We start from the raw sequence: 72,089 nt of genomic DNA on the forward strand, positions 1-72,089 counted from the left end.
AGGACGCAGGGAAGGTTGAGTGGAGAGGACGCAGGGAAGGTTGAGTGGAGGGGACGCAGGGAAGGTTGAGTGGAGGGGACGCAGGGAAGGTTGAGTGGAGAGGACGCAGGGAAGGTTGAGTGGAGAGGACGCAGGGAAGGTTGAGTGGAGAGGACGCAGGGAAGGTTGAGTGGAGAGGACGCAGGGAAGGTTGAGTGGAGAGGACGCAGGGAAGGTTGAGTGGAGGGGACGCATGGAGGGGGCGCAGGGAAGGTTGAGTGGAGGTTGAGTGGACGCAGGGTTGGTTGAGTGGAGAGGACGCAGGGAAGGTTGAGTGGAGAGGACGCAGGGAAGGTTGAGTGGAGAGGACGCAGGGAAGGTTGAGTGGAGGGGACGCAGGGAAGGTTGAGTGGAGAGGACGCAGGGAAGGTTGAGTGGAGGGGACGCAGGGAAGGTTGAGTGGAGAGGACGCAGGGAAGGTTGAGTGGAGAGGACGCAGGGAAGGTTGAGTGGAGAGGACGCAGGGAAGGTTGAGTGGAGGGGACGCAGGGAAGGTTGAGTGGAGAGGACGCAGGGAAGGTTGAGTGTAGAGGACGCAGGGAAGGTTGAGTGGAGAGGACGCAGGGAAGGTTGAGTGGAAGGGACGCAGGGAAGGTTGAGTGGAGGGGACGCAGGGAAGGTTGAGTGGAGGGGGCGCAGGGAAGGTTGAGTGGAGAGGACGCAGGGAAGGTTCAGTGGAGAGGACGCAGGGAAGGTTGAGTGGAGAGGACGCAGGGAAGGTTGAGTGGAGAGGACGCAGGGAAGGTTGAGTGGAGAGGACGCAGGGAAGGTTGAGTGGAGAGGACGCAGGGAAGGTTGAGTGGAGAGGACGCAGGGAAGGTTGAGTGGAGAGGACGCAGGGAAGGTTGAGTGGAGGGGACGCAGGGAAGGTTGAGTGGAGAGGACGCAGGGAAGGTTGAGTGGAGAGGACGCAGGGAAGGTTGAGTGGAGAGGACGCAGGGAAGGTTGAGTGGAGGGGACGCAGGGAAGGTTGAGTGGAAGGGACGCAGGGAAGGTTGAGTGGAGAGGACGCAGGGAAGGTTGAGTGGAGGGGACGCAGGGAAGGTTGAGTGGAGGGGGCGCAGGGAAGGTTGAGTGGAGGGGGCGCAGGGAAGGTTTAGTGGAGGGGGCGCAGGGAAGGTTGAGTGGAGGGGGCGCAGGGAAGGTTGAGTTGAAGGGGCTCAGGGAAGGTTGATTGGAGGGGACGCAGGGAAGGTTGAGTGGAGGGGGCGCAGGGAAGGTTGAGTGGAGGGGGCGCAGGGAAGGTTGAGTGGAAGGGGCTCAGGGAAGGTTGAGTGGAGGGGACGCAGGGAAGGTTGAGTGGAGGGGGCGCCGGGAAGGTTGAGTGGAGGGGGCGCAGGGAAGGTTGAGTGGAAGGGGCTCAGGGAAGGTTGAGTGGAGGGGACGCAGGGAAGGTTGAGTGGAGGGGGCGCAGGGAAGGTTGAGTGGAGGGGGCGATGGGAAGGTTGAGTGGAAGGGGCTCAGGGAAGGTTGAGTGGAGGGGACGCAGGGAAGGTTGAGTGGAGGGGGCGCAGGGAAGGTTGAGTGGAGGGGACACAGGGAAGGTTGAGTGGAGGGGACGCAGGGAAGGTTGAGTGGAGGGGGCGCAGGGAAGGTTGATTGGAAGGGGCTCAGGGAAGGTTGAGTGGAGGGGACGCAGGGAAGGTTGAGTGGAGGGGGCGCAGGGAAGGTTGAGTGGAGGGGACGCAGGGAAGGTTGAGTGGAGGGGACGCAGGGAAGGTTGAGTGGAGAGGGCGCAGCGAAGGTTGAGTGGAGGGGGCGCAGGGAAGGTTGAGTGGAGGGGGCGCAGGGAAGGTTGAGTGTAGGGGACGCAGGGAAGGTTGAGTGGACGGGGCGCAGGGAAGGTTGAGTGGAGGGGACGCAGGGAAGGTTGAGTGGAGGGGGCGCAGGGAAGGTTGAGTGGAGGGGGCGCAGGGAAGGTTGAGTGGAGGGGACGCAGGGAAGGTTGAGTGGAAGGGACGCAGGGAAGGTTGAGTGGAGGGGGCTCAGGGAAGGTTAAAGAGGAGGGGGCTCAGGGAAGGTTGAGTGGAGGAGGCTCAGGGAAGGTTGAGTGTAGGGGACGCAGGGAAGGTTGAGTGGAGAGGACGCAGGGAAGGTTGAGTGGAGAGGACGCAGGGAAGGTTGAGTGGAGGGGACGCAGGGAAGGTTGAGTGGAGGGGACGCAGGGAAGGTTGAGTGGAGAGGACGCAGGGAAGGTTGAGTGGAGGGGACGCAGGGAAGGTTGAGTGGAGGGGGCGCAGGGAAGGTTGAGTGGAGGGGGCGCAGGGAAGGTTGAGTGGAGGGGGCGCAGGGAAGGTTGAGTGGAGGGGGCGCAGGGAAGGTTGAGTGGAAGGGGCTCAGGGAAGGTTGATTGGAGGGGACGCAGGGAAGGTTGAGTGGAGGGGGCGCAGGGAAGGTTGAGTGGAGGGGGCGCAGGGAAGGTTGAGTGGAAGGGGCTCAGGGAAGGTTGAGTGGAGGGGACGCAGGGAAGGTTGAGTGGAGGGGGCGCAGGGAAGGTTGAGTGGAGGGGGCGCAGGGAAGGTTGAGTGGAAGGGGCTCAGGGAAGGTTGAGTGGAGGGGACGCAGGGAAGGTTGAGTGGAGGGGGCGCAGGGAAGGTTGAGTGGAGGGGGCGATGGGAAGGTTGAGTGGAAGGGGCTCAGGGAAGGTTTCGTGGAGGGGACGCAGGGAAGGTTGAGTGGAGGGGGCGCAGGGAAGGTTGAGTGGAGGGGACACAGGGAAGGTTGAGTGGAGGGGACGCAGGGAAGGTTGAGTGGAGGGGACGCAGGGAAGGTTGAGTGGAGAGGGCGCAGCGAAGGTTGAGTGGAGGGGGCGCAGGGAAGGTTGAGTGGAGGGGGCGATGGGAAGGTTGAGTGGAAGGGGCTCAGGGAAGGTTGAGTGGAGGGGACGCAGGGAAGGTTGAGTGGAGGGGGCGCAGGGAAGGTTGAGTGGAGGGGACACAAAGGGAAGGTTGAGTGGAGGGGACGCAGGGAAGGTTGAGTGGAGAGGGCGCAGCGAAGGTTGAGTGGAGGGGGCGCAGGGAAGGTTGAGTGGAGGGGGCGCAGGGAAGGTTGAGTGTAGGGGACGCAGGGAAGGTTGAGTGGACGGGGCGCAGGGAAGGTTGAGTGGAGGGGACGCAGGGAAGGTTGAGTGGAGGGGGCGCAGGGAAGGTTGAGTGGAGGGGGCGCAGGGAAGGTTGAGTGGAGGGGACGCAGGGAAGGTTGAGTGGAGGGGACGCAGGGAAGGTTGAGTGGAGGGGGCTCAGGGAAGGTTAAAGAGGAGGGGGCTCAGGGAAGGTTGAGTGGAGGAGGCTCAGGGAAGGTTGAGTGGAGGGGGCTCAGGGAAGTTTGAGTGGAAGGGGCTCAGGGAAGGTTGAGTAGAGGGGAAGCAGGGAAGGTAGAGTGGAGGAAGCTCAGGGAAGGTTGAGTGGAGGGGCCTCAGGGAAGGTTGAGTGGAGGAGGCTCAGGGAAGGTTGAGTAGAGGGGACGCAGGGAAGGTTGAGTGGAGGGGGCTCAGGGAAGGTTGAGTGGAGGGGGCTCAGGGAAGGTTGAGTGGAGGGGGCTCAGGGAAGGTTGAGTAGAGGGGACGCAGGGAAGGTAGAGTGGAGGAAGCTCAGGGAAGGTTGAGTGGAGTGGGCTCAGGGAAGGTTGAGTGGAGGGGGCTCAGGGAAGGTTGAGTAGAGGGGACGCAGGGAAGGTTGAGTGGAGGGAACGCAGGGAAGGTAGAGTGGAGGAAGCTCAGGGGAGGTTGAGTGGAGGGGGCTCAGGGAAGGTTGAGTTGAGGGGGCTCAGGGAAGGTTGAGTGGAAGGGGCTCAGGGAAGGTTGAGTGGAAGGGTCTCAGGGAAGGTTGAGGGGAAGAGGCTCAGGGAAGGTTGAGTGGAAGGGGCTCATGGAAGGTTGAGTGGAAGGGGCTCAGGGAAGGTTGAGTGGAAGGGGCTCAGGGAAGGTTGAGTGGAAGAGGCTCAGGGAAGGTTGAGTAGAAGGGGCTCAGAGAAGGTTGAGTGGAAGGGGCTCAGGGAAGGTTGAGTAGAGGGGACGCAGGGAAGGTAGAGTGGAGGAAGCTCAGGGAAGGTTGAGTGGAGGGGCCTCAGGGAAGGTTGAGTGGAGGGGGCGCAGGGAAGGTTGAGTGGAGGGGGCGCAGGGAAGGTTGAGTGGAAGGGGCTCAGGGAAGGTTGAGTGGAGGGGGCGCAGGGAAGGTTGAGTGGAAGGGGCTCAGGGAAGGTTGAGTGGAGGGGACGCAGGGAAGGTTGAGTGGAGGGGGCGCAGGGAAGGTTGAGTGGAGGGGGCGCAGGGAAGGTTGAGTGGAAGGGGCTCAGGGAAGGTTGAGTGGAGGGGACGCAGGGAAGGTTGAGTGGAGGGGGCGCAGGGAAGGTTGAGTGGAGGGGACGCAGGGAAGGTTGAGTGGAGGGGACGCAGGGAAGGTTGAGTGGAGGGGGCGCAGGGAAGCTTGAGTGGAAGGGGCTCAGGGAAGGTTGAGTGGAGGGGACGCAGGGAAGGTTGAGTGGAGGGGGCGCAGGGAAGGTTGAGTGGAGGGGACGCAGGGAAGGTTGAGTGGAGGGGACGCAGGGAAGGTTGAGTGGAGGGGGCGCAGCGAAGGTTGAGTGGAGGGGGCGCAGGGAAGGTTGAGTGGAGGGGGCGCAGGGAAGGTTGAGTGGAGGGGGCGCAGGGAAGGTTGAGTGGAGGGGACGCAGGGAAGGTTGAGTGGAGGGGACGCAGGGAAGGTTGAGTGGAGGGGACGCAGGGAAGGTTGAGTGGAGGGGGCGCAGCGAAGGTTGAGTGGAGGGGGCGCAGGGAAGGTTGAGTGGAGGGGGCGCAGGGAAGGTTGAGTGTAGGGGACGCAGGGAAGGTTGAGTGGAGGGGGCGCAGGGAAGGTTGAGTGTAGGGGACGCAGGGAAGGTTGAGTGGAGGGGGCGCAGGGAAGGTTGAGTGGAGGGGGCGCAGGGAAGGTTGAGTGGAGGGGACGCAGGGAAGGTTGAGTGGAGGGGACGCAGGGAAGGTTGAGTGGAGGGGGCTCAGGGAAGGTTAAAGAGGAGGGGGCTCAGGGAAGGTTGAGTGGAGGAGGCTCAGGGAAGGTTGAGTGGAGGGGGCTCAGGGAAGTTTGAGTGGAAGGGGCTCAGGGAAGGTTGAGTAGAGGGGAAGCAGGGAAGGTAGAGTGGAGGAAGCTCAGGGAAGGTTGAGTGGAGGGGCCTCAGGGAAGGTTGAGTGGAGGAGGCTCAGGGAAGGTTGAGTAGAGGGGACGCAGGGAAGGTTGAGTGGAGGGGGCTCAGGGAAGGTTGAGTGGAGGGGGCTCAGGGAAGGTTGAGTGGAGGGGGCTCAGGGAAGGTTGAGTAGAGGGGACGCAGGGAAGGTAGAGTGGAGGAAGCTCAGGGAAGGTTGAGTGGAGTGGGCTCAGGGAAGGTTGAGTGGAATGGGCTCAGGGAAGGTTGAGTAGAGGGGACGCAGGGAAGGTTGAGTGGAGGGAACGCAGGGAAGGTAGAGTGGAGGAAGCTCAGGGGAGGTTGAGTGGAGGGGGCTCAGGGAAGGTTGAGTTGAGGGGGCTCAGGGAAGGTTGAGTGGAAGGGGCTCAGGGAAGGTTGAGTGGAAGGGTCTCAGGGAAGGTTGAGGGGAAGAGGCTCAGGGAAGGTTGAGTGGAAGGGGCTCATGGAAGGTTGAGTGGAAGGGGCTCAGGGAAGGTTGAGTGGAAGGGGCTCAGGGAAGGTTGAGTGGAAGAGGCTCAGGGAAGGTTGAGTAGAGGGGACGCAGGGAAGGTAGAGTGGAGGAAGCTCACGGAAGGTTGAGTGGAGGGGCCTCAGGGAAGCTTGAGTAAAGGGGGCTCAGGGAAGGTTGAGTAGAGGGGACGCAGGGAAGGTTGAGTGGAGGGGCTCAGGGAAGGTTGAGTGGAAGGGGCTCAGGGAAGGTTGAGTAGAGGGGACGCAGGGAAGATAGAGTGGAGGAAGCTCAGGGGAGGTTGAGTGGAGGGGGCTCAGGGAAGGTTGAGTGGAGGGGGCTCAGGGAAGGTTGAGTGGAAGGGGCTCAGGGAAGGTTGAGTGGAAGGGGCTCAGGGAAGGTTGAGGGGAAGAGGCTCAGGGAAGGTTGAGTGGAAGGGGCTCAGGGAAGGTTGAGTGGAAGGGGCTCAGGGAAGGTTGAGTGGAAGGGGATCAGGGAAGGTTGAGTGGAAGAGGCTCAGGGAAGGTTGAGTGGAAGGGGCTCAGGGAAAGTTGAGTGGAAGGGGCTCAGGGAAGGTTGAGTGGAAGAGGCTCAGGGAAGGTTGAGTGGAAGGGGCTCAGGGAAGGTTGAGTGGAGGGGGCTCAGGAAAGGTTGAGTGGAGGGGGCTCAGGGAAGGTTGAGTGGAAGGGGCTCAGGGAAGGTTGAGTGGAAGGGGCTCAGGGAAGGTTGAGTGGAAGGGGCTCAGGGAAGGTTGAGTGAAAGGGGCTCAGGGAAGGTTGAGTGGAAGGGGCTCAGGGAAGGTTGAGTGGAGGGGACGCAGGGAAGGTTGAGTGGAGGGGACGCAGAGAACGTTGATTGGTGGGGACGCAGGGAACTTTGAGTGGAGGGGGACGCAGTGAAGGTTGTGTGGAGGGGACGCAGGGAAGGTTGAGTGGAGAGGACGCAGGGAAGGTTGAGTGGAGAGGACGCAGGGAAGGTTGAGTAGAGGGGACGCAGGGAAGGTTGAGTGGAGAGGACGCAGGGAAGGTTGAGTGGAGAGGACGCAGGGAAGGTTGAGTGGAGAGCACGAAGGGATGGTTGAGTGGAGGGGACGCAGGGAAGGTTGAGTGGAGAGGACGCAGGGAAGGTTGAGTGGAGAGGACGCAGGGAAGGTTGAGTGGAGAGGACGCAGGGAAGGTTGAGTGGAGGGGACGCAGGGAACGTTGAGTGGAGAGGACGCAGGGAAGGTTGAGTGGAGAGGACGCAGGGAAGGTTGAGTGGAGAGGACGCAGGAATGGTTGAGTGGAGAGGACGCAGGGAAGGTTGAGTGGAGAGGACGCAGGGAAGGTTGAGTGGAGAGGACGCAGAGAAGGTTGAGTGGAGAGGACGCAGGGAAGGTTGAGTGGATGGGACGCAGGGAAGGTTGAGTGGAGAGGACGCAGGGAAGGTTGAGTGGAGGTGACGCAGGGAAGGTTGAGTGGAGGGGACGCAGGGAAGGTTGAGTGGAGAGGACGCAGGGAAGGTTGAGTGGAGAGGACGCAGGGAAGGTTGAGTAGAGGGGACGCAGGGAAGGTAGAGTGGAGGAAGCTCAGGGGAGGTTGAGTGGAGGGGGCTCAGGGGAGGTTGAGTGGAGGCGGCTCAGGGAAGGTTGAGTGGAGGGGGCTCAGGGAAGGTTGAGTGGAAGGGTCTCAGGGAAGGTTGAGGGGAAGAGGCTCAGGGAAGGTTGAGTGGAAGGGGCTCAGGGAAGGTTGAGTGGAAGGGGCTCAGAGAAGGTTGAGGGGAAGAGGCTCAGGGAAGGTTGAGTGGAAGGGGCTCAGGGAAGGTTGAGTTGAAGGGGCTCAGGGAAGGTTGAGTGGAAGAGGCTCAGGGAAGGTTGAGTGGAAGAGGCTCAGGGAAGGTTGAGTAGAAGGGGCTCAGGAAAGGTTGAGTGGAAGGGGCTCAGGGAAGGTTGAGTAGAGGGGACGCAGGGAAGGTAGAGTGGAGGAAGCTCAGGGAAGGTTGAGTGGAGGGGGCTCAGGGAAGGTTGAGTGGAGGGGACGCAGGGAAGGTTGAGTGGAGGGGGCTCAGGGAAGGTTGAGTGGAAGAGGCTCAGGGAAGGTTGAGTAGAGGGGACGCAGGGAAGGCAGAGTGGAGGAAGCTCAGGGGAGGTTGAGTGGAGGGGGCTCAGGGAAGGTTGAGTGGAGGGGGCTCAGGGAAGGTTGAGTGGAAGGGGCTCAGGGAAGGTTGAGTGGAAGGGGCTCAGGGAAGGTTGAGGGGAAGAGGCTCCGGGAAGGTTGAGTGGAAGGGGCTCAGGGAAGGTTGAGTGGAAGGGGCTCAGGGAAGGTTGAGTGGAAAGGGCTCAGGGAAGGTTGAGTGGAAGAGGTCTCAGGGAAGGTTGAGTGAGCGCAGAGAAGATTGGTGGGGACGCAGGGAAGAGTTGCAGTGAAAGTTGTGTGGATGGGACGAAGGGAAGGTTGAGTGGAGAGGACGCAGGGAAGTGGAGAGGACGCAGGGAAGGTTGAGTGGAGGGGACGCAGGGAAGGTTTAGTGGAGAGGACGCAGGGAAGGTTGAGTGGAGAGGACGCAGGGATGGTTGAGTGGAGGGGACGCAGGGAAGGTTGAGTGGAGAGGACGCAGGGAAGGTTGAGTGGAGAGGACGCAGGGAAGGTTGAGTGGAGAGGACGCAGGGATGGTTGAGTGGAGGGGACGCAGGGAAGGTTGAGTGGAGATGACGCAGGGAAGGTTGAGTGGAGAGGACGCAGGGAAGGTTGAGGGGAGAGGACGCAGGGAAGGTTGAGTGGAGAGGACGCAGGGAAGGTTGAGTGGAGAGGACGCAGGGATGGTTGAGCGGAGGGGACGCAGGGAAGGTTGAGTGGAGAGGACGCAGGGAAGGTTGAGTGGAGAGGACGCAGGGAAGGTTGAGTGGAGAGGACGCAGGGAAGGTTGAGTGGAGAGGACGCAGGGAAGGTTGAGTGGAGGGGACGCAGGGAAGGTTGAGTGAAGAGGACGCAGGGAAGGTTGAGTGGAGAGGACGCATGGAAGGTTGAGTGGAGGGGACGCAGGGAAGGTTGAGTGGAGGGGACGCAGGGAAGGTTGAGTGGAGAGGACGCAGGGAAGGTTGAGTGGAGAGGACGCAGGGAAGGTTGAGTGGAGGGGACGCAGGGAAGGTTGAGTGGAGAGAACGCAGGGAAGGTTGAGTGGAGAGGACGCAGGGAAGGTTGAGTGGAGGGGACGCAGGGAAGGTTGAGTGGAGGGGACGCAGGAAAGGTTGAGTGGAGAGGACGCAGGGAAGGTTGAGTGGTGAGGACGCAGGGAAGGTTGAGTGGAGAGGACGTAGGGAAGGTTGAGTGGAGAGGACGCAGGGAAGGTTGAGTGGAGAGGACGCAGGGAAGGTTGAGTGGAGGGGACGCATGGAAGGTTGAGTGGAGGGGACGCAGGGATGGTTGAGTGGAGAGGACGCAGGGAAGGTTGAGTGGAGAGGACGCAGGGAAGGTTGAGTGGAGAGGACGCAGGGAAGGTTGAGTGGAGAGGACGCAGGGAAGGTTGAGTGGAGAGGACGCAGGGAAGGTTGAGTGGAGGGGACGCAGGGAAGGTTGAGTGGAGAGGACGCAGGGAAGGTTGAGTGGAGAGGACGCAGGGAAGGTTGAGTGGAGAGGACGCAGGGAAGGTTGAGTGGAGGGGACGCAGGGAAGGTTGAGCGGAGGGGACGCAGGGAAGGTTGAGTGGAGAGGACGCAGGGAAGGTTGAGTGGAGAGGACGCAGGGAAGGTTGAGTGGAAGGGACGCAGGGAAGGTTGAGTGGAGGGGACGCAGGGAAGGTTGAGTGGAGGGGGCGCAGGGAAGGTTGAGTGGAGAGGACGCAGGGAAGGTTGAGTGGAGAGGACGCAGGGAAGGTTGAGTGGAGAGGACGCAGGGAAGGTTGAGTGGAGAGGATGCAGGGAAGGTTGAGTGGAGAGGACGCAGGGAAGGTTGAGTGGAGAGGACGCAGGGAAGGTTGAGTGGAGAGGACGCAGGGAAGGTTGAGTGGAGAGGACGCAGGGAAGGTTGAGTGGAGGGGACGCAGGGAAGGTTGAGTGGAGAGGACGCAGGGAAGGTTGAGTGGAGAGGACGCAGGGAAGGTTGAGTGGAGAGGACGCAGGGAAGGTTGAGTGGAGGGGACGCAGGGAAGGTTGAGTGGAGGGGACGCAGGGAAGGTTGAGTGGAGAGGACGCAGGGAAGGTTGAGTGGAGAGGGCGCAGGGAAGGTTGAGTGGAAGGGACGCTGGGAAGGTTGAGTGGAGGGGACGCAGGGAAGGTTGAGTGGAGGGGGCGCAGGGAAGGTTGAGTATAGAGGACGCAGGGAAGGTTGAGTGGAGAGGACGCAGGGAAGGTTGAGTGGAGAGGACGCAGGGAAGGTTGAGTGGAGAGGACGCAGGGAAGGTTGAGTGGAGAGGACGCAGGGAAGGTTGAGTGGAGAGGACGCAGGGAAGGTTGAGTGGAGAGGACGCAGGGAAGGTTGAGTGGAGAGGACGCAGGGAAGGTTGAGTGGAGGGGACGCAGGGAAGGTTGAGTGGAGAGGACGCAGGGAAGGTTGAGTGGAGAGGACGCAGGGAAGGTTGAGTGGAGAGGACGCAGGGAAGGTTGAGTGGAGAGGACGCAGGGAAGGTTGAGTGGAGGGGACGCAGGGAAGGTTGAGTGGAGAGGACGCAGGAAGGTTGAGTGGAGAGGACGCAGGGAAGGTTGAGTGGAGAGGACGCAGGGAAGGTTGAGTGGAGGGGACGCAGGGAAGGTTGAGTGGAGAGGACGCAGGAAGGTTGAGTGGAGAGGACGCAGGGAAGGTTGAGTGGAGAGGACGCAGGGAAGGTTGAGTGGAGGGGACGCAGGGAAGGTTGAGTGGAGAGGACGCAGGAAGGTTGAGTGGAGAGGACGCAGGGAAGGTTGAGTGGAGAGGACGCAGGGAAGGTTGAGTGGAGGGGACGCAGGGAAGGTTGAGTGGAGAGGACGCAGGTAAGGTTGAGTGGAGAGGACGCAGGGAAGGTTGAGTGGAGGGGACGCAGGGAAGGTTGAGTGGAGGGGACGCAGGGAAGGTTGAGTGGAGAGGACGCAGGGAAGGTTGAGTGGAGAGGACGCAGGAAGGGTAACTATGCTAGTATGATCACTAAGAAACAAGTCTGTGAAGAAAATTACTCTCTTAGCAATATGAGACCATTAGTTTTCATTCAAACCTTGAAGACGTGAAGTGGATTTCATACATTTAAAAACGAATTATTTAAAGTGCAAAGTGAGCCATTAATTATAAACAACGGAACGAAATTTCGAGGCAAGAGAGGCAACACAAACGTTTGTAAAATTTCTTTTGAATATATTTTTAGCTGAATGGAGGAATGTACTCGCTGCACAAGCTGGTCAAACACTTTGCAAGGAAAGATTTCAACTAGAATGTATTCAGAGGCAAACTGTAACAACTAGATTACGTCAGGATGAACGGTGAACAGTGACCCACTCTTGTTAATGAGTGTAATGTTAGAAGAGGGGGGTTGTGGTGGTGGCTGAGGTCACACTAGTGACCACCTGTGTTCTAGTGTTTGCTCCTAAGCTGTTTGGAGTATCCAGTTGCTCGCATCGTCATGCACGACTCATGGAACTGTATTAACACGGTTGAAAACAAATTACGGAACGGGTGGGGTTTGAACCCATGGCGAGTGAATTTTAAAACACAGGTCAGTGTGTTTTAAAATTCACTCGCCAGTCGACCAGCTGACTCTACCAAGATTCATCCAACTATGTATATTTCTATACACCATAGGGAGGTCAGCATGAGCCACCACCGTTACCTCAAACATAGGTTTTTACAGACGAATCACACACCAGCGTGGCTGTGGCGTACTCTAGCTCAAGTCTTCAAGGTCGTCATTATGACTTAGGAAATAGAACAAATCATAGAATGGGTGGGACTTGAACGCATGGCAGCTGTACCCTGGTTAATAAAAATATACCTAGTGGCATGAATGTTATTAGAGTCAGCTGGTCGAGTGGTTAACGCACTGACCTGTGAGTCTTAGGATTCACTTGCCATGGGTTCAAATCCCACCCGTTCCCTGATTCATCCTGCACTACAGTATCTGACAGTAGTACCACTGGCACACACTGTGGGCAGCACGAGAGCGAAACGAGTAATTGATATAAGAACAGTATTAAAAATGGAAAGGTAGCTTGTGGTCTATGCCTTCCATCCCTTCTGTATCTTTTCTAAACTCGATGCCATGTTTTCAGTATAGTATAGTACGACCTCAAGTCATAATGAACGTATGTCAGTGAATAAACAGAAGAATGAATAAGGATTCCAACCGTCGTACCGAGAGGAAGCAAGTCCAGCGCTATGCCACTGAGCCACCAGTACCTGGTGACCGCTGGTGAAGACTTGTCACAACAACTTCTGTCTGTGTTACCTTCTTCTTTGTAATCCTCGTAGCTCAGAGGTACTGTGCTAGAATTGTTTCCTGTCAGGACCACGGTTCTAGTCCCCGTCCATTCATCTGTTTATTCATGGTATGACCTACTTCCCTTTCATTTTTGTTTCGTGTCGTCTTTGACCAAATGAAATGGAGGGTGAAGAAAGAGAGAGAGAGAGAGAGACAGAGAAAGAGAGAGAGAGAGCCTTCTGCTTCACTACTCTTATCCCAAACATCCTGATGCTGCATGACAGCCTTTAACCTAGATAAAAGAAACTAGTCCGCGGAAAATAGTTCTCTGTTATATGTCTGTCATGTACGCATATATATTCTCTCTCTCTCTCTCTCTCTCTCTCTCTCTCTCTCTCTCTCTCTCTCTCTCTCTCTCTCTCTCTCTCTCTCTCTCTCTCTCTCTCTCTCTTATATATATATATATATATATATATATATATATATATATATATATATATATATATATATATATATATATATATATATATATATATATATATATATAAGTCGTGCCGAATATGTAAAACTGGTCAATTAGCAAGAACTCATTTAAAATTAAGTCCTTTCTAAAACTTTCTCTTATACGTTCAAAGATATATTTTTTTCATTAATGTTAATGTAAAAATTTATAATTTTGCACCAAAAGAACCTTAGAAAACTTACCTAACTATCTTATAAAAAGCGCAATTTATTTTAGCCTAATCCAACTAAATATATTTTAGATAAGTTTACAATAATTTAATATTAAACAAGCACAACGAAATATATTTTTTTCGTTAGGTTCAGAATGATTTTGGTGAAATTATTCCATACACAAATTTTCACTTGTCCTATATGGCAAGATGAACGTTGCTATTTAAGCCAAGATCGCAAGTTCTGCCTATTCGGCACGACATATATATATATATATATATATATATATATATATCTATATATATATATATATATATATATATATATATATATATATATATATATATATAAATATATAATTATATATACAGCTTGACTACTTCGTTATGTGTACGTGTGTAGATGCTACTTTTATGTGTACGTGTATGTATGTTACTTTTATGTGTACGTGTGTAGATGCTACTTTTATGTGTACGTGTATGTATGTTACTTTTATGTGTACGTGTATGTATGCTACTTTTATGTGTACGTGTATGTATGCTACTTTTATGTGTACGTGTATGTATGCTACTTTTATGTGTACGTGTATGTATGCTACTTTTATGTGTACGTGTATGTATGCTACTTTTATGTGTACGTGTATGTATGCTACTTTTATGTGTACGTGTATGTATGCTACTTTTATGTGTACGTGTATGTATGCTACTTTTATGTGTACGTGTATGTATGCTATTTTTATGTGTACGTGTATGTATGCTACTTTTATGTGTACGTGTATGTATGCTACTTTTATGTGTACGTGTATGTATGCTACTTTTATGTGTACCTGTATGTATGCTACTTTTATGTGTACGTGTATGTATGCTACTTTTATGTGTACGTGTATGTATGCTACTTTTATGTGTACGTGTATGTATGCTACTTTTATGTGTACGTGTATGTATGCTACTTTTATGTGTACGTGTATGTATGCTACTTTTATGTGTACGTGTATGTATGCTACTTTTATGTGTACGTGTATGTATGCTACTTTTATGTGTACGTGTATGTATGCTACTTTTATGTGTACGTGTATGTATGCTACTTTTATGTGTACCTGTATGTATGCTACTTTTATGTGTACGTGTATGTATGCTACTTTTATGTGTACGTGTATGTATGCTACTTTTATGTGTACGTGTATGTATGCTACTTTTATGTGTACGTGTGTAGATGCTACTTTTATGTTTACGTGTATGTATGCTACTTTTATGTGTACGTGTATGTATGCTACTTTTATGTGTACGTGTATGTATGCTACTTTTATGTGTACGTGTATGTATGCTACTTTTATGTGTACGTGTATGTATGCTACTTTTATGTGTACGTGTATGTATGCTACTTTTATGTGTACGTGTATGTATGCTACTTTTATGTGTACGTGTATGTATGCTACTTTTATGTGTACGTGTGTAGATGCTACTTTTATGTGTACGTGTATGTATGCTACTTTTATGTGTACGTGTATGTATGCTACTTTTATGTGTACGTGTGTAGATGCTACTTTTATGTGTACGTGTATGTATGCTACTTTTATGTGTACGTGTATGTATGCTACTTTTATGTGTACGTGTATGTATGCTACTTTTATGTGTACGTGTATGTATGCTACTTTTATGTGTACGTGTATGTATGCTACTTTTATGTGTACGTGTATGTATGCTACTTTTATGTGTACGTGTATGTATGCTACTTTTATGTGTACGTGTATGTATGCTACTTTTATGTGTACGTGTATGTATGCTACTTTTATGTGTACGTGTATGTATGCTACTTTTATGTGTACGTGTATGTATGCTACTTTTATGTGTACGTGTATGTATGCTACTTTTATGTGTACGTGTATGTATGCTACTTTTATGTGTACGTGTATGTATGCTACTTTTATGTGTACGTGTATGTATGCTACTTTTATGTGTACGTGTATGTATGCTACTTTTATGTGTACGTGTATGTATGCTACTTTTATGTGTACGTGTATGTATGCTACTTTTATGTGTACCTGTATGTATGCTACTTTTATGTGTACGTGTATGTATGCTACTTTTATGTGTACGTGTATGTATGCTACTTTTATGTGTACGTGTATGTATGCTACTTTTATGTGTACGTGTATGTATGCTACTTTTATGTGTACGTGTATGGATGCTACTTTTGTGTACGTGTATGTATGCTACTTTTATGTGTACGTGTATGTATGCTACTTTTATGTGTACGTGTATGTATGCTACTTTTATGTGTACGTGTATGTATGCTACTTTTATGTGTACGTGTATGTATGCTACTTTTATGTGTACGTGTATGTATGCTACTTTTATGTGTATGTATGTATGCTACTTTTATGTGTACGTGTATGTATGCTACTTTTATGTGTACGTGTATGTATGCTACTTTTATGTGTACGTGTATGTATGCTACTTTTATGTGTACGTGTATGTATGCTACTTTTATGTGTACGTGTATGTATGCTACTTTTATGTGTACGTGTATGTATGCTACTTTTATGTGTACGTGTATGTATGCTACTTTTATGTGTACGTGTATGTATGCTACTTTTATGTGTACGTGTATGTATGCTACTTTTTATGTGTACGTGTATGTATGCTACTTTTATGTGTACGTGTATGGATGCTACTTTTGTGTACGTGTATGTATGCTACTTTTATGTGTACGTGTATGTATGCTACTTTTATGTGTACCTGTATGTATGCTACTTTTATGTGTACGTGTATGTATGCTACTTTTATGTGTACGTGTATGTATGCTACTTTTATGTGTACGTGTATGTATGCTACTTTTATGTGTACGTGTATGTATGCTACTTTGCTATGTGTACGTGTATGTATGTATGTGTACGTGTATGTATGCTACTTTTATGTGTACCTGTATGTATGCTACTTTTATGTGTACGTGTATGTATGCTACTTTTATGTGTACGTGTATGTATGCTACTTTTATGTGTACCTGTATGTATGCTACTTTTATGTGTACGTGTATGTATGCTACTTTTATGTGTACGTGTATGTATGCTACTTTTATGTGTACCTGTATGTATGCTACTTTTATGTGTACGTGTATGTATGCTACTTTTATGTGTTGTATGTATGCTACTTTTATGTGTACGTGTATGTATGCTACTTTTATGTTTGTATGTGTACTTTTATGTGTACGTGTGTATGCTACTTTTATGTGTACGTGTATGTATGCTACTTTTATGTGTACGTGTATGTATGCTACTTTTATGTGTACGTGTATGTATGCTACTTTTATGTGTACGTGTATGTATGCTACTTTTATGTGTACGTGTATGTATGCTACTTTTATGTGTACGTGTATGTATGCTACTTTTATGTGTACGTGTATGTATGCTACTTTTATGTGTACGTGTATGTATGCTACTTTTATGTGTACGTGTATGCATGCTACTTTTATGTGTACGTGTATGTATGCTACTTTTATGTGTACGTGTATGTATGCTACGTGTACGTGTATGCATGCTACTTTTATGTGTACGTGTATGTGCTACTTTTATGTGTACGTGTATATGCTACTTTTATGTTTGTATGTGCTACTTTTATGTGTACGTGTATGCATGCTACTTTTATGTGTACGTGTATGTATGCTACTTTTATGTGTACGTGTATGCATGCTACTTTTATGTGTACGTGTATGTATGCTACTTTTATGTGTACGTGTATGCATGCTACTTTTATGTGTACGTGTATGTATGCTACTTTTATGTGTACGTGAATGTATGCTACTTTTATGTGTACGTGTATGTATGCTACTTTTATGTGTACGTGTATGTATGCTACTTTTATGTGTACGTGTATGTATGCTACTTTTATGTGTACGTGTATGTATGCTACTTTTATGTGTACGTGTACAGATGCTACTTTGATGTGTTCTGTGTATGGATGCTACTTTTTTGTACTCACCTAATTGTGGTTGCAGGAATCGAGACTCAGCTAATGGCCCTGCCTCTTCACTGAATGCTACTAGGTCCTCTCTCTCCCTGCTCTATGAGCTTTATCATACCTCGCCTTAAAGCTATGTATGGTTCCTGCCTCCACTACTTTACTCTCCAGATTATTCCACTTCCTGACTACTCTCTGACTGAAGAAATACTTCCTAACATCCCTGTGGCTCATCTGAGTCTTCAACTTCTAAGAGTGACCCCTTGTTTCTGTCCCCCCTCTCTCGAACATCTTGTCTCTGTCCACCCTGCCTATTCCACGCAGTGTTTTGTATGTCGTTATCATGTCTCCCATATCCCTCCTGTCCTCCAGTGTCGTCAGGCCGATTTCCCTCAACCTTTCTTCATAGGACATTCCCATGAGCTCTGGAACTAACCTTGTCGCAAACCTTTGTACTTTCTCTAATTTCCTGACGTGCTTAATCAAGTATGGGTTCCAAACAGGTGCTGCATACTCCAGTATGGGCCTGACGTACACGGTGTAAAGAGTCTTGAACGATTCCTTACTTAGGTATCGAAATGCTAATCTCAGGTTTGCCAGGCGCCCATATGCTGCAGCAGTTATCTGGTTGATGTGTGCTTCCGGAGACGTTTTCGGTGTTATGCTCACCCCAAGATCATTCTCCTTGAGTGAGGTTTGCAGTCTTTGGTCACCTAGTCTGTACTCTGTCTGCGGTCTTCTTTGCCCTTCTCCGATCTTCATGACTTTGCATTTGGCGGGGTTGAATTCGAGAAGCCGGTTGCTGGACCACGTGTCCAGCCTGTCCAGGTCACTTTTTGACCTGGACAGGCTGTCACTTTGTGTACGTATGCTACTTCTATGTGTACGTGTATGGATGCTACTTTTATGTGTACGTGTTCGGATGCTACTTTTATGTGTACGTGTGCGGATGCTACTTTTATGTGTACGTGTTCGGATGCTACTTTTATGTGTACGTGTTCGGATGCTACTTTTATGTGTACGTGTATGGATGCTACTTTTATGTGTACGTGTACGGATGCTACTTTTATGTGTACGTGTTCGGATGCTACTTTTATGTGTACGTGTACGGATGCTACTTTTATGTGTTCGTGTACGTATGCTACTTTTATGTGTACGTGTGCGGATGCTACTTTTATGTGTACGTGTACGAATGCTACTTTTATGTGTACGTGTACGGATGCTACTTTTATGTGTACGTGTACGGATGCTACTTTTATGTGTACGTGTACGGATGCTACTTTTATGTGTACGTGTACATATGCTACTTTTATGTGTACGTGTGCGGATGCTACTTTTATGTGTCCGTGTATGGATGCTACTTTTATGTGTACGTGTATGGATGCTACTTTTATGTGTCCGTGTATGGATGCTACTTTTATGTGTACGTGTATGGATGCTACTTTTATGTGTCCGTGTATGGATGCTACTTTTATGTGTACGTGTATGGATGCTACTTTTATGTGTCCGTGTATGGATGCTACTTTTATGTGTACGTGTATGGATGCTACTTTTATGTGTACGTGTATGGATGCTACTTTTATGTGTCCGTGTATGGATGCTACTTTTATGTGTCCGTGTATGGATGCTACTTTTATGTGTCCGTGTATGGATGCTACTTTTATGTGTCCGTGTATGGATGCTACTTTTATGTGTCCGTGTATGGATGCTACTTTTATGTGTCCGTGTATGGATGCTACTTTTATGTGTCCGTGTATGGATGCTACTTTTATGTGTCCGTGTATGGATGCTACTTTTATGTGTCCGTGTATGGATGCTACTTTTATGTGTCCGTGTATGGATGCTACTTTTATGTGTACGTGTACGGATGCTACTTTTATGTGTACGTTTCAGTAAATGAATGAAATTGCAACACACAGTGTAAAAAACACTGATAAATGATAAACGGAAGTTAAGGTAGATCAGTCACTTGGTAATCCAGTCAGCGACACTTGTAGTGTATCAGGTGTTGTGGGTCCTCACTGCTATATATAGCACAGTGACACTTTCCAAGCATAACTTACGTGCTATTTCTAGCGATGTTGTGACTTTGGAAGACTGCTATGCTATGAGTTTTTATATATATATATATTTTCTCGACACAGCGGCCGTCTCCCACCGAGGCAGGTAACCCCGAAAAAGATGAAATATCTTAGTTTTTCTTCCTTTTACATTTAGTAATTTAGTCGCCTCTTACGAAACGCATGGCTTTTGGAGGAAGGATTCTTTTCCACTTCCCCCTTGTCATTATTGTCACCACTTTTTTTCCCCTTTTCTTCCCTTTCCTTTACTCTACCCTATTTAGCTTATTATCATTATGCTTTCTGTTAGGTTACTTTATCTTACTTTATTTTACCTGACCTAATATTATCTTATATTTCCATACCCTTATTTTTTCTTACTAAGAACAACTTTGGCTTAAGATTCAGACTGATCAACATGGAAACGATGGTGGACAATCTAAATACTGACTTACTGAATATTCGCAGTTTTCGACTTGTGTGACCATTGCACAATGGTTACACAAGTTACAATTGTGCTGTTGCAAGTGACCATTGTGCTGTTGCAAGTGACCATTGTGCTGTTGCAAGTGACCATTGTGCTGTTGCAAGTGACCATTGTGCTGTTGCAAGTGACCATTGTGCCGTTGCAAGTGACCATTGTGCTGTTGCAAGTGACCATTGTGCCGTTGCAAGTGACCATTGTGCTGTTGCAAGTGACCATTGTGCCGTTGCAAGTGACCATTGTGCTGTTGCAAGTGACCATTGTGCTGTTGCAAGTGACCATTGTGCTGTTGCAAGTGACCATTGTGCTGTTGCAAGTGACCATTGTGCTGTTGCAAGTGACCATTGTGCTGTTGCAAGTGACCATTGTGCTGTTGCAAGTGACCATTGCTCAACAGCACACAAAAGCGTGCAGAGAGAATAACTATATTAGGAGACAAGTGAATCAATAACTCTCTATGACATCAGAATCAGCAATTCTAGGACAATAATCGCTCTTGTTATCAGGAACAACAAAAGGCATCTGTGGTATATAAAAAACTGTGTTCCTCAAGGCAGAATACTTGTTCTTGTAATGAATGGTAATGAACCATCTACACGTCCATACATGGCTATAATCATGACCAAGTTACAAAGGTAATGAACCATCTACACGTCCATACATGGCTATAATCATGACCAAGTTACAAAGGTAATGAACCATCTACACGTCCATACATGGCTATAATCATGACCAAGTTACAAAGGTAATGAACCATCTACACGTCCATACATGGCTATAATCATGACCAAGTTACAAAGGTAATGAACCATCTACACGTCCATACATGGCTATAATCATGACCAAGGTACAAAGGTAATGAACCATCTACACGTCCATACATGGCTATAATCATGACCAAGTTACAAAGGTAATGAACCATCTACACGTCCATACATGGCTATAATCATGACCAAGTTACAAAGGTAATGAACCATCTACACGTCCATACATGGCTATAATCATGACCAAGGTACAAAGGTAATGAACCATCTACACGTCCATACATGGCTATAATCATGACCAAGTTACAAAGGTAATGAACCATCTACACGTCCATACATGGCTATAATCATGACCAAGTTACAAAGGTAATGAACCATCTACACGTCCATACATGGCTATAATCATGACCAAGTTACAAAGGTAATGAACCATCTACACGTCCATACATGGCTATAATCATGACCAAGTTACAAAGGTAATGAACCATCTACACGTCCATACATGGCTATAATCATGACCAAGTTACAAAGGTAATGAACCATCTACACGTCCATACATGGCTATAATCATGACCAAGGTACAAAGGTAATGAACCATCTACACGTCCATACATGGCTATAATCATGACCAAGGTACAAAGGTAATGAACCATCTACACGTCCATACATGGCTATAATCATGACCAAGGTACAAAGGTAATGAACCATCTACACGTCCATACATGGCTATAATCATGACCAAGTTACAAAGGTAATGAACCATCTACACGTCCATACATGGCTATAATCATGACCAAGGTACAAAGGTAATGAACCATCTACACGTCCATACATGGCTATAATCATGACCAAGGTACAAAGGTAATGAACCATCTACACGTCCATACATGGCTATAATCATGACCAAGGTACAAAGGTAATGAACCATCTACACGTCCATACATGGCTATAATCATGACCAAGTTACAAAGGTAATGAACCATCTACACGTCCATACATGGCTATAATCATGACCAAGGTACAAAGGTAATGAACCATCTACACGTCCATACATGGCCATAATCATGACCAAGTTACAAAGGTAATGAACCATCTACACGTCCATACATGGCTATAATCATGACCAAGGTACAAAGGTAATGAACCATCTACACGTCCATACATGGCCATAATCATGACCAAGTTACAAAGGTAATGAACCATCTACACGTCCATACATGGCTATAATCATGACCAAGGTACAAAGGTAATGAACCATCTACACGTCCATACATGGCCATAATCATGACCAAGTTACAAAGGTAATGAACCATCTATACGTCCATAATGGCCATAATCATGACCAAGGTACAAAGGTAATGAACCATCTACACGTCCATACATGGCTATAATCATGACCAAGGTACAAAGGTAATGAACCATCTACACGTCCATACATGGCTATAATCATGACCAAGTTACAAAGGTAATGAACCATCTACACGTCCATACATGGCTATAATCATGACCAAGGTACAAAGGTAATGAACCATCTACACGTCCATACATGGCCATAATCATGACCAAGTTACAAAGGTAATGAACCATCTACACGTCCATACATGGCTATAATCATGACCAAGGTACAAAGGTAATGAACCATCTACACGTCCATAATGGCCATAATCATGACCAAGTTACAAAGGTAATGAACCATCTACACGTCCATACATGGCTATAATCATGACCAAGGTACAAAGGTAATGAACCATCTACACGTCCATACATGGCCATAATCATGACCAAGTTACAAAGGTAATGAACCATCTATACGTCCATAATGGCCATAATCATGACCAAGGTACAAAAGTAATGAACCATCTACACGTCCATACATGGCTATAATCATGACCAAGGTACAAAGGTAATGAACCATCTACACGTCCATACATGGCTATAATCATGACCAAGTTACAAAGGTAATGAACCATCTACACGTCCATACATGGCTATAATCATGACCAAGGTACAAAGGTAATGAACCATCTACACGTCCATACATGGCCATAATCATGACCAAGTTACAAAGGTAATGAACCATCTACACGTCCATACATGGCTATAATCATGACCAAGGTACAAAGGTAATGAACCATCTACACGTCCATACATGGCTATAATCATGACCAAGTTACAAAGGTAATGAACCATCTACACGTCCATACATGGCTATAATCATGACCAAGTTACAAAGGTAATGAACCATCTACACGTCCATACATGGCTATAATCATGACCAAGTTACAAAGGTAATGAACCATCTACACGTCCATACATGGCTATAATCATGACCAAGTTACAAAGGTAATGAACCATCTACACGTCCATACATGGCTATAATCATGACCAAGTTACAAAGGTAATGAACCATCTACACGTCCATACATGGCTATAATCATGACCAAGGTACAAAGGTAATGAACCATCTACACGTCCATACATGGCTATAATCATGACCAAGGTACAAAGGTAATGAACCATCTACACGTCCATACATGGCTATAATCATGACCAAGGTACAAAGGTAATGAACCATCTACACGTCCATACATGGCTATAATCATGACCAAGTTACAAAGGTAATGAACCATCTACACGTCCATACATGGCTATAATCATGACCAAGGTACAAAGGTAATGAACCATCTACACGTCCATACATGGCTATAATCATGACCAAGGTACAAAGGTAATGAACCATCTACACGTCCATACATGGCTATAATCATGACCAAGGTACAAAGGTAATGAACCATCTACACGTCCATACATGGCTATAATCATGACCAAGTTACAAAGGTAATGAACCATCTACACGTCCATACATGGCTATAATCATGACCAAGGTACAAAGGTAATGAACCATCTACACGTCCATACATGGCCATAATCATGACCAAGTTACAAAGGTAATGAACCATCTACACGTCCATACATGGCTATAATCATGACCAAGGTACAAAGGTAATGAACCATCTACACGTCCATACATGGCCATAATCATGACCAAGTTACAAAGGTAATGAACCATCTACACGTCCATACATGGCTATAATCATGACCAAGGTACAAAGGTAATGAACCATCTACACGTCCATACATGGCCATAATCATGACCAAGTTACAAAGGTAATGAACCATCTATACGTCCATAATGGCCATAATCATGACCAAGGTACAAAGGTAATGAACCATCTACACGTCCATACATGGCTATAATCATGACCAAGGTACAAAGGTAATGAACCATCTACACGTCCATACATGGCTATAATCATGACCAAGTTACAAAGGTAATGAACCATCTACACGTCCATACATGGCTATAATCATGACCAAGGTACAAAGGTAATGAACCATCTACACGTCCATACATGGCCATAATCATGACCAAGTTACAAAGGTAATGAACCATCTACACGTCCATACATGGCTATAATCATGACCAAGGTACAAAGGTAATGAACCATCTACACGTCCATAATGGCCATAATCATGACCAAGTTACAAAGGTAATGAACCATCTACACGTCCATACATGGCTATAATCATGACCAAGGTACAAAGGTAATGAACCATCTACACGTCCATACATGGCCATAATCATGACCAAGTTACAAAGGTAATGAACCATCTATACGTCCATAATGGCCATAATCATGACCAAGGTACAAAAGTAATGAACCATCTACACGTCCATACATGGCTATAATCATGACCAAGGTACAAAGGTAATGAACCATCTACACGTCCATACATGGCTATAATCATGACCAAGTTACAAAGGTAATGAACCATCTACACGTCCATACATGGCTATAATCATGACCAAGGTACAAAGGTAATGAACCATCTACACGTCCATACATGGCCATAATCATGACCAAGTTACAAAGGTAATGAACCATCTACACGTCCATACATGGCTATAATCATGACCAAGGTACAAAGGTAATGAACCATCTACACGTCCATACATGGCCATAATCATGACCAAGTTACAAAGGTAATGAACCATCTACACGTCCATACATGGCTATAATCATGACCAAGGTACAAAGGTAATGAACCATCTACACGTCCATACATGGCCATAATCATGACCAAGTTACAAAGGTAATGAACCATCTATACGTCCATAATGGCCATAATCATGACCAAGGTACAAAGGTAATGAACCATCTACACGTCCATACATGGCTATAATCATGACCAAGGTACAAAGGTAATGAACCATCTACACGTCCATACATGGCTATAATCATGACCAAGTTACAAAGGTAATGAACCATCTACACGTCCATACATGGCTATAATCATGACCAAGGTACAAAGGTAATGAACCATCTACACGTCCATACATGGCCATAATCATGACCAAGTTACAAAGGTAATGAACCATCTACACGTCCATACATGGCTATAATCATGACCAAGGTACAAAGGTAATGAACCATCTACACGTCCATAATGGCCATAATCATGACCAAGTTACAAAGGTAATGAACCATCTACACGTCCATACATGGCTATAATCATGACCAAGGTACAAAGGTAATGAACCATCTACACGTCCATACATGGCCATAATCATGACCAAGTTACAAAGGTAATGAACCATCTATACGTCCATAATGGCCATAATCATGACCAAGGTACAAAAGTAATGAACCATCTACACGTCCATACATGGCTATAATCATGACCAAGGTACAAAGGTAATGAACCATCTACACGTCCATACATGGCCATAATCATGACCAAGTTACAAAGGTAATGAACCATCTATACGTCCATAATGGCCATAATCATGACCAAGGTACAAAGGTAATGAACCATCTACACGTCCATACATGGCCATAATCATGACCAAGTTACAAAAGTTAATGAACCATCTATACGTCCATAATGGCCATAATCATGACCAAGTAACAAAGGTAATGAACCATCTACACGTCCATACATGGCCATAATCATGACCAAGGTACAAAGGTAATGAACCATCTATACGTCCATAATGGCCATAATCATGACCAAGGTACAAAGGTAATGAACCATCTACACGTTCACACATGGCCATAATCATGACCAAGGTACAAAGGTAATGAACCATCTACACGTTCACACATGGCCATAATCATGACCAAGGTACAAAGGTAATGAACCATCTATACGTCTCATAATCGGTCACAACTGTAATGAATTAATATCGCAAATATTAATTCCTCGCTTAAGAGAAGCAAAATTACAGATGTGGAGGAGATACAAAGGTCTTTCAGTGACTCGTATCAAACCAGAGATTTAATCTACTGGCAACACCTAAAATATTTCAAATATTACTCACTGGACCTCAGGGAAAATACATACAATGTAAAAATATATATACAATGTAAAAATACCACAGTGAAAATGGAAAATAGAGACCTGAGGGACTTGATTTTGTACGAATGTATCCGCGGGACGGGTTTGTGTGGGACACATTTGTGTCATTTTATACTTGTTCCATTCTCTAGCACACTTGATTTTGGCCTCACTACACCTTTGAGTGAACCAAGTGCTCATCCTGGCCTTCTCATTATTTCTGTTACCCTTGGGTGCAAACCTCTCCTCAGTTTCCTTGCATATTGTTGTCACATATTCCATTATCTCATTTACTGACTTCCCTGCCAGTGCTCTGTTCCACTGAACCTCATGCAGTGTGTGTGTGTGTGTTTGTGTGTGTCTGCATATATGTTTTAGTATATATATATATATATATATATATATATATATATATATATATATATATATATATATATATATATATATATATATATATATATATATATATATATATATGTATGTATCAGTCAACACTTTCACCTCAATCACACATAATCACTGTTTTTGCAGAGGTGCTCAGAACACAACAGTTTAGAAGCATATACGTATAAAGATACACAACATATCCCTCCAAACTGCCAATATCCCGAACTCCTCCTTTAGAGTGCAGGCATTGTACTTCCCATTTCCAGGACTCAAGTCCGACTATATAAAAATAACTGGTTTCCCTGAATCCCTTCACTAAATATTACCCTGCTCACACTCCAACAGATCGTCAGGTCCCAAATACCATTCGTCTCCATTCACTCCTATAGAACACGCTCATGCACGCCTGCTGGAAGTCCAAGCCCCTCGCCCACAAAACCTCCTTTACCCCTTCCTTCCAACCTTTTCGAGGACGACCCCTACCCCGCCTTCCTTCTCCTACAGAGTTATATGCTCTCCATGTCATTCTACTTTGATCATTTCTCTCTAGATGACCAAACCACCTCAACAACCCCTCTTCAGCCCTCTGACTAATGCTTTTATTAACTCCACACGTTCTCCTAATTTCCACACTCCGAATTTTCTGCATAATATTTACACCACACATTGCCCTTAGACAGGACATCTCCACTGCCTCCAACCGTCTCCTCGCTGCTGCATTTACCACCCAAGCTTCACATCCATATAAGAGTGTTGGTACTACTATACTTTCATACATTCCCTTCTTTGCCTCCATAGATAACGGTTTTTGACTCCACATATACCTCAACGCACAACTCACCTTTTTTCCCTCATCAATTCTATGATTAACCTCATCCTTCATAAATCCATCCGCCGACACGTCAACTCCCAAGTATCTGAAAACATTCACTTCTTCCATACTCCTCCTCCCCAATTTGATATCCAATTTTTCTTTATCTAAATCATTTGACACCCTCATCACCTTACTCTTTTCTATGTTCACTCTCAACTTTCTACCTTTACATACACTCCCAAACTCATCCACTAGCCATTGCAATTTTTCTTTAGAATCTCCCATAAGCACAGTATCATCAGCAAAAAGCAACTGTGTCAATTCCCATTTTGTATTTTATTCCCCATAATTTAATCCCACCCCTCTCCCGAACACCCAAGCATTTGATTCTTTTACAATCCCATATATAAATATATTAAACAACCATGGTGACATTACACATCCCTGTCTAAGACCTACTTTTACCGGGAAGTATTCTCCCTCTCTTCTACACACCCTAACCTGAGCCTCACTATCCTCATAAAAACTCTTTACAGCATTTAGTAACTTACCTCCTATTCCATATACTTGCAACATCTGCCACATTGCTCCCCTATCCACTCTATCATATGCCTTTTCTAAATCTATAAATGCAATAAAAACTTCCCTACCTTTATCTAAATACTGTTCACATATATGCTTCAATGTAAACACTTGATCTACACATCCCCTACCCACTCTGAAACCTCCTTGCTCATTCGCAATCCTACATTCTGTTTTACCTCTAATTTTTCAATTATAACCCTACTGTACACTTTTCCTGGTATACTCAGTAAACTTATTCTTCTATAATTTTTACAATCATTTTTGTCCCCCTTTCCTTTATATAAAGGGACTATACATGCTCTCTGCCAATCCCTAGGTACCTTCCCCTCTTTCATACATTTATTAAACAAAAATACCAACCACTCCAACACTATATCCCCCCCTGCTTTTAACATTTCTGTCATGAACCCGTCAGTTCCAGCTGCTTTACCCCCTTTCATTCTACGTAATGCCTCACGCACCTCCCCCACACTCACATCCTGTTCTTCTTCACTCCTAAAAGATGGTATACCTCCCTGGCCAGTGCATGAAATTACCGCTTCCCTTTCTTCGTCGACATTTAAAAGTTCCTCAAAATATTCTCGCCATCTACCCAAAACCTCCATCTCCCCATCTACTAACTCCCCTACTCTGCTTTTAACTGACAAATCCATTCGTTCTCTAGGCTTTAACTTGTTTAACTCCCTCCAGATTTTTTTCTTATTTTCATTAAAATTTCTTGACAGTGCCTCTCCCACTCTATCATCTGCTCTCCTTTTTCACTCTCTCACCACTCTCTTCACCTTTCATTTACTCTCCATGTACTCTACTCTTCTTATAACACTTCTGCTTTGTAAAAACCTCTCATAAGCTAACTTTTTCTCTTTTATTACTCATTTTACTTCATTCCACCAATCACTCCTCTTTCCTCCTGCACCCACCCTCCTATAACCACAGACTTCTGTTCCACTTTCTAATACTGCATTTTTAAAACTATTCCAACCCTCTTCAACCTTCCCCACTGCTCATACCTGCACCAGCCCACCTTTCTGCCAATAGTTGCTTACATCTCACCCGAACTTCCTCCTCCCTTAGTTTATACACTTTCACCTCCCTCTTACTTGTTGTTGCCACCTTCCTCCTTTCCCATCTACCTCTTACTCTAACTGTAGCTACAACTAAATAATGATCCGATATATCAGTTGCCCCTCTATAAACATGTACATCCTGGAGCCTACCCATCAACCTTTTATCCACCAATACATAATCTAACAAACTACTTTCATTACGTGCTACATCATACCTTGTATATTTATTTATCCTCTTCATAAAATATGTATTACTTATTACCAAACCTCTTTCTACACATAGCTCAATTAAAGGCTCCCCATTTTCATTTACCCCTGGCACCCCAATTTTACCTTCTACTCCTGCCACAACATTTTTGTCCACTTTAGCATTGAAATCCCCAACCACAAGTACTCTCACATTTGGTTCAAAACTCCCCACGCATTCACTCAACATTTCCCAAAATCTCTCTCTCCTCTACACTTCTCTCTTCTCCAGGTGCATATACGCTTACTATAACCCACTTTTCACATCCAACCTTTATTTTACTCCACATAATCCTATCAGCTTTGTTTCACTTAAAGCCAGGACATCCAGTTTCTTCTCATTCATAACATCCACAATCATCTCATTCTTATCATATGCACAACATCCACGCACATTCAGACTTCCCACTTTGACAATTTTCTTCTTCTTATTCTTTTTAGTAATTATTACAGGAAAAGGGGTTACTAGCCCATTGTTCCCGGCATTTTAGTTGACTTTTACAACACGCATGGCTTACGGAGGAAAGATTCTTATTCCACTTCCCCATGGATATAAAATGAAAAGTAATAAGACCAAGAACTATTAAGACAAAATCAAAGAAAACTCAGATGAGCGTGTATAAATAAACATGTACATGTATGTGTAGTGTGACCTAAGTGTAAGTAGAAGTAGCAAGACGTACCTGTAATCTTGCATATTTATGAGACAGACAAAAGACACCAGCAATCCTACCATCATGTAAAACAATTACAGGCTTCCGTTTTAAACTCATTTGGCAGGACGGTAGTACCTCCCTGGGAGGTTTCTGTCTACCAGCCTACTACCACAGGACGGTAGTACCTCCCTGGGTGGTTGCTGTCTACCAACCTACTACCACAGGACGGTAGTACCTCCCTGGGTGGTTGCTGTCTACCAACCTACTACCACAGGACGGTAGTACCTCCCTGGGTGGTTGCTGTCTACCAACCTACTACCACAGGACGGTAGTACCTCCCTGGATGGTTGCTGTCTACCAACCTACTACCAATCATATATATATATATATGTGTCGTGCCGAATAGGCAGAACTTGCGATCTTGGCTTAAATAGCAACGCTCATCTTGCCATATAAGACAAGTGAAAATTTGTGTATGCAATAATTTCGCCAAAATCATTCTGAACCTAACGAAAAAAATATATTTCACTGTGTTTGTTTAGTATTAAATTATTGTAAACAAATCTAAAATATATTTAGTTGGGTTAGGCTAAAATAAATTGTTCTTGTTATAATAAGGTTAGGTAAGTTTTCTAAGATTCGTCAGGAGCAAAATTAAAAATTTTTACATAAACATTAATGAAAAAACGTATCTTTAAACGTATAAGAGAAAATTTTAGAAAGGACTTAATTTTAAATGAGTTCTTGCTAATTGACCAGTTTTACATATTCGGCACGACATATATATATATATATATATATATATATATATATATAGATATATATATATATATATATATATATATATATATATATATATATATATATATATATATATATATATATATATACGTAGCTGTAAATTTTGTTATTGATGTGCTTTACCTTATATTGTTTTACCTCACCTTGTATCCTCCTAACTTTATCAATACCTAGTTTTAACTTGCTTTAATTTTCTTTATCTTACTTTGCCCTATCATACTGCAACATCTTAGTTTGTAATTCCTTATTTTACCTTCATTTACTTGGCCACATTTTGTTTTTAACCTCGTAAAACCTTCAAGTGAACAACAAAGCTGAGAGGATAAATACATGAGTGAGAGGGGTTGAATCTGAGTGGGACTTGCACATTGGTAAATAGAAGACCTGCTTGTGTGCTCTCTGTGAATCTGAACCAGGATGCCCTCTCTTGAGCAACTTTACCAGCAGCTGAAAGAAGAGCTTAGGGTTGCTAAGCAGGAGATACGGCGATTAACGGAGGAGAACAAGAGGATTTGAAGTAATCCTCCTGTTGTGAGTCCCCAGGTTAAGAGGGGAGCTTGGTCAGTGGCTGGGCAACATGGAACCAAGCTGAGGATCAAGAAGACTGTTGGGGAGGCAGAAACAACGAGGACCTAGAAAACTACTGTGGAAACTTCCAACCCATTTTCGGTGCTACCTGACGAATGTGGGTGTTCTACTGGGAATGTCACAACGAGCACCAAGGAAGCATTGGCTGACGTGAGTGAGACATCCCTAGAAACCGCAACGAAAACCATCGAGAACGTCTTGACGAATTCCACAAGTGAAGGTGTAATGCTACCTGACAAATGTGAATCGACTACTGGGAGCATCACGACGGACGACGCCAAGGAAGGTAAAAACATTGTTGTTGTTGGGGATAGCCAGATTAGGCACATGGATAGGGCATTCTGCTTGAAGGATAGGAGTAGGAGGCAGAGAGTGTGTTTTCCTGGGGCTGGGATGAAGGATATTGTTAGCAGTCTGGATGACATCATGAGAGGTAATGGGAGCAATCCTATTATCTGTCTCAGTGCTGGAGGCAACGATGTTGGCAGACGTAGGAGTGAGGACCTGATTAGCAGGTATAGGTCAGCAATAGAGATAATTAGGAGGAAGGGTGGGAAACCTGTCATATGTGTTATTTTGCAAAGGAGAGGAGTTGGAAACGAATGGTTGTCCAGGGCAATTGGTGTCAATTGCTGGCTGGACAAATACTGTAAGGAAAATGCGGTAACATTCATTGACAACTGGGACCCCCTTCTATGGCAGAAATGACATGTATGCCAGGGATGGGGTTCACTTATCTAGGTGTGGGGTGGGAGCACTGGCAACGGCAGTGGAGGGAGCTGTTGGGACTTTAAACTAGGAATAGTTAGTGGTATGGGTTTTTGCGGGAAAACACTGAAGTCCCAGTGTAGTAATATGAGTACTAGGAGAACTAGTAATAGGCATAATGAGATGGATATTGGAAAGTCAGTGACACTAGGCGACAAGGACCGTAATAGGTTTAGTGGAGAAACAGAAATGAGCAGGAAGGGTAAAGAAAAAGGAGGGTCTTTAAATATACATTATACTAATTCCCATAGTGCTAGGAATAAGATGGACGAGTTGAGATTAGTTGCTAGTGTAGGTAACATTGATGCATTTGCCTTAACTGAGACGTGGTTTAATTAAAAAACTCGGGACATGCCTGCAGAATGTCACATTCAGGGTTTTAAATTGTTCCAAGTAGATAAAGTATCGGGAAGGGGGGTGGGGTGGCATTGTATGTCCGAGATCACTTGAACTGTTGCATTAAAACGGGTATGAAGTCTGAAGTAACACATACAGAGTCTGGATAGAATTTTCAGAGGGACATAAAAAATTTATTTTAGGTGTAATATACCGTCCCCCAAACTTAGATAGGGACCAAGGGGGACTACTATGGGAGGAAATTGTTAAGGCCACTAGGCACGATAACGTGGTAATTCTAGGAGACTAACTTTAGTCGTATTGATTGGAATTTCTTGACTGGGAATTTAGAATAAAACGACTTCTTAGAAGTAGTTCAGGATTGTTTTTTGAAGCAGTTTGTGACAGAGCCTACAAGGGGAAATAACCTGCTTGACTTGGCTTTGGCAAACAAGGAAACCCTTGTTAATAATTTAGAAATTACAGAGGAACTCGGCACAAGCGGAAGTATGATAGTAGGGATAATTCAGTAATGGTCCCAGATTTTCGTTTAGCAGATTACAATGGGCTTAGAGAACACTTATCATCTGTAGACTGGAGTAACGAAGAGAGCTATCAATATGACAGTTTTCTGAACACTATACATGCTGCTGAAAGGACATATATCCCATAAAAGGAAATTAGATCGAATAGAAATGACCCAAAATGGATGAATAATAGGCTCAAATATCTTTTAGGACAGAAGAAAGGAATTTATAGGCGTATCAAAAGAGGTGAGGGTCATCTTATGAACCAGTATATTGACATTAAGAGGGACGTTAAAAAGGGGATAAGAAAAGCTAAACGGGACTATGAAATTAAAGTTGCTAGGGATTCTAAAACTAACCCAAAAAGTTTTTTCCAGGTTTATAGAACAAAAGTTAGAGATAAGATAGGTCCCCTTAAAAATAACTCTGGGCATCTCACTGACAAGGAGAATAATTATTTTCCCTCGGTTTTCACTCAGGAAGACACTGACAATATCCCAGTAATTAATTTTTAGAGTGGGCTTGAAGATGATAAATTATGCAATATCACAGTCACCAGCAAAATGGTTATCAAACAGATAGACTGGTTAAAGCAAAATAAATCCCCGGGCCCTGATGAACTGTTTTCAAGGGTTCTTAAAGATGTTGGGGTCGATAGGCATAATTTGATTAATGATACTCAACATGGTTTCACCAGGGGCCGTTCCTTCCTAACTAATTTATTAACCTTCTTCAGCAAAGCTTTTGAGGCCGTTGATCATGATAAAGAATTCGATATTGTTTATTTAGATTTTAGTAAGGCTTTTGATAGAGTACCACATCAGAGACTGTTGAAGAAAGTGGCTGCTCATGGTATTGGGGGAAAAATGCTATCATGGATCGAGTCATGGCTCACTAATAGGAAGCAGAGAGTGTGCATAAATGGGGTTAAATCTGAGTGGGGATCTGTAATAAGTGGCGTTCCGCAGGGATCAGTTTTAGGCCCATTGTTGTTTATAATATATATATAAACGACCTTGACGAGGGAATTACTAGTGACATAAGCAAATTTGATAAATTAGACACATGTGCAACTCTTGGGTATCTTTATTAAGGAAACGTTTCGCCACACAGTGGCTTCATCAGTCCATACACAGGAGAAGCATGAAGAACAGGAGGAGAATGAGGTATTCGGTCCCTCAACCTGAGTCGATGTGGTCAGTCCATCAATCTTGAATAGAATACGGCATATGAGCGGAGAAGGAGCTTATAAACCGTAGGCAGGAGAGGTGCAGCAGTCGTAGGTGGTGTCACATTTGCCCAATGTGGAAGTAGGTCGTGCCCAAGGGTTAGGCAAGCGAAGAATTCCCAAGTATTAAGATTCCAAGAAGTTGCAGTGTCTGACAGGATTGTAGATGAATGGTTCAGAGAACCGACATGTTGATAAATTAGACACATGTGCAACTCTTGGGTATCTTTATTATTTTCCTTAATAAAGATACCCAAGAGTTGCACATGTGTCTAATTTATCAACATGTCGGTTCTGTGAACCATTCATCTACAATAAGCAAATTTGCTGATGACGCGAAGATAGGTAGGATAATCGATTCAGACGTTGATGTCTCACAACTTCATGAGGATTTAGACAAACTCTACTCTTGGTCAGAAAAGTGGCAGATGCAGTTCAATGTAGATAAATGTAAAGTTCTAAAGCTCGGAAATGTCCATAACCCTAGCACTCACCAGCTTAATAATGTTGAACTTAGCCGTATAGAATGCGAAAAGGATTTGAGGGTTATGTTAAGTAGCAACCTTAAACCAAGGCAGCAATGCCTAAAAGTGAGTAATATAGCAAATCGAGTGCTGGGATTTATATCAAGAAGTGTAAGCAACAGAAGTCCAGCGGTTATACTTCAGCTTCTTACATCATTAGTAAGGCCTCACCTAGATTATGCAGCTCAATTCTGGTCTCCATATTACAGAATGGACATAAATTCGTTAGAAAACATTCAGCGTAGAATGACTAAATTGATACATAGCATTAGAAATCTTCCTTATGAAGAAAGATTGAAGACCCTTAAATTACATTCGCTTGTTAGACGAAGAATGAGGGGAGACATGATCGAAGTGTATAAGTGGAAGATGGGTATTAATAAAGGAGATATTAGTAAGATCTTGAGGATATCTCTCCAGGAGAGAACCTGCAGTAATGGATTCAAATTGGACAAGTTTAGGTTTAGAAGGGATGTAGGAAAGTATTGGTTTGGATGTAGGAAAGTATTGGTTGATGAGTGGAACAGTCTACCTAGATGAGTTATTGAGGCTAAAACCCTAGGTAGTTTTAAATATAGGTTGGATAAATACATGAGTGAGAGAGGTTGCATTTGAGTGGGAGTTGCATATGAGAGTGGATAGAGTTATCAGAGCCTGTTTCTTGGGTGGCATTGAAAATTGGGTTGGGCAAATGTTTTGTTAGTGGGATGGATTGTAAAGGACCTGCCAAGTATGGGCCAACAGGCCTGCTGCAGTGTTCCTCCATTCTTATGTTCTTATGTTCATAGGAGAGGACAGGTGCTGCGGTGACGGCGGACTCAGCAGGGGGCGACGCCCTTGCTCGTGATGTTTCTCATGCTAGGTGATGCTGCTGGTGATGCTTTTTCTGCTGCTAGTGCTACTATTTCTGTTAGTAATGGTAATGATCTTGCTGCTGTTACTAACTGCAGGTGCAGCACTGCTCGTGCTGTTGTTGTAGTGCTAAAGAATAGGCAGTAGGTTATTAAAAGCAGTAATTAGATTTTTATGAGGAGAACGAGGCTCAGTTAGGGTATGTAGAAGAGAAGGAGACTTTTTTCGAGTAAAAGATGTTAGACAGGGATGTGCGGTGCTGTTTTGACTGGAAGTAAATGGTATGAAATACCCACACAATGGAAAAATGGTATAAAATACCGACAGATTGTTAGGTAAGACACATATGCAACAGTTAGGTATCTTTATTTCGAAACGTTTCGCCTACACAGTAGGCTTCTTCAGTCGAGTACAGAAAAGTTGATAGAAGCAGAAGATACTTGAAGACGATGTAATCAGTCCATCACCCTTAAAGTTTTGAGGTGGTCAGTCCCTCAGTCTGGAGAAGAGCATTGTTCCGTTGTCTGAAACAATATGAAGTTGAAGTGACAGAATGGGGGCTTATATAGTGCCAGGAGGTGAGACGTAGGTTGTTTTGGGAGGGCAGGTCCCTCTCAAACCCAGCCGTTCTCACTAGTAGAGGTTGTCGAAGTTGATGGTCTGTACCAAGATACCCATTTCAATGTTCATTCTGTCAGACACTGCAACACAAGGGTATCTTGGTACAGACCATCAACTTCGACAACCTCTACTAGTGAGAACGGCTGGGTTTGAGAGGGACCTGCCCTCCCAAAGCAACCTACGTCTCACCTCCTGGCACTATATAAGGCCCCATTCTGTCACTTCAACTTCATATTGTTTCAGACAACGGAACAATGCTCTTCTCCAGACTGAGGGACTGACCACCTCAAAACTTTAAGGGTGATGGACTGATTACATCGTCTTCAAGTATCTTCTGCTTCTATCAACTTTTCTGTACTCGACTGAAGAAGCCTACTGTGTAGGCGAAACGTTTCGAAATAAAGATACCTAACTGTTGCATATGTGTCTTACCTAACAATCTGTCGGTATTTTATACCATTTCAATGTTCACAGTAGATCTATTTGTGACTTGATAAAGCCTACCGTGTGGGCAAAACGTTGTTAATATAGGATCACATTATACTGCTTATATTTTCCCATGCTGTGTAGTTCATATTCCACGGCACTCAGGTGCTGCCCTCTGTAGGCCTGCCCAGGTCAGTGGGACGCTGGTCCCACTCGCTCTCACTCTGGCGACACCTTTCACTCAGTCAAGAAGTGTCCACTCCTCTCTCCTTCGCGGGCATGGCCCTCCCGGGCCATGGGCACAAACACACAAGCCTGAGTACCCATCACGACTTTGCAAATAAAGAAGCCTCCGAAGACGTATCATTCACTCACCCGCTCTGCAAGAGTCACTCAACAAAGTCGTAAACATTTGGTGGCAGCGGTGCTACCAGAAACACTAAATAATATCGTTAAACATTTGGCAGCAGCGGTGGTCACAGCAGTTGTGTTTGCCCGGAGAGAGGAAGGAAATAGAATGAAGTTGTGTTCACTTCATCACACTACACTAGAAGCATTCGTCTCTCAACGAGTTATCCTGATGTCGTGTCTGCACGTTTCAGCATCTAGACACAGGTACAAGCAGGATCCAGGCTGAAATTTGCCGAATTTCTTCGAGAATTGTTAGTTGCATCCCAGTGACCCCACGCTACAGTGTCCCACGCTGTTTCTCAAGTCACGTGTTCAGCGTCACTTGTATGTTCTGCTGTTGTTGTTCAGCTCAGCACAGCTACTTAAGCAAGCCAGAGGTGAGTTTTGTGGTGATTTCTGCATCAAGTGTGTCTCCCTGTGTTGTGGGTGGGAGAGGAGGAAGCGGCCGGGTTCCTGCCTCACTCGCACCTCACCCGCCTACCACCACACTCCACCACTTTATACTCACTCCCTCTGCTGTGTTTTCTGCTGTTTTCCATGTGAATTCATTGCCAGAGCTGTGTATCTGAGTGCCCGAGGCCACTCGAAGTTATGTGGATCACTATGCCACGTGGATCAGCATGCCACGTAGATCACGACACCACATGGATCATGGCGCCACATGGGGTGTGGATGAAGCCACGTGGATATACGAGCCACGTGAGTTACTGAGCCAGACGTTCCAGGCCACATGTTGTGGTCTGCTGCTGCCTGACTTCATGACGTCACGATGTCTGCCTGACGTCACCTCGAGACGTCTGCTGACGTCACTGCAACGTCATGCCTGGCATCACATGATGTCACATTGAGTGTTCAGTAATTATGTCAGTATTGTAGAGAAGATTGAGAGAAGATATATGTCATGTGTTAATTCCTCTCAGTCAGCATTCTCACATGTTAGTGTATGGCTTAGTGTCAATTTTGTGCACAGAAAAGCATCATTTGCTAGTTTAAGCCATGTACCACATGTACCACATGTGTGTGTAAAGTTTTCCATGTGTCCAATGTCCAATTGAGCTCAGACCCCAGAGTAGCACTACTGTGCTACTTGTCACCCAGTGTGACCAGCGTGTTTGACAGCTGATATTAGTCAGCCCTTAGCGTATGAGCCCCTTGTACAGAAAGCTCTTATTGTTCGCCGCTCATGATGCCCTGCAGAATCGTAACTGCTACGATTCCCATCGAGATTTGTTTCATTTCACCTCCAGACCTTCAGAGTGAAGTTATATGTAGAGAAACAAGTCTGGGGACACTTAGACTAACCTCTGCTATAACTCCAACTGTCGAGAGAATGACACTTGTCAGGCCGCAGTTTAAGCTCTGTCAGCAGGCGCTGTGTCAGCCTCCTGTCACAGCTTCAGTGAGCTCCTGCACAAAGATGATGTCACTTTGACTGCTAGCTCGCTCACTGTAGTATGGTGTATGATGTTATGACTCCCTGATGTTTCGCCCAGTCGTCTCTGCCACGACTCACTCCACGCTTACCGGCAGTGACAGCCCAGCGACAGTACCAGTCGAGAAATGTCCTCCTAAGAACATAAGAACATAAGAAAGAAGGAACACTGCAGCAGGACTACTGACCCATGAGAAGCAGGTCCATGCCACCCACCAGCATGGATTTGCCAGAAGTCCTGCCCAGTTGCCGAGTTTTGACTATGCCTCACTCGAGGGCACCAGCATGTCGTGCCCCAGGTTGAGTGAAACCTGCAGTGACTCCTACGATGACTGCTTCACCGTTCTAGAGGAGACCGTACCCTGTTACGTCACAGCTCAACTTCAGCGATGTCTCCTGTGTTGCAGTATCTGTCCAGACTCAGGAAGGTGTGCAGTGATGCCCCTCGACGCTCACTGCCTATAACCACGATGTTTGGCACACCCCACATGTTTTTTTCTTCCCTCCCTGTAGGAAGTTTTTTTTTCATGTCCATATGTATTTTTTTTTTTTTTTTTTTGGGTTCTGTGCCCTGTTCCTACGAGAGAGAGATACAGAGTTTTTTTTTACCACCAGTACTGTCGGACGCAAGGTAGGTGGCCGAGCAAATGTAGACAGCCTGTACTGTCTGTACAGACAGCCTATGCTGTCTGCCAGCTTAGTTCATATTCCGCGGCACTCCGGTGCTGCCCTCTCTAGGCCTGCCCAGGTCAGTGGGACGCTGGTCCCACTCGCTCTCACTCTCACTCTGTCGACACATTTCACTCAGTCGAGAAGTGTCCACTCCTCTCTCCCTCGCGGGCATGGCCCTCCCGGGCCATGGGCACAAACACACAAGCCTGTGTATCCACCACGATTTTGCAAATAAAGAAGCCTCTGAAGACGTTTATCATTAAACCACACTCTGCAGTTACCAAGTTTCATACTGTAAACAGCTGTCATGACTGTTATGTTTACTGATGATTATCTGGTGCCTAAGTCACCAACGGGTCACTGTCAGTTACCAAGGGGTCACCCTAACAGTCACCTAGGGGTCACTATAACAGTCACTATGGGTCACTAGGAGTCACAAGGGTCACTAATAGTCACAAAGGGTCACTAACAATCACCAACGATCACTAACAGTCGCCAAGGGTCACTAGCAGTCACCAGAGGTCATTAACAGTCAACAAGGCTCATTAACAGTCACCAAGGGTCACTAACAGTCACCAAGGGGTCACTAACAGTCACCAAGGGGTCATTAACAGTCACCAAGGGTCACTAACAGTCACCAAAGGTCATCAAGGGTCACTAACAGTTACCAAGGATCACCAGCAGTCACCAAGAGTCACTAGCAGTCATCAGGGGTCACTAACAGTCACTAAGAGGTCACAAACAGCCATCAAGGATTACTAACAGTCACCGAGAGTCACTAACAGCCACCAAGACGTCAGTACCAGTCACCAAGAGGTCACTAACAGTCACCGAGGGTCACTAACAGTCACTAAGAGTCACTAACAGTCACCTAGGATCACTAACAGTCCCCAAGAGTCACTAACAGTCACCAAGGATCACTAACAGCCACCAAAGAGTCACTAAGAGACAGCAAGGGTCACTAACAGTCACCAAGAGGCCATTAACAGTCACCAAGGGGTCATTAACATTCACCAAGTGGTCGCTGCCACCACGTGGTCACTAACAGTCACCAAGGGGTCCTTAGCAGTCACCAAGGGTCACTAACAGTCACCAAGTGATTACTAACAGTCACCAAGTGGTCACTAACAGTCACCAAGTGGTCATTAACAGTCACCAAGTTTCGCCAGTGTGTGGTAAAACGCTACCACAATAAAAATTCCAAAGTGCTGCTCGTGTCTAATTTATCATGACTTAAAACAGTCCTTGAAGAACTGTTAGATAACTGGATCTGACAATTTCTACGACAGTTGCATGTCTTATTAGACACCTGTGTTTAGTATGTAAGATAACCAGAGAGTCAACCATCCAGACAACCATTTAGCAAGACAGACACAGGCATCTCCCAACTCTAGCAACCAATGTGTTCCTCATACACTGTGTGTTCCTCCTACACAGTGTATTCCTCATACACTGTGCCTCCTACACAGTGTATTCCTCATACACTGTGTGTTCCTCCTACACAGTGTATTCCTCATACACTGTGTGTTCCTCATACACTGTGTTCCTCCTACACAGTGTATTCCTCATACACTGTGTGTTCCTCATGCACTGTGTGTTCCTCATACACTGTGTGTTCCTCATGCACTGTGTGTTCCTCATACACTGTGTGTTCCTCATGCACTGTGTGTTCCTCATACACTGTGTGTTCCTCATGCACTGTGTGTTCCTCATACACTGTATGTTCCTCATACACCTTGTGTTCCTCATACACTGTGTTCCTCATGCACTGTGTTCCTCATACACTGTGTGTTCCTCATGCACTGTGTGTTCCTCATACACTGTATGTTCCTCATACACCTTGTGTTCCTCATACACTGTGTTCCTTATGCACTGTGTTCCTCATACACTGTGTGTTCCTCATGCACTGTGTGTTCCTCATACACTGTGTTCCTCATGCACTGTGTTCCTCATACACTGTGTGTTCCTCATGCACTGTGTTCCTCATACACTATGTTCCTCATACACCTTGTGTTCCTCATACACTGTGTTCCTCATGCACTGTGTGTTCCTCATGCACTGTGTGTTCCTCATACACTGTGTGTTCCTCATACACCGTGTGTTCCTCATACACCGTGTGTTCCTCATACACTGTTCCTCATACACTGTGTGTTCCTCATACACTGTGTGTTCCTCATACACTGTGTGTTCCTCATACACCGTGTGTTCCTCATACACCGTGTGTTCCTCATACACCGTGTGTTCCTCATACACTGTTCCTCATACACCGTGTGTTCCTCATACACTGTGTGTTCCTCATACACTGTGTGTTCCTCACACATCGTGTGTTCCTCATACACCGTGTGTTCCTCATACACTGTTCCTCATACACCGTGTCTTCCTCATACACCGTGTCTTCCTCATACACTGTTCCTCATACACCATGAGTTCCTCATACACCGTGTGTTCCTCATACACTGTTCCTCATACACCGTGTGTTCCTCATACACCGTGTGTTCCTCATACACTGTTCCTCATACACTGTGTGTTCCTCACACACTGTGTGTTTCTCATACACCGTGTGTTCCTCACTGTGTGTTCCTCATACACTGTGTTCCTCACACACCGTGTGTTCCTCATACACTGTTCCTCGTACACCGTTTTTACAGTAGAGACAGGAAGGGCTGTGGGAAGACAGCACAGAAGGGAACATCAAGAGGGAATATACCAACAAGTGTTGGATGACATACGAACAACTGAGGAGGAGGTGAAGAAGCTCTTAAGTGACCTTGACACCTCAAAGGCGATGGGACCGGACAACATCTCCCCATGGGTCCTTAGAGAAGGAGCAGAGATGCTGTGCGTGCCTCTAACCACAATCTTCAACACATCCCTTGAAACTGGGCAACTACCTGAGAAATGGAAGACAGCTAATGTAGTCCCCATATTTAAGAAAGGAAACAGAAACGAGGCACTAAACTACAGACCTGTGTCCCTGACATGTATTGTGTGCAAAGTCATGGAGAAGATTATCAGGAGGAGAGTGGTCGAACACCTGGAAAGGAACAAGATTATAAATGAAAACCAGCATGGGTTCATGGAAGGCAAATCTTGTATCACAAACCTCCTGGAGTTTTATGACAAGGTAACAGAAGTAAGACACGAGAGAGAGGGGTGGGTAGATTGCGTTTTCCTAGACTGCAGGAAGGCCTTTGACACAGTTCCCCACAGGAGATTAGTGCAGAAGCTGGAGGATCAGGCGCACTGCAATGGATAAGAGAATACCTGACAGGGAGGCAGCAATGAGTCATGGTACGTGAAGAGGTATCACAGTGGGCGCCTGTTACGAGCGGGGTCCCACAGGGGTCAGTTCTAGGACCAGTGCTATTTTTGATATATGTGAACGACATGATGGAAGGAATAGACTCTGAAGTGTCCCTGTTCGCAGATGACGTGAAGTTGATGAGAAGAATTAAATCGGACGAGGATGAGGCAGGACTGCAAAGAGACCTGGACAGGCTGGACATGTGGTCCAGCAACTGGCTTCTCGAATTCAATCCAGCCAAATGCAAAGTCATGAAGATTGGGGATGGGCAAAGAAGACCGCAGACAGAGTATAGGCTAGGTGGACAAAGACTACAGACCTCACTCAGGGAGAAAGACCTTGGGGTGACCATAACACCGAGCACATCACCGGAGGCACACATCAACCAAACAACCGCTGCAGCATACGGGCGCCTGGCAAACCTGAGAATAGCGTTCCGATACCTTAATAAGGAATCGTTCAAGACACTGTACACTGTGTATGTTAGGCCCATACTGGAGTATGCAGCACCAGTCTGGAACCCACACCTGGTCAAGCACGTCAAGAAGTTAGAGAAAGTACAAAGGTTTGCAACAAGGCTAGTCCCAGAGCTCAAGGGAATGTCGTACGAGGAAAGGTTAAGGGAAATCGGACTGACGACACTGGAGGACAGAAGGGTCAGGGGAGACATGATAACGACATACAAGATACTGCGGGGAATAGACAAGGTGGACAGAGATAGGATGTTCCAGAGAGGGGACACAGGGACAAGGGGTCACAACTGGAAGCTGAAGACTCAGACGAGTCACAGGGACGTTAGGAAGTATTTCTTCAGTCATAGAGTTGTCAGCAAGTGGAATAGCCTAGCAAGTGAAGTAGTGGAGGCAGGAACCATACATAGTTTTAAGAAGAGGTATGACAAAGCTCAGTAAGCAGAGAGAGAGAGGATCCAGTAGCGATCAGTGAAGAGGCGGGGCCAGGAGCTGAGTCTCGACCCCTGCAACCACAATTAGGTGAGTATAATTAGGTGAGTACCGTGTGTTCCTCATACACCCTGTGTTCCTCATACACAGTGTGTTCCTCATACACTGTTCCTCATACACCGTGTGTTCCTCATACAACTGTTCCTCATACACCGTGTGTTCCTCATACACCGTGTGTTCCTCATACGCTGTTCCTCATACACTGTTCCTCATACACCGTGTGTTCCTCATGCACTGTGTGTTCCTCATTCACTGTCTGTTCCTCATACACCGTGTGTTCCTCATACACTGTTCCTCACACACCGTGTGTTCCTCATACACTGTTCCTCATGCACCGTGTGTTCCTCATACACTGTTCCTCTTACACTGTGTGTTCCACATACACTGTGTGTTTCTCATAAACCGTGTGTTCCTCATACACCGTGGGTTCCTCATACGCTGTTACTCATACACCGTGTGTTCCTCATACACTGTTCCTCATACACCGTGTGTTCCTCATACACTGTGTGTTCCTCATACACTGTGTGTTCCTCATACACTGTGTGTTCCTCACACACCGTGTGTTCCTCATACACCGTGTGTTCCTCATACACTTCCTCATACACCGTGTGTTCCTCATACACTGTTCCTCATACACTGTGTTCCTCATACACTGTGTGTTCCTCATACACCGTGTGTTCCTCATACACTGTTCTTCATACACCGTGTGTTCCTCATACACTGTATGCTCCTCATACACTGTGTGTTCCTCACACACCGTGTGTTCCTCATACACTGTTCCTCATACACCGTGTGTTCCTCATACACCGTGTGTTCCTCATACACTGTTCCTCATACACCGTGTGTTCCTCATACACCGTGAGTTCCTCATACACCGTGTGTTTCTCATACACTGTTCCTCATGCACCGTGTGTTCCTCATACACTGTTCCTCATACACCGTATGTTCCTCATACACTGTTCCTCATACACCGTGTGTTCCTCATACAGTGTGTGTTCCTCATACACTGTTCCTCATTCACTGTGTGTTCCTCATACACCGTGTGTTCCTCATACACCGTGTGTTCCTCATACTCCGTGTGTTCCTCATACACTGTTCCTCATGCACTGTGTGTTCCTCATACACCGTGTGTTCCTCATACACCGTGTGTTCCTCATACACTGTTCCTCATACACTATGTGTTCCTCATACACCGTGTGTTCCTCATTCACCGTGTGTTCCTCATACACTGTTCTTCATACACCGTGTGTTCCTCATACACTGTGTGTTCTTCATACACTGTGTGTTCCTCATACACCGTGTGTTCCTCATATACCGTGTGTTCCTCATACACTGTGTGTTCCTCATACACCGTGTGTTCCTCATACACCGTGTGTTCCTCATACACTGTGTTTCTCATACACCGTGTGTTCCTTATACACCGTGTGTTCCTCATACACTGTGTTCCTCATACACTGTTCCTCATACACTGTGTGCTCCTCATACACCGTGTGTTCCTCATACACCGTGTGTTCCTCATATACTGTTCCTCATACACCGTGTGCTCCTCATACACCGTGTGTTCCTCATACACTGTGTGTTCCTCATACACTGTGTTCCTCATACATCGTGTGTTCCTCATACACTGTTCCTCATACAGTGTGTGTTCCTCATACACCGTGTGTTCCTCATACACCGCGTTTTCCTCATACACTGGTCCTCATACACCGTGTGTTCCTCATACACTTTTCCTCATACACCGTGTGTTCCTCATACACTGTGTTCCTCATACACTGTGTGTTCCTTATACACTGTGTGTTCCTCATACACTGTTCCTCATACACCGTGTGTTCTTTATACACTGTTCCTCATACACCGTGTGTTCCTCATACACCGTGTGTTCCTCATACACTGTTCGTCGTACACCGTGTATTCCTCATACACCGTGTGTTCCTCATACAATGTGTTCCTCATACACCGTGTGTTCCTCATACACCGTGTGTTTCTCACTGTTCCTCATACACCGTATGTTCCTCATACACCGCGTGTTCCTCATACACCGTGTGTTTCTCATACACGTGTGTTCCTCGTACACCGTGTGTTCCTCATACACCGTGTGTTCGTCATACACCGTGTGTTCCTCATACACAGTGTGTTCCTCATACACCGTGTGTTCGTCATACACCGTGTGTTCCTCATACACTGTGTGTTCCTCATACACCGTGTGTTCGTCATACACCGTGTTCCTCATACACTGTGTGTTCCTCATACACCGTGTGTTCTTCATACACCGTGTGTTCCTCATACACCGTGTGTTTCTCATACACGTGTGTTCGTCGTACACCGTGTGTTCCTCATACACCGTGTGTTTTTCATACAACGTGTGTTCCTCACACTGTTTGTTCCTCATACACCGTGTGTTCCTCATACACCGTGTGTTCTTCATACACCGTGTGTTCCTCATACACTGTGTGTTCCTCATACACCGTGTGTTCCTCATACACCGTGTGTTCTTCATACACCGTGTGTTCCTCATACACCGTGTGTTTCTCATACACGTGTGTTCGTCGTACACCGTGTGTTCCTCATACACCGTGTGTTCTTCATACACCGTGTGTTCCTCATACACTGTGTGTTCCTCATACACCGTGTGTTCCTCATACACCGTGTGTTCTTCATACACCGTGTGTTCCTCATACACAGTGTGTTCCTCATACACCGTGTGTTCCTCATACACCGTGTGTTCTTCATACACTGTGTGTTCCTCATACACCGTGTGTTCCTCATACGCCGTGTGTTCCTCATACACCGTGTGTTCCTCATACACCGTGTGTTCCTCATACACCGTGTGTTCTTCATACACCGTGTGTTCTTCATACACCGTGTGTTCCTCATACACTGTGTGTTCCTCATACACCGTGTGTTCCTCATACACCGTGTGTTCTTCATACACTGTGTGTTCCTCATACACCGTGTGTTCCTCATACACTGTGTGTTCCTCATACACCGTGTGTTCCTCATACACCGTGTGTTCCTCATACACCGTGTGTTCCTCATACACTGTGTGTTCCTCATACACCGTGTGTTCCTCATACACCGTGTGTTCCTCATACACCGTGTGTTCCTCATACACTGTGTGTTCCTCATACACCGTGTGTTCCTCATACACCGTGTGTTCCTCATAAACTGTGTGTTCCTCTTACACTGTGTGTTCCTCATACACCGTGTGTTCCTCATACACCGTGTGTTCCTCATACACTGTTCCTCATACACTGTGTGTTCCTCATACACCGTGTGTTCCTCATACAACGTGTGTTCCTCATACACCGTGTGTTCCTCATACACTGTGTGTTCCTCATACACTGTGTGTTCCTCATACACCATGTGTTCCTCATACACCGTGTGTTCCTCATACAACGTGTGTTCCTCATACACTGTGTGTTCCTCATACACCGTGTGTTTCTCATACACAGTGTGTTCCTCATACACCGTGTGTTCCTCATACACTGTGTGTTCCTCATACACCGTGTGTTCCTCATACACCGTGTGTTCCTCATACACCGTGTATTCCTCATACACTGTGTGTTCCTCATACACTGTGTGTTCCTCATACACTGTGTATTCCTCATACACTGTGTGTTCCTCATACACTGTGTTCCTCATACACCGTGTGTTCCTCATACACCGTGTATTCCTCATATACTGTGTGTTCCTCATACACTGTGTGTTCCTCATACACCGTGTGTTCCTCATACACCGTGTGTTCCTCATACACCGTGTGTTCCTCATACACCGTGTGTTCCTCATACACTGTGTGTTCCTCATACACCGTGTGTTCCTCATACACCGTGTGTTCCTCATACACCGTGTATTCCTCATACACTGTGTGTTCCTCATACACTGTGTGTTCCTCATACACCGTGTGTTCCTCATACACCGTGTGTTCCTCATACACCGTGTGTTCCTCATACACCGTGTGCTCCTCATACACCGTGTGTTCCTCATACACCGTGTGTTCTTCATACACTGTGTGTTCCTCATACGCCGTGTGTTCCTCATACACCGAGTGTTCCTCATACACCGTGTGTTCCTCATACACCGTGTGCTCCTCATACACCGTGTGTTCCTCATACACCGTGTGTTCCTCATACACCGTGTGTTCCTCATACACCGTGTGTTCCTCATACACCGTGTGTTCCTCATACACCGTGTGTTCCTCATACACCGTGTGCTCCTCATACACCGTGTGTTCCTCATACACCGTGTGTTCCTCATACACCGTGTGTTCCTCATACACTGTGTGTTCCTTATTCACTGTGTGTTCCTCATACACTGTGTTCCTAATACACCGTGTGTTCCTCATACACTGTGTGTTCCTCATACACCGTGTGTTCCTCATACAGTGTGTTCTTCATACACTGTGTGTTCCTCATACACCGTTTGTTCCTTATATACCGCGTGTTCCTCATACACTGTGTGTTCCTCATACACCGTGTGTTCCTCATACACCGTGTGTTCCTCATACACTGTGTGTTTCTCATACACCGTGTGTTCCTCATACACCGTGTGTTCCTCATACACTGTGTTCCTCATACACTGTTCCTCATACACTGTGTGCTCCTCATACACCGTGTGTTCCTCATACACCGTGTGTTCCTCATGTACTGTTCCTCATACACCGTGTGCTCCTCATACACCGTGTGTTCCTCATACACTGTGTGTTCCTCATACATCGTGTGTTCCTCATACACTTCCTCATACAGTGTGTGTTCCTCATACACCGTGTGTTCCTCATACACCGCGTTTTCCTCATACACTGGTCCTCATACACCGTGTGTTCCTCATACACTTTTCCTCATACCCCGTGTGTTCCTCATGCACTGTGTTCCTCATACACTGTGTGTTCCTTATACACTGTGTGTTCCTCATACACTGTTCCTCATACACCGTGTGTTCTTTATACACTGTTCCTCATACACCGTGTGTTCCTCAGACACCGTGTGTTCCTCATACACTGTTCGTCGTACACCGTGTATTCCTCATACACCGTGTGTTCCTCATACAATGTGTTCCTCATACACCGTGTGTTCCTCATACACCGTGTGTTTCTCACTGTTCCTCATACACAGTATGTTCCTCATACACCGCGTGTTCCTCATGCACGTGTGTTCCTCGTACACCGTGTGTTCCTCATACACCGTGTGTTCGTCATACACCGTGTGTTCCTCATACACTGTGTGTTCCTCATACACCGTGTGTTCGTCATACACCGTGTGTTCCTCATACACCGTGCATTCCTCATACACTGTGTGTTCCTCATACACTGTGTGTTCCTCATACACCGTGTGTTCCTCATACACCGTGTGTTCCTCATACACCGTGTGCTCCTCATACACCGTGTGTTCCTCATACACCGTGTGTTCCTCATACACCGTGTGTTCCTCATACACCGTGTGTTCCTCATACACCGTGTGTTCGTCATACACCGTGTGTTCCTCATACACTGTGTGTTCCTCATACACCGTGTGTTCATCATACACCGTGTGTTCGTCATACACTGTGTGTTCCTCATACACCGTGTGTTCGTCATACACCGTGTTCCTCATACACTGTGTGTTCCTCATACACCGTGTGTTCTTCATACACCGTGTGTTCCTCATACACCGTGTGTTTCTCATACACGTGTGTTCGTCGTACACCGTGTGTTCCTCATACACCGTGTGTTCTTCATACACCGTGTGTTCCTCATACACTGTGTGTTCCTCATACACCGTGTGTTCCTCATACACCGTGTGTTCTTCATACACCGTGTGTTCCTCATACACCGTGTGTTTCTCATACACGTGTGTTCGTCGTACACCGTGTGTTCCTCATACACCGTGTGTTCTTCATACACCGTGTGTTCCTCATACACTGAGTGTTCCTCATAAACCGTGTGTTCCTCATACACCGTGTGTTCTTCATACACCGTGTGTTCCTCATACACTGTGTGTTCCTCATGCACCGTGTGTTCCTCATACACTGTGTGTTCCTCATACACCGTGTGTTCCTCATACACCGTGTGTTCCTCATACACTGTGTGTTCCTCATACACCGTGTGTTCCTCATACACCGTGTGTTCCTCATACACTGTGTTCCTCATACACCGTGTGTTCCTCATACACCGTGTGTTCCTCATACAACGTGTTTTCTTCATACACCGTGTGTTCCTCATACACTGTGTGTTCCTCATACACTGTGTGTTCCTCATACACCGTGTGTTCTTCATACACCGTGTGTTCCTCATACACTGTGTGTTCCTCATACACCGTGTGTTCCTCATACAACGTGTGTTCCTCATACACCGTGTGTTCCTCATACACTGTGTGTTCCTCATACACTGTGTGTTCCTCATACACCGTGTGTTCCTCATACACCGTGTGTTCCTCATACACCGTGTGTTCCTCATACAACGTGTGTTCCTCATACACCGTGTGTTCCTCATACACTGTGTGTTCCTCATACACTGTGTGTTCCTCATACACCGTGTGTTCCTCATACACCGTGTGTTCCTCATACACCGTGTGTTCCTCATACACTGTGTGTTCCTCATACACTGTGTGTTCCTCATACACCGTGTGTTTCTCATACACAGTGTGTTCCTCATACACCGTGAGTTCCTCATACACTGTGTTCCTCATTCACCGTGTGTTCCTCATACACCGTGAGTTCCTCATACACTGTGTTCCTCATTCACCGTGTGTTCCTCATACACCGTGTGTTCCTCATACACCGTGTATTCCTCATACACTGTGTGTTCCTCATACACTGTGTGTTCCTCATACACTGTGTATTCCTCATACACTGTGTGTTCCTCATACACTGTGTTCCTCATACACCGTGTGTTCCTCATACACCGTGTATTCCTCATATACTGTGTGTTCCTCATACACTGTGTGTTCCTCATACACCGTGTGTTCCTCATACATTGTGTGTTCCTCATACACCGTGTGTTCCTCATACACCGTGTGTTCCTCATACACCGTGTGTTCCTCATACACTGTGTGTTCCTCATACACCGTGTGTTCCTCATACACCGTGTGTTCCTCATACACCGTGTATTCCTCATACACTGTGTGTTCCTCATACACTGTGTGTTCCTCATTCACCGTGTGTTCCTCATACACCGTGTGTTCCTCATACACCGTGTGTTCCTCATACACCGTGTGCTCCTCATACACCGTGTGTTCCTCATACACCGTGTGTTCTTCATACACCGTGTGTTCCTCATACACCGTGTGTTCCTCATACACCGTGTGTTCCTCATACACCGTGTGTTCCTCATACACCGTGTGCTCCTCATACACCGTGTGTTCGTCATACACTGTGTGTTCCTCATACACCGTGTGTTCCTCATACACCGTGTGTTCCTCATACACCGTGTGTTCCTCATACACCGTGTGCTCCTCATACACCGTGTGTTCCTCATACACCGTGTGTTCCTCATACACCGTGTGTTCCTCATACACTGTGTTCCTTATACACTGTGTGTTCCTCATACACTGTGTTCCTCATACACCGTGTGTTCCTCGTACACCGTGTGTTCCTCATACACCGTGTATTCCTCATACACTGTGTGTTCCTCATACACTCTGTGTTCCTCATACACCGTGTGTTCCTCGTACACCGTGTGTTCCTCGTACACCGTGTATTCCTCATACACTGTGTGTTCCTCATACACTGTGTGTTCCTCATACACCGTGTGTTCCTCATACACCTTGTGTTCCTCATACACCGTGTGTTCCTCGTACACCGTGTATTCCTCATACACCGTGTGTTCCTCATACACCGTGTATTCCTCATACACTGTGTGTTCCTCATACACTGTGTGTTCCTCATACACCGTGTGTTCCTCATACACCGTGTGTTTCTCATACACCGTGTGTTCCTCATACACCGTGTGTTCCTCATACACCGTGTGTTCCTCATACACCGTGTGTTCCTCATACACCGTGTGTTCCTCATACACCGTGTGTTCCTCATACACCGTGTGTTCCTCATACACCGTGTGTTCCTCATACACCGTGTGTTCCTCAAACACTGTTCCTCATACACCGTGTGTTCCTCATACACCGTGTGTTCCTCATACACCGTGTGTTCCTCATACACCGTGTGTTCCTCATACACCGTGTGTTCCTCATACTCTTTATGTTGCAGAAATGCTCTCCATCTGTCACCTCAAACTGCGTTAAATTTGCGGAGTTACGTTGAAGAAAATAGTATCTGCCTCGAGTTATTTACTTTATTTACTAATCGATTTTCTTAACCACTTATATAAAAATAAAACACGTTCTATAAACCACTCAGTAAGTAAGCTTATTCAGGTATACACAAATGCAGTTACATAGCTTATCATACATAGCAACAACACTCCCTTGTGCTAGCAGATATTTCTTTCTACAGCAGTACTCTATTAAATGCTTCTTAATACTTTCTTCCTATAAGACCAACGGCACCACTGAACGGTGTCATCATGGGAGGGAAATCAGATAGCATGTCTCGGGACGCAGGACTGCCGATACATGTCAGGTTTGTAGTAATGACATCTCAGAGCGGATATTTTCTTCAACGTAACTCCAAAAGTTTAACTTAGTGAGTCGACAAGCGGGTAAAGTTTTGACAAGACAGGTGTCTAATTAACACTCTGGAAGCTGGATAGATGATTTTGGATGTCTGTTTCTCTCACTAGCTTGTTGGTTAACTATCTAGTATACTACCTATCTGCCTATCTTGCACACTACCTGTCTTTCTGGCTAACTCGTTGACCGGCTGATTTAAAGGAGAGATAGAATTGGCTGGAAAACGTGGGTCTTAACTTTCTCTGTGAAATTAGCACTGCTTCTATCTTAAACTAGTCTTGTTACTCCACTGCCACTCAGAGAGTCAATGTATAGGCGTGTCTCACTCTGCTTACCACCCAGTCCTGCTATGATCATCGCCACACTCTGCTTGTGTATCACTGCTACTGATAATGACTCAGTTGCCTCGCTATCTACTGATCGTCCTGGTGCAGTTGCTGGACAAACATCAAGAATCTGTAGACTACAGAGTTCCCCATTTTTTTAATGTACTATATACGATGGTCCAGTTGGATTTAATGAGCGGTTGAGTGATGTAGCGAGTGTACACGCAGCACCTCTCTCCTGTTCTCACTCACCATGTTGGTAAAGTGCTTGTCCAGATGGTTCTTGTGTTTTCACTTACAACATTAGCAGGTAGTGTATTTTATTCTATGATTCTGTTTGCAATAAAAAAAAACTATGCAAATGTTCATGTTACATCTTTTGCCTCAGTTTGATTCCATTGACTCGAGTTATGAACACTTTCAACACTTCAAACAGTTCTACATGGTCGAGTGTATCAAAGTCATTCAGTATCGCAAAGATTTGAATGTAATTTCGTAATCTCCTTCTCCCAAGTGAGAAAATGACCAGTGCACCGAGTCTTTTCATCAAGTTTGTTTCTGAGGGATGACACGAGTTTGGAAGCTCTTCTCTGTACCCTCCCCAGTAGATTAAAACTGGATGGCATATTTCAAGATGTGGCATGACAAGTATTTTGTCCTGGAAGTTGCTAGCTATGAAACCTGCAGTATTTTTACTGCTTTTAGACAGGCATTGCTGGGTACTTTTGAGGTCGTTTCTAATGATTATCTAAAGTTCTTTCCTTATCTTGTATCGGTTAGCTTCATGTCAACCAGTTTGCTCATGTCTGAGGATGCAATAACCAAAATGCATCACTTTGTACTTGTGTTTGGTAAAACTCATCTTTCACATCTCTGACTACAACGCCTAGCATCTGCTAGGCGTTTATATATATCTTATATCATGATATAAGTAAGCTTAGAGTGCCCAGCTTCATTCTGAATACTCAGTCTGTCTTAACTGCTGCAATTTTTTCTCCAGTTTGGTGCCATCTGCAAAATTTTGCTATTTTAGGCAGTAGAGAGGATTAAAAAGAAAACCAGTCCTGGGAAAATCCTCGTTTAAGAAGCCACTCAGACACCTTTGCATTACTCAGGAGATCGTAATAACACGATTACAAGCAAACCACGTAAAGGGTTGAGCCTGAACCCACGGTAAGTCGTCAAACTCACCATGGGTTCATATTGTAGCCACTGGGCCAGCTGGCTACAATATGGTTCGTTAAACAGTTGGATGAATCATAGTGTAGCCAGTTGGCCCAGTGGCTTACTGGCCTGGAGTTTGACGACTGACCATTGGTTCACAACTCACCTGCTCTGTAGTCTGCCTCTGCACTGAGCACATCTCTCTGTTTCCTGTCTGTGAGTCGGTCACTAATCCAGGCAAAGAGTTTGTTCCTTATTTCATGCACTTTTATTTGTCGAGAACCATCTGGAAATCTAGATGTTCTACATCTGTTGAGAATTTTTTTCCCTGTTTTTGTATATAACAGAAAAATTCGAATAGTCAGGAATGATCCTGGTATCATATTATTATCCAGAAAACTATTATGCCCCTAATAGGCAATTTTTTTTTTCACCTAAAACTGACGTTAAGTTAGAGGAACGATAGTTGAAGACACTTGTCTTCTGCCATTTGTTAAAAATGGGGCTAACATTTGTTAATGTCTGTTTTTGGCACCTGACCTTCCAGTGATTTATTAAAAAATGAAAAGACACAGTACCGTGACTCAAGAAATACACAAATAACCCGCACATACGAGAATAAAACTTACGACGACGTTTCGGTCCGACTAGTAATTAGTTAATGGTCCAAGTTGGACCGAAACATCGTTATAAGTTTCATTCTTCTTATTCGTGTACCGATTTGTTAAATATTACCACTAGTGGGTAAGTGATCTGTTATTTACATCATTTATAATTCTGGATGCTGTTTTATAATTCTGGATGCTGTTTTATAATTCTGGATGCTGTTTTATAATTCTGGATGCTGTTTTATAATTCTGGATGCTGTTTTATAATTCTGGATGTTGTTTTATAATTCTGGAAGCTGTTTTATAATTCTGGAAGCTGTTTTATAATTCTGGAAGCTGTTTTATAATTCTGGATGCTGTTTAATAATTCTGGAAGCTGTTTTATAATTCTGGATGCTGTTTTATAATTCTGGATGCTGTTTTATAATTCTGGATACTGTTTTATAATTCTGGATGCTGTTTTATTATTCTGGATGCTGTTTTATAATTCTGGATGCTGTTTTATAATTCTGGATGCTGTTTTATAATTCTGGATGCTGTTTTATAATTCTGGATGCTGTTTTATAATTCTGGATGCTGTTTTATAATTCTGGATGCTGTTTTATAATTCTGGATGCTGTTTTATAATATAAAAAGGTTTGTTTGGTAGGTGCTGCAAGCGGGTGGTTAAATGATACGTCTTCGGAGGCTTCTTAGTTTATTGTTAATGCCGTGGTGGGTACACAGGCTTGTGTTGTGCCCATGGCCCGGGAGGGCCATGCCCACGAGAGAGAGCTGGGAGTACTTGTGTCTTCCTGCTAGGCCGCTGTGTGAGTGAGGCGGAGGCATGTCTGGGCATACTGAAGTGGCAAGGCCTATAGATGGCAGCACCTGAGTGGCGCAAAATATGAACTAAGCTGGCAGACAGCATGGGCTGTCTGTGCAGACAGTACAGGCTGTCTACATACGCTTGGCTACCTACCGCGCGTCGTCCCGACGCGACAATACTGGTGGTAAAAGAAACTCGGTCTCTCTCGTAGGAACAGGGCACAGAACACAAAATAAAAACATATATATACGTATGAACATGGAAAAAAAACTTCCTACAGGGAGGGAAGAAAAAACATGTGGGGTGTGCTAAACATCGTGGTCATAGGCAGTGAGCGTCGAAGGGCATCACTGCACGCCTTCCTGCGTCTGGACAGATACTGCAACACAGGAGACATCGCTGCGGCTGAGCTGTGACGTAACAGGTTACGGTCTCCTCTGGAACGGTGAAGCAGTCATTGTAGGAGTCGCTGCAGGTTTCACTCAACCTGGGGCACGACATGCTGGTGCCCTCGAGTGAGGCATCGAGAAAACTCGGCAACTGGGCAGGACTTCTGGCAAGCGACTCAGGAGGACACTTCTCGACTGGTACTGTCGCTGGGCTGTCACTGCCGGCGAGCGTGGAGCGAGTTGTGGAGCGAGTCGTGGCAGAGACGACTGGGCGAAACATCTGGGAGTCGTAACATCATACACCAGACTGCAGTGAGAGAGCTAGCAGTCAAAGTGACATCTTCTTTGTGCAGGCTGCTCACTGAAGCTTGTGGCACAAGGCTGACACAGTGTGTCATTCTCTCGGCAGTTGGAGTTATAGCAGAGGTTAGTCTAAGTGTCCCCAGACTTGTTTCTCTACATATAACTGCACTCTGACGGTCTGGAGGTGAAGTGAAACAAATTTCGATGGGAATCGTAGCAGGTACGATTCTGCAGAACATCACGAGCGACGAGCATAAAAGCTTTCTGTACAAGAGGGCTCATACGCTCAGGGCTGAGTAATCAGCTGTCAAACACACTGGTCACACGGGTGACTTAACACAGTGGTGCTAGTCAGGTCTGGCTCAGACCTCACTGGACACACGGAAACTTTACAAACACACTGCGGTACAACATGGCTTAAACTAGCAAATGATGCTTTTCTGTGCATAAAACTGACTAAGACATACTAAAATGTGAGAACACTGACTGAGAGGAATTAATTAACATACGACATATATTTTCTCTCAATCTTCTCGACAATACTAAAATAATTACTAGAAACACTCGATGTGACATCATGTGATGTCAGGCGTGATGACGTCAGCAGCACTGTGACGTCAGCAGACATCTCGAGGTGACGTCAGCAGATATCTCGAGGTGACGTCAGGCAGACATCGTGAGGTGACGTCAGCAGACATCGTGAGGTGACGTCAGCAGACATCTCGAGGTGACGTCAGCAGACATCTCGAGGTGACGTCAGCAGACATCTCGAGGTGACGTCAGGCAGACATCGTGACGTCATCAAGTTGGGCAGCATCGTGGGTGACGTTAATGTGATGCGGGCAGCAGATCACAGCATGTGGCCTGGGACATCTGGTAACTCACGTAGCTCGTAGGTCTACGTGACATCGCCCACACCCACATGGTGTCGTGATCTACGTGGCATGCTGATCCACGTAGCTTCGAGTGGCCTCGGGCACTCGGATACACAGCTCTGGCAATGAATCACACGAAAAACAGCAGAAAACACAGCAGAGGGAGTGGGCAGTGGTGAGTGGTGTATGATAGACGGGTGAGCGAGGAGCGTGGGTGAGTGTATGGCGAGGGAGCATCTGGCAGTCTCTCCTCCTCCCACCCACAAACACAGGGAAACACACTGGACGCAGGAACCACCACAAAACTCACCTCTGGCTTGCTGAAACGGCTGTGCTGAGCTGAACAACAACAACAGCAACATACAAGTGACACTGAACACGTGACTTGAGAAACAGCGTGGGACACTGTAGCGTGGAGTCACTGTAGCGTGGGGTCACTGTAGCGTGGAGTCACTGTAGCATGGGATCACTGTGACGCCACTTACAATTCTCGGAGAATTTCGGCAAATTTCGGCCTGGATCCTGCTTGTACCTGTGTCTGGATGCTCAAACGTGCAGACACGACATCAGGATAACTTGTTGAGAGACGGATGCTTCTTGTATGGGATGATGAAGTGAAGATGACTTCATACCTCTCCTTCCTCTCTCAGGGTAAACACAACGCTGCGATCACCGCTGGTACCAATATAACGAAAAAGAGATTATTTGGTATATGGTAGCGGGGAGTTAATGATACGTCTTCTACGGAGGCTTCTTCGTGTATTAATAATGTCGTGGTGGGTAAACACAGGCTTGTGTGTTGTGCCCATGGCCCGGGAGGGCCATGCCCACGAGAGAGAGCTGGGAGTACTTGTGTCTTCCTGCTAGGCCGCTGTGTGAGTGAGGCGGAGGCATGTCTGGGCATACTGAAGTGGCAAGGCCTATAGATGGCAGCACCTGAGTGGCGCGAAATATGAAGTAAGCTGGCAGACAGCATTGGCTGTCTGTGCAGACAGTACAGGCTGTCTACAATAATTCTGGATGCTGTTTTATAATTCTGGATGCTGTTTTATAATTCTGGATGCTGTTTTATAATTCTGGATGCTGTTTTATAATTCTGGATGCTGCTTTATAATTCTGGATGCTGTTTTATAATTCTGGATGCTGTTTTATAATTCTGGATGCTGTTTTATAATTCTGGATGCTGCTTTATAATTCTGGATGCTGTTTTATAATTCTGGATGCTGTTTTATAATTCTGGATGCTGTTTTATAATTCTGGATGCTGTTTTATAATTCTGGATGCTGTTTTATAATTCTGGATGCTGTTTTATAATTCTGGATGCTGTTTTATAATTCTGGATGCTGTTTTATAATTCTGGATGCTGTTTTATCTGGATTTGTTAACATTCAGCTTCTCAAGTATGTACCTCTGTAATCTGTAAATACCTTTGTAACTTGTCATGATTGTGACCAGACTTACCTGGAGTTCATTACCTTTGTAAATTGTGAGTTCATTACCTTTGTAAATTGTGAGTTCATTACCTTTGTAAATTGTGAGTTCATTACCTTTGTAAATTGTGAGTTCATTACCTTTGTAAATTGTGAGTTCATTACCTCTGTAACTTGCTCAGCTATCAAAACTTTGGAGTCCAGTCCCTGGACCAATTATGTACCTCTGTAATCTTTTGACTACCGCCCACAGGATGGGTATGGGGTGCATAATAAACATATTAAACTAAAAAAAAGTATTTTATAATGCCAAGACTGCTAATATTTACTTCATCAATAGTTTCTTGGTGTTAGGCCTTGACGACAAATTTATCGACCTCGGGACCTTAGTGTCGTGTTCAGTTGTAAATATTGATCTAATGGGTAAATACAGACACTATGTTTTTGTTATTATTTGTTTATCTGACGTTGTCTAGTTAAAGATCATAATGCTGCTTTTAGCCTTTGTTTTCACCCTGATGTATTTCAAGAATCCTTTGGATTACCCTTGACGTTCTGTGCAATTCTCCTTTCGAATTCTTGTCGAGGTTACCGTCGGTCTAAATTTCTGTTATGCATTACGTTATTTGACTATTATCTCCACTAGTTGTCTTGTCATCCTGTCTGGCTTTCTTTCAGCATCCTTTATTGTTTGTATATTGTATCTTTATTGGTATGTTATTCTCAACACTCAGATGTTTTATTTCTCTATTTCCTCTACATTATGTGTGGTTGGTAGTTCGATCCAGGTAATGTTACTACCATCTCTGCATATCTTGACAGTTGTAGCTGCTTTGTGAATGGGAACCATCACAGTGTTGAAAAATAGTCTGGTGATACCGACAAGATGTGGAAAAAGACGTGAATAGTTCAGGACATTCATGTCTTTTTCCACATTATTGGGATATTTTAAATCTCAGTGTTTATGTTCATTGTGAGTGTAATGATGTGATCCCTGGTTCATATTTTATCTCTTACGTCACATGACAGTGTGAGGCCACAGTGTGTAGTTACTATAAGATCCAAAATATTGCTTACCCGAGTAGTTAAAGTGAGAGTCTAAGTTAAGAACTTTTCCTCAACAGTGTTGATAAATGCGGCGGCCTCCTGGGCCCTTAACAGCCTCTCCAACTTACATAGCCTTTTCATTCATTCGAATTTCTTAAATTACGTCATACAAACCAGCATCATCCCTTTAATTTACATTGGGGAACGATCTACAACAGCAAATACAACTTTCGTGTTCCCATTACCCTGGATTTCTACATACACAGAGCCACATCCAATTACCTAATGACTTGTATTTTCTCTCTCATTTACTTTAATGTTAAAATATAGTTCCTAAACCACCTGTTTTAATGACTCAAAGCATTATTAAGAATGTTATGTCAAGTCAGGATAATTTCTACTGTTTGGTAGATTTCTGGGTCAAACCAAGATTTCCTAATATTAATATACAGATATTTTGATAACGTTATGTGGAAAATTCGCCCTCGTTTGGTAAACACTGTGAACATTTCTGTAAAAAGTTTAAATTCACCTAGTTGAGCTAATTACTTTAAACCCCCTGACCCTCTGAGTGGTCGTGTGTCAGGACTACCAGGCTTCCCTGTGGTGTCAGCCACTGTGTGTCAGGGCTACCAGGCTTCCCTGTGGTGTCAGCCACTGTGTGTCAGGACTACCTGGCTTCCCTGTGGTGTCAGTCACTGTGTGTCAGGACTACCAGGCTTCCCTGTGGTGTCAGCCACTGTGTGTCAGGAATAACAGGATTCCCTGTGGTGTCAGCCACTGTGTGTCAGGACTACCAGGCTTCCCTGTGGTGTCAGCCACTGTGTGTCAGGACTACCAGGTTTCCTTATGGTGTCAGCCACTATGCGTCAGGACTACCAGGCTTCCCCGTGGTGTCAGCCATTGTGTGTCAGGACTACCAGGCTTCCCTGTGGTGTCAGCCACTGTGTGTCAGGACTACCTGGCTTCCCTGTGGTGTCAGTCACTGTGTGTCAGGACTACCAGGCTTCCCTGTGGTGTCAGCCACTGTGTTGAGAGAGTAAGTGGAGATATGATGGAGTTAAACACACTTGTTGGTTGGTAACACTTATATTAGCAGAGTGTGAGGATGAGGAGCCCAGCCTGCCGTGTTGCCTGTTGTAGACCTGAGCGTGAAGTGAGGGAGAGGCAGGGAGCCAAACGCTCACATGCGGCATCACGTTACGTCACACATGCTAGCTACTGAGCCTAGCAAGGGATTAAATATGTAAAACATATGGATGGTACTAGGATACTCAGATAATATATACATATACAGGGAATCAGCAACAATGCTGACAACTGTGTGTCAGGACTACCAGGCTTCCCGTGGTGTTAGCCACTGTGTGCCAGGACTCCCAAGCTTCCCGTGGTGTCAAGACAACCAGGCTTCCCTGTGGTGTCAGGACTACCAGGCTTCTCGTGGTGTCAGGATTAACAGCCTTCTTTGTGGTGTCAGGACTACTCAGCTTCCCGTGGTGTCAACCACTGTGTGTCAGGACTACGAGGCTTCCCGTGGTGTCAGCCACTGTGTGTCAGGACTATTAGGCTTCCCGTGGTGTCAGCGACTGTGTGTCAGGACTACCAGGCTTCCCGTGTTGTCAGCCAATATGTCAGGACTACCAGGCTTCCCGTGGTGTCAGCCACTGTGCGTCAGAACTACCAGGCTTCCCGTGGTGCCAGGACTACCAGGCTTCCCGTGGTCTCAGGACTGCCAGGCTTCTCGGGGTGTCAGGACTACCAGGCTTCCCTTGGTGTCAGCCATTGTGTGTCAGGACTACCAGGCTTCCCTGTGGTGTCAGCAACTGTGTATCAGGACTACCAGGCTTCCTTGTGGTGTCAGCTACTGTGTGTCAGGACTACCAGGCTTTCCGTGGTGTCAGGACTACCAGGCTTCCCGTGGTGTCAGGACTACCAGGCTTCCCGTGGTCTCAGGACTGCCAGGCTTCTCGGGGTGTCAGGACTACCAGGCTTCCCTTGGTGTCAGCCATTGTGTGTCAGGACTACCAGGCTTTCCTGTGGTGTCAGCAACTGTGTATCAGGACTACCAGGCTTCCTTGTGGTGTCAGCTACTGTGTGTCAGGACTACCAGGCTTCCCGTGGTGTTAGGACTACCAGGCTTCCCGTGGTGTCAGGACTACCAGGCTTCCCGTGGTGTCAGGACTACCAGGCTTCCCGTGGTGTCAGGACTACCAGGCTTCCCGTGGTGTCAGGACTACCAGGCTTCCCGTGGTGTCAGGACTACCAGGCTTCCCGTGGTGTCAGGACTACCAGGCTTCCCGTGGTGCCAATCACTGTGTGTCAAAACTACCAGGATTCCCTGTGGTGTCAGGACTACCAGGCTTCTCGTGGCGTTAGCCACTGTGTGTCAGGACTGCCAGGCTTCCCTGTGGTGTCAGCAACTGTGTGCCAGGACTACCAGGCTTCCCGTGGTGTTAGCCACTGTGTGTCAGGACTACTAGGCTTCCCGTGGTGTCAGGATTAACAGGCTTCCCGTGGTGTCAGCCACTTTTTGTCAGGACTACCAGTCTTCCTGAGGTGTCAGCCACTGTGTCAGGACTTCCAGACTTCCTGAGGTGTCAACCATTGTGTGTCAGGACTACCAGTCTTCCTGAGGTGTCAACCACTGTGGTGTCAGGACTACCAGTCTTCCTGAGGTGTCAACCACTGTGGTGTCAGGACTACCAGTCTTCCCTGTAGTGTCAGCCACTGTGTGTCAGGACTTCCAGTCTCCCTGAGGTGTCAGTCACTGTGTGCCAGGACTACTAGTCTTCCTGAGGTGTCAGACTTGTGTGTAAAGAGTACCAGTCTTTCTAAAGTGTCAGCAACTGTGTCAGGACTTCCAGTCTTCCTGAGGTGTCACCCCGTGGTATCAGCCACTGTGTGTCAGGACTACCAGGCTTCCCTGTGGTGCCAGCAACTGTGTGTCAGGACTACCAGTCTTTCCGTGGTGTCAGCCACTGTGTGTGAGGACTAGCAGGCTTCCCTGTGGTGAAAGCAACTGTGTGTCAGGACTACTAGGCTTCTCGTGGTGTCAGGACTAACAGACTTCCATGTGGGGTCAGGACTATCAAGCTTCCCTTGCTGTCAGCCACTGTGTATCAAGACAACTAGGCTTCCCGTGGTGTCAGGACTACCAGGCTTCTCGTTGTGTCAGGGCTACCAGGCTTCTCGTGGTGTCAGGACTACCAGGCTTCCCCGTGGTGTCAGCCACTGTGTGTCAGAACTAACAGGCTTCCCGTGGTGTTAAGACTACCAGGCCACCCGTGGTGTTAGCCACTGTGTGTCAGGACTACCAGGCTTCCTGAGGTGTCAGACATTGTGTGTCAGAACTACCAGTCTTCCTGAGATGTTAGCCACTACGTGTCAGGACTACCAGGCATCCCGTGGTGTCAGCCACTGTGTATGAGTGCTACCAGTCTTCTTGAGTTGTCAGGTACTGTGTGTCAGGACTACCAGGCTTCCTGAGGTGTCAACCACTGTGTGTCAGAACTGTCAGTCTTCCTTAGGTGTCAGCCACTACGTGTCAGGACTACCAGGCATCCCGTGTTGTCAATCTTCTTGATGGGTCAGCCACTGTGTGTTAGGAGTACTATTTTCCCTGAGGTGTCAGCCACTGTGCGTCAGGACTACTAGTCTTCCTGAGGTGCCAGACTTGTGTGTCAAGAGTGCCAGACTTGTGTGTCAAGAGTACCAGTCTTCCTAAAGTGTCAGCAACTGTGTCAGAACTTCCAGTCTTCCTGAGGTGTCATACACTGTTTCAAGACTACTAGTCTTCCCGTGGTGTCAGCCACTGTGTGTTAGGACTACCAGTCTTCCTGAGGTGTCAGCTATTGTGAGTCAAGTCTGCCATTCTTCCTAAAGTGTCAGACACTGTATACAGGCCTTTCGGCCTTCTTGAAGTGTCAGCTAATGTGTCAGGACTACCAGTCTTCCTGTGGTGTCACCCACTGTGTGTCGGAACAGTTATCCTTCCTAAAGTGTGTTGGGACTGACAGCCTTTTGCAAGGTACCAGCCACTGTCGGTCCCCTTGGGCGTCATCCACTGTGTTCCAACCACCAGCTTTGATTAGGTACTTCCCAGAGTAGTTGAATTCACCAGCCTTTCTGAGGTGTCATCCACTGAGTACTGGGACTGGCAGATCTAAAGTGCCACTAACACACTGGAGCAGTGCCACCAGCAGGTACAGCAACAGTCTGGCCAGCAGGTACAACAACATTCTGGCCAGCAGGTACAACATTCTGGCTAGCAGGTACAACATTCTGGCCAGCAGGTACAACAACATTCTGGCCAGCAGGTACAACAACAGTCTGGCCAGCAGGTACAGCAACAGTCTGGCCAGCAGGTTCAACAACATTCTGGCCATCAGGCACAACAACAGTCTGGCCAGCAATTACGACAACAATCTGGCCAGCAGGTACAACAACAGTCTGGCCAGCAGGCACAACAACAGTCTGGCCAGCAGGTACAACAACAGTCTGGCCAGCAGTTACAACAACAGTCTGGCCAGCAGGTACTGCTACAGTCTGGCCAGCAAGTGCAGCAGTCTGACCAACATGTGCTAATACAGTCTGGCCACAAGTACAGTAGTCTGACCAGCAGGTACTTCAACAGTCTGGCCAAGAATACAACAGTCTGGCCAGCAGATACTGCTGCAGTCTGGCCAGCAGCTACAACAGTCTGGCCAGCATGTACTCCTACAGTCTGGCCAACAAGTACAACAGACTGGCCAGCAGGTATTGCTACAGTCTGGCCAGCAGCTACTGCTAGAGTCGGGAATATTTAGATGTGTGTTCACTGCCTCTCCTGCTTGTTAGAGGTAAGTGGAAGACACAACATTCAGTCCTCTGGGGATGGAAGAAACTTGAATCTTGGGACATTTGCATTCCTGCCAGCGGTACTTCATTATGCCTGGCGCTGCAGGGAGCTCCCGGGACGACGTAATCTGCAGGAGTTCGGCATCAGGGCTTCGTGGGAAGCATACAAGACGCAGTCCAGTTGCTGGAAGTACCAAACCTCCGGTCAGCTAAGTAGTGTGGTGAGCAACTAACAATGACCCTGGAGAATCGACCACTGAAGATCTCTGGAATCAAATAAAAGGCAAAAATCAGACCCATTTTGTGATAATGACAAGCGACAATACCGTGACTAGGTCCAAGTCGCACCCAACTGTGACAAATTTCGTTTCTCTTATATGAAGGTCTTTGTGTATTGTGAATTTAATCTCCTGAGCGCACGCTGGGTAGTTATAAGTGGCATTATACTTAAAAAGATTATAACTTCGGTATGTAACTTCCCACCAAGACAAGGATTTTCGTGTGTAATGCAGATCCAGAGTCAGAAGGAAGGCGGAAACTCGGAAACAACTTGCAGAAGACCTGCTGGATGTAATCCACAGGGAATACTCCACTGGATTCACGAAATCAAAATAACATGTTTGCAAACAAACCACAGAACGGGTGGGGCTTGAACCCATGGCGAGTGAGTCATGGGTTCAAACCCCACCCGTTCCGTGGTTTGTTTACTCCATCGGATAATTGGCTTTGTTACTGCGCGACCAGTTCGCCTGTAGTTTATAAAGTGCCTTTTAAAGTTGCAAGTGGCGTAGACCGGATTAGCCAGCCTTTACAAATACTTACGTAGTTAGGTAAGCTCCAGATATCCAGAAAAATTAAGTAAACTTGTTACTTATTATTACGCTTATTACTGCATTTTCCAGCATTTACGAGGCGCGTTTTTTTCCCACGAAAAGTCTTGGAAAATCAGCCTGCGCCTTATATGCTGAAGGGTAGGCCCTGGGTTACGCTTTAGCAGTTGTTTACTAACGTTACGTTACAACTGCTTGCAAACATTGTCTAAAATGTCTTATATGCCGGAAAATACGGACTATTTACTCCAAAGAACTGCATTATGACATATATTATTTATCCACTTCTCTTATATACCATCCTTCAATTTAGCCAGAATTAAGTCATCATAAGAGGCAAAATCTGTCTCAAGGCAACGGAAGGATGATTTGCAGATCCTGTCAGTGACGACAGTGTGCTGCAGTTTCTGTTCCAGAAGACCAGGCTTTCCACAAACTAAAAGCAGCAAGAGACGGTAGGATCCAGGACACGAGATGAAGTATATTGGTCAGAAGAGCCATCGAGCACGAGATTACAAGATGGAAATGGAGGAACGTAGACTGTAAAATTGTATTGGATCTTCTTCTTGTTATTTGCAACTTCCGTGGCTCGGTTGGCAGCCCACTCGCCTCACACGCTGAGTGTCTGTGGTTCAGTTCCCGGCATGGGTGGAAATGTTGGGCGTTTCATTACATCTGCTGTCCCTGTTCACCAAGCAGTAAGTAGGTATCTGGATGTTAGTCACTTTACACTTGCTGTCCCTGTTCATCTGTCAGTAACTAGGTACCTGGATGTTAGTCGACTGGTGTGGATCGCATCCTGGGGGACAAGATTGAAGGACCACAATGGATATAAGACAGACAGCCCTCAATGACGCACTGACTTTCATGGGTTATCCTGGGTGGCTAACCCTCCAGGTTAAAAATCCAACAGATCTCATCTTAGACTGCTGAAGTATAAAGTGACATCAGAGAAACACTTTTGTACAACAGTCAGAATCCTTTGGAGAAAGGTTCACTACTGTCATGCCTGTGCTCTACTCCACACCTTCCCTTCTGCCAGTTGATGAATTAGATACTTGTGCAACACTTGTGCAACACAATAAAGATACCTAACCTGTCAATTCTCTTAACCAGTTGTCTACATGTCCACTACTAGTACACAGTGTGGCCCCATCACGTCATTCGAATCATCGGCTTTGAATGGCTGTCTCGTTAACCTTACTGCAGTTTGCCAGGAGCTCTAAGAAAGCCACGCTCAGTGCATCTCTCTTAAATTTGCTTGTAACAGATAAGTGAGTTGTAGATATATATATATGTAGATGTACTCCTGTAAGCCCTTTTGGGGCCTAGTTCCTAGGCCTTTTGTGTGTCCATATGGTCTTGGGCTACACTCCACAAGATAGATATGGAGTGTATAATAAACCAGCCACTTGGGTGGCAAAATCTATCTAATCTTAGTGCATCTCAGATTATACAGCTTCGTGAGTAATATATATTCATCTTCAAGGAAATGCTCGCACCCATCCAGCTCTTTCTTCTTGGAAAGTCAAGCCACGAACGAGCATTTCAACTTAAGACACCTAAAATGGAGGAATGTAGCAAATAGTGTAGCAGAGATCACCCCGGGAGGCAGCTCAGATGAATTTTCACACACACATGAACTATAAATCTCTGCCCCAAATTCACCTTAAACCAGTAAATAATCGAGACAACAAAACTGGACCTCATCTTCACTAACAATGATGTTCTGATACGAAATATAATCGTATCAAAGACAATACGCTCAGATCATAACATAACAGAGGTACAGACATGTATGCACAGGGCTCCTGACAAACAAAATGTGAGCGGTTATGAAGGTGCCTTCACCAAATTCAACTTCAGTAACAAAAACATTCAGCATGATCAAGTCAACCATGTCCTAAATGAAACAAGCTGGGAAGATATCCTAAACAACATGAATCCGAACCTCTTCTTACAAAGTACTAACTCTGTGGCACTTGAGGTATGTTCAAGGCATATTCCTTTAAGAAAAAGAAAGAGAAAATGTAAACTAGAAAGAGAGAGACGCTCCTTATATGGCGATGGCGACGAATCACAGAGCTACTGAATGAGTATATCTGCAATACGAAGGAAGGCACTAGGCAGAGAAATAGTAAATATCAATCTTAAACTTAAGGAATCATACAAGAGACAAGAAACTCAGGAAGAACTAAAAGCCATAAATGAAGTTGAAAGAAACCCAAATTATTTCTTTTCTTATTCCAGATTTAAGGCAAAAACAACATCCAATATTGGACCCCTGCTTAGACGAGATGGGACTTACACAGATGACAGTAAGGAAATGAGTGGGATATTAAAGGTCCAGTGTGACTCAGTGTTTAGTGAGCAGCTGACCAGACTAAGAGTCGACATCCTAAATATTTTTTTTTATGACTGAGACTCAGAATTTGGTCAATTCAAACATCTCTGATATTATCCTAACACCAGCATGGCTTCGAAAAGGCAATAAATGACATGATCATGCACTCTGCCCCAGGCCCAGACTCGTGAAACTTCGTGTTCATCAAGAACGTCAAGAAGCCCCTGTTACGTGCCTTTAGCATTCTATGGAGAGGGATCATGGACACAGGGGTCATCCCACACTCACTAAAACAACAGACATAGCCCTACTCCACAAAGAGGACAGTAAAGCAATAGCAAAGAATTACAAACCAATAGCGCTAATGTCCCACATAAAAATCTTTGAAAGGGTTCTAAGAAGTAAGATTTCCACGCATCTATATACCCATCAGTTACACAATCCAGGGCAACATGGGTTTAGAGCAGGTCGCTCCTGCCTATTCCAACAACTTGATCACTATGACAAGGTATTGCATGCTCTCGAGGACAAACAAAATGCTGATATAGTATACACAGACTTTCTGAAAGCCTTCGACAAATGTGACCATGGAGTAATTATGCACGAAATGCATGAAAAGAGAAAAATGGGAAAGTTGGTAGATGGATCTATAGCTTTCTAACAAATAAAACACAAAGAGTAATAGTAAACAGAGTAAAGTCTGAGGCGGCCACAATGAGAAGCTCTGTTCCACAAGGCACAGTACAGCCTGGTTGATCAGGCCCTGATCCACCACGAGGCCTGGTCACAGACCGGGCCGCGGGGGCATTGAGCCCCGAAACCCTCTTCAGGTATATTCCAGGTATACATATCTATGATGCATTCAACAAAGGCAGGAGACTCTTCGACCTTGAAAAAACGTCCAGTTTCTCAAGGCTGGGGGACTGACCACCTCAAAACTGCGAGTTCAAGGCTGACGCTTTGATCACATCATCTTAACCACTTCATTGCTTTTTCTCTCCCCAATTTTAGCAGTCTCTCTATTCGATCGATGAAGTCTACTGCCCGGCTTAGGCAGGTCTACTAGTTGAAGAATGAGACACTTATGCAACACTTCGGTACCTTTATTGTGGAAACATTCATCAACCAGTGAGTTCCTCAGTCCATTACAGTGAAGAATAGGGAGTGCGGTAGGCTGCTGTAGGACGAAATTCATAAGTCGTCTTGATATAAAAATGTTGTGTTAATGGGGGATTTTAACTTTAGACAAAATGATTGGAACAGTGTGACGAGAAATTGAGTCTAGTGACTTTCTTGATACGGTTTAGGATTGCTTTTTAAACAGTTTGTGACAGAACCAACTAGATGAAACAACCTGCTTGACTTGGTTCTTGCTAACTATTACAACCCAGGATTCCCAAAGGCCTGTTATCCTGGGTGTAAAGGGAGCAAAATAAACACAGCAGAAAAACTTTTGATTTGTATTATCCTTCACCAATTTAGAACAGAAGTATTTACACTATATACACTATGCACAACAATAGGTATTAGTGCACTCCACGGTAAGCAAAGCAGAATAGATGCCACTAGAGAGCAGACCGTGCTTCAACCAGCTCTGGAATGGGAATGACAAGAGCAGATAGGTGAGTGGTACCCACAACACCTCTGTGATTGCTAAAACCATCTTCTCATTGGCTGGAACCTGGGTACTGATTGAACGACGGGGCCCCATCATCAACCCTAGTACCTGGTTCGCTGGTTGGGGGAGATAGCCTTTCAATGAGGGTGTGTACATGCGCCGAATAAAAGTTACGTACTCTTTGCATGCCACACCAACAAAGAATCACTAGTTAATAATCTTGAGGTTAATGATGAGCTTGGGAAAAGCGACCACAAATCACTTAGTTTCAATATATCATGGGATTACCCAGATAACTACAATCAAGTCTCTGTCCCAGATTTCCACTTGGCCGACTTCATGAGGCTGAGAAATTACCTGGGTGGGATAACTGGGATGACCTGACTATGGGTAAGGTATGTGGTGTTGGTTGCCAATATGACGTGTTTCAGAGCATAGTGCTAGCTGCCCAGACAATTAGATCTAATAAAAATGATCTCAAATGGATAAACAATAGAATAAAACATTCATTAAAAGAGACGCATATATAGGCATATCAAAAGAGGGGATGGGCAGTTAAGAAATCAATATATTCAATTAAAGAGAGAGACAAAAAAGGAATAAGAAAAAAAAAAAGGGATTATGAGGCTAAAGTCGCAAGGGATTTGAAGACTAACCCAAAAGATAGGCCCACTTAAGAACATAGGAACATAAGAAAGAAGGAACACTGCAGCAGGCCTGCTGGCCCATGCGAGGCAGGTCCAAGTCTCCCACCGGCTTAAGCCAATGCCCCAACCTAGTCAGGTCAGGTCACATTCACTTAAGGAAGGAATACGGCAACTGACCTAGTAGCACAAGCTAATCAGGTCCAACTCACACCCACTCATGTATTTATCTAACCTTTTTTAAAACTACACAACGTTTTAGCCTCTATAACTGTACTTGGGAGTTTGTTCCACTCATCCACAACTCTATTACCAAACCAGTGCTTTCCTATATCCTTCCTGAATCTGAATTTTTCCAACTTAAAACCATTGCTACGAGTCATGCCTAGGCTGGATATTTTCAGCACGTTATTTACATCCCCTTTATTTATTCCTGTCTTCCATTTATACACCTCAATCATATCCCCCAAATTCTACACCTTTCTAGAGAGTGCAGATTCAGGGTCCTCAGTCTATCCTCATAGGGAAGATTTCTGATACATGGGATCATCTTTGTCATCCTCCTTTGTATGTTTTCCAGCGCATTTATATCCATTCTGTAATACGGTGACCAGAACTAAGCAGCATAGTCTAAATGAGGCCTAACCAAGGATATATAGAGTTGAAGAACAACCTGAGGACTTCTATTATTTATACTTCTAGATATGAAGCCAAGAATTCTGTTAGCTTTATTGCGAACACTAATGCACTGTTGTCTTGGTTTTAGATTACTGCTAACCAGAACTCCTAAATCCATTTCGCAATCAGTAGTATTAAGATCTACATTATTTAGTTTATATGTCGCATGGTTATTTTCCTGTCCAACATTTAGAACTTTGCATTTGTCTATATTAACCCCTCAAGGAAGGTTCCTTGATGTTGGTGAGGGGCTCTTGATTTAGGGAATTGGATCTGTGCTCCAGTTCCCCGAATTAAGCCTGAATGCCTTCCACATCCCCCCCCCCAGGCGCTGTATAATCCTCCGGGTTTAGCGCTTCCCCCTTGATTATAATAATAATAATTGTCTATATTAAACTGCATCTGCCACTTCTCCGACCATTGCATCAGTCTATTCAAATCATCCTGGAGTGCTCTAGTGTCCTCATTAGAATGAACTGGACGGCCTATTTTGGTGTCATCAGCAAATTTGCTTATGTCGCTATTTATTCCCTCATCTATGTCGTTTATGTAAACTCTGAACAACAACGGGCCCAACATTGACCCCTGAGGAACACCGCTTGTGACGTGCCCCCATTCTGATTTCTCCCCATTTATGCAAACTCTCTGCTGCTTATTTGTTAACCATGCCTCTACCAAGGAAAAAATTTCTCCTCCTATTCCGTGTGCCTTAAGTTTCCTCAATAGCCTCTGCTGTGGAACTCTATCGAAAGCCTTGTGATGAATGGTTTTGAAAACCGACAAGTTGAAGAATTGAGACACTTATGCAACACATGGGAATCTTTATTGAAGAAACGTTTCGCCACACAGTGGCTTCATCAGTCCAATACAAAGTAGAAATGGGTAAGGAGAGTAGAAGTTTTGAGGTAATCAGTCCCTCAACCTTGAATCGATGTGTTCAGTCCATCACTCTTGTAGGAAGTGCAGCACAGGGCCAGAGAGGTGGCTTATATACTGCGGTGAGATGAGTCCAAGCAGGAGGAGGCGGGATCACAGTGGGACCTGCCACTAGTGTAAGTAGGTCGTCGTCCAAAGGTTGGGCAAGCGTTGAAGTCTTTGTACCAAGATCCCATGATGTTGCAGTGTCTGACAGATGTGATGAATGGTTTTGAAAACCGACAAGTTGAAGAATTGAGACACTTATGCAACACATGGGAATCTTTATTGAAGAAACGTTTCGCCACACAGTGGCTTCATCAGTCCAATACAAAGTAGAAATGGGTAAGGAGAGTAGAAGTTTTGAGGTAATCAGTCCAGGTTGAGGGACTGATTACCTCATACTTCTACTCTCCTTACCCATTTCTACTTTGTATTGGACTGATGAAGCCACTGTGTGGCGAAACGTTTCTTCAATAAAGATTCCCATGTGTTGCATAAGTGTCTCAATTCTTCATCGAAAGCCTTACTGAAGTCCATATACACAATATCATATTCATTACCATGATCTACCTCCTCAAACACCTTAGTGAAAAAAGTTAGTAAATTCGTAAGACAGAAACGCCCCTTTGTAAAACCGTGTTGAGATTCATTAATCAATCTGTGCCTATCAAGATGGCTACGAATTGCTTCTGCAATTATTGATTCCATAAATTTTCCCACTATGGAGGTAAGTCTTATTGGTCTGTAGTTCGAAGCTAAGGACCTGTCACCTGCCTTGTAAATAGGTATTACATTTGCCATTTTCCAAATTGAATGTTAACTTCTTCCCGAAGAACTCTTGCAACACCTCACCTCATTGTTTGTTTGAATGTGAAAAAAATAGGAAATTTAGAGATAACTCACGAAATCGTAATGACACAATTGCAAACAAACACCGGTACTGGCGGGTATAGAACCCATGACAAGTGAGTCGTAAAAATCCAGTGGTAGCCCATACTAACTTCTCTATGGTGTATAAATGTACCTAGTTGGATGAATGTTATTGCAGCCAGATGACCCAGTGGCTTGCGCAATGGCCTGGAGTTAGTAAGTAAGTAAGTAAGTAAATTTATTCAGGTATACACAATACAGTTACATAGAATTATCATACATAGCAGCATATGTGTAGAGAACCTAGGATAACCCAAAAAAGTCAGACAGAGTGACTTATTTCCATTGGCTCACTTGCCATGGATTCTAACCCCACCATAACAGGTGGTTATAAATAACTCTCTCAATGTTTTAGAGTTAAATATTTTGTAAAAACGATACATTAACATAAACTTTGGAAAATACTGCAACTTTCTCTACTGTAAATAACTAGTAACCTTTGTGAGGTCAGTTAAGGTCGTAATGAACGTCTGTCGATGAATAAACAGAAAGGTGGACGGGAGGCTCGAACCGCGTTCCCGAGATTAACAGGTCCAGAGCAACAGAAATGTGTAATGAATTTATTATTTAACTTGTACTGTAAATAGTTTAGAAAACCCACAAATTGAAGAATGAGACACTTGTGCAACATTTAGGAATTTTTAGTGTGAAAACGTTTCTCAAGTCAGTGGCTTCTACAGTCCAGTACAGAGAAGAACGGTGGGAGATGATAAAGAGTTTGAGGTAATCAGTCCCTCGGCTTGTAATCGATGTATTCAGTCCACCAACCATGTTGATAAATTAGACACATGGGTATCTTTATTGAGGAAACGTTTCGCCACACAGTGGCTTCATCAGTCCATACAAAGGAGAATCTTGAAGAACAGGAGGATAATGAGGTAATCAGTCCCTCAACCTTGAGTCGATGTGGTCAGAACCAACCATGGTTCGATCCCAGGCACGGATGGAAATGACCTCGAGAGTAATACTGACTTCCAGAGATTGACGTCACTGATGTACGTAAATAACATGTTAATTGTAAAGAAATTTTGTAGGTTTTAAAGTGATAAAAGATTTTGACTGGGCTGAGAGCAATCAGAAAACTGAGTCTAGAGGAAACTTTGTGGCTACGAAGTTAAACAGAGAACACTGGAGAGAACCGCCGCGGCCAGAGATTGTTTGTTGTGGTGTTTGTTGGTG

Source organism: Cherax quadricarinatus, chromosome 68 (assembly GCF_038502225.1).
Source record: "Cherax quadricarinatus isolate ZL_2023a chromosome 68, ASM3850222v1, whole genome shotgun sequence".
Lineage (NCBI taxonomy): Eukaryota > Metazoa > Arthropoda > Malacostraca > Decapoda > Parastacidae > Cherax > Cherax quadricarinatus.